The 71,649-nt window shown below is 41.5% G+C and overlaps 3 protein-coding genes across 8 annotated transcripts in view; 1 reads left to right on the top strand and 2 right to left on the bottom strand.

Annotated features, from left to right (window-relative positions):
* The window catches only part of FRMD3 (FERM domain containing 3), a 146,929-nt gene extending 130,328 nt beyond the window's left edge, over positions 1-16,601 (bottom strand). The window contains exon 1 of one of the 2 annotated variants that reach the window (XM_072360307.1): positions 16,411-16,601. In XM_072360307.1, coding sequence (XP_072216408.1) covers positions 16,411-16,509 — 99 coding nt within the window. In that variant the 5' untranslated portion in view covers positions 16,510-16,601. Of the gene's footprint in view, positions 1-16,025; positions 16,126-16,410 lie in introns of those variants that run through there. The other variant, XM_072360310.1, reaches the window with a different exon arrangement.
* Positions 16,602-29,115: 12,514 nt separating this feature from the next.
* Positions 29,116-37,477, top strand: IDNK (IDNK gluconokinase). 4 transcript variants are annotated; one of them, XM_072359556.1, is made up of 5 exons: positions 29,116-29,316; positions 30,139-30,169; positions 30,573-30,659; positions 32,012-32,055; positions 36,469-37,477. In XM_072359556.1, exons 3-5 carry the CDS (start codon positions 30,630-30,632, stop codon positions 36,812-36,814), a joined length of 420 nt encoding a protein of 139 aa, XP_072215657.1. In that variant the 5' UTR covers positions 29,116-29,316; positions 30,139-30,169; positions 30,573-30,629; the 3' UTR covers positions 36,815-37,477. The 4 variants fall into 4 exon arrangements, with proteins under 4 accessions (XP_072215657.1, XP_072215658.1, XP_072215659.1 ...); XM_072359557.1 differs by lacking the exon at positions 29,116-29,316 and adding an exon at positions 29,328-29,435 and having other exon boundaries at positions 36,469-37,471; XM_072359558.1 differs by lacking the exon at positions 29,116-29,316 and adding an exon at positions 29,492-29,839.
* Positions 37,478-41,927: 4,450 nt separating this feature from the next.
* Positions 41,928-67,393, bottom strand: UBQLN1 (ubiquilin 1). 2 transcript variants are annotated; one of them, XM_072360112.1, is made up of 11 exons: positions 67,056-67,393; positions 57,121-57,272; positions 53,393-53,508; positions 51,630-51,892; positions 50,640-50,798; positions 49,747-49,987; positions 49,139-49,281; positions 48,087-48,170; positions 44,990-45,105; positions 44,514-44,682; positions 41,928-43,146 (listed from the first exon to the last, which is right to left on the bottom strand). In XM_072360112.1, exons 1-11 carry the CDS (start codon positions 67,212-67,214, stop codon positions 42,994-42,996), a joined length of 1,755 nt encoding a protein of 584 aa, XP_072216213.1. In that variant the 5' UTR covers positions 67,215-67,393; the 3' UTR covers positions 41,928-42,993. The 2 variants fall into 2 exon arrangements, with proteins under 2 accessions (XP_072216213.1, XP_072216214.1); XM_072360113.1 differs by lacking the exon at positions 50,640-50,798 and having other exon boundaries at positions 67,056-67,353.
* Between the last annotated feature and the right edge of the window lie 4,256 nt (positions 67,394-71,649).

Here is a 71,649-nt window from a genome sequence, read left to right as displayed (position 1 = left end):
AAGACTCAGGAGGAAAACAGCAAACCAGAGTAATAATTTATTTCTCCACACGCAGCTACATGATGTAGAGCCCATTCTTATTCACCTGCTCTGCAGCAGATGAGCTCCAGATGGCTGGTGGATGCCCCACTCAGTTACCTGAAGAACTAAATGCTCCTTGTGAGCCTCGGGCACAAACAGCATAGTATTAGTGTTTCAACCCCAGATTTGGAAGGTTTGTACTCATTCTTGCAAAGCTTTTAGAGAGCTCCAAATTAAACAGCTTCCATTACAGCATGACCCCAACAGTAATTTTTATCCTTAAAATATAGATATGCACCTTACAGTGCACCCCATAGGAACACTAGTAACAGACATCTGAAGATTAATTGACTCATTATGGACAGAAAACACCACAGAAATAAGCATTTCAGTTAACATCACCTTGTGTTTCTCAGGTGGACTGGGTGACATGAACCAGCCCACTTCCCAAGAGTGGGTTCCTGAGCAACCACTGTTCCTCATAGCCCCTGTTCAGTCAAATGTAAAGAATCATAGAACCGTGGAATCCGTGAAATCTCCAAACCACAGACTAAAGTGGATGGAAAGGAAGCAGCTTTACCTCCATAATTTCTCACACTCTGTTACTGATAAAGACAGTCACTCACCATACAAGGGCTACTCTGGAAGTAATGCCCTTTATTTCATTATTTTGGCCCACAGTATCAGAGGCAGATGATGGTATGGCAGTAGAGGATGAACCTTCCCTCCAGTATTCCATTACATTTTGTTGCTGGGTGACAAATGGCAGCACAGGGGCAGTCTGACAAAATGGTGTCTGACATGGAAGCGCATATGAAAGCAAAGATGCATCACTGAAATCCTTCATGTGGAAAAAATTGCACTCACTGACATTCATGCTTGCTGAATGTTTATGAAGACCAAACAGAGGATGTGAGTACAGTGAGACAGAGAGTGATGCATTTCAGCAGTGGCAACAACAACATGAAAGATGAGCCATGTATCAGACAACCATGCAGATTTTTATGAGCATGGCCTGCAGATTCTTGTTCACCATTGGTGAAAATGCATAGCTAATGGTAGTGGTTATGTTGAAAAATATTGAGTAGCTGAGAATTTGCTCTATCAAACGGCGTCATTTTGTTCTTTGTATCTGTTGTAGTTTCCATGGGAATAAATAGGAGGTATTGCTTTCAGATTGACCCACATATTTCTCTACCAATATAGCTCACAACATTTTATTAATTGCCTCACTGTCAGGGAACTCTTCCAGAGTCTGCTCAATGAAATTTCTTATGCCAGCTATACCATGGAGTGGCCCAGTGGAGAAAAATCAGAAATTAAACTACTTTTCATTCACTTAGCAGAAAGCATGTTGCATGTCAAACATGTAGTCAGAACTCACATTTTTGTGCTCAGCCTTTACCATTTGTGCTCTCCCTACATAAAGAGCTAAATTACACCACCAGCATACAATCCATTATGTTTAGGACATTAATTAGGCAAAGAATGTCATCAATATTAGAGCAGACTTGGCACCAGTTAAAGCAAATCTACATAGATGAAGGAGCAATCATGAAGGCTTTACAGACTTGCTTTCCCCCAGAGTGTCAGAAATCCTCCCCACATGCCCTCAAGTGCTGGAGTTTGGTTTTGATCTCTGATTAAGCTGAAAGACGCATAAAAGAAGGCACAGCATTGACTAAGCAACTGACGCAGCCCTGTGTGCTGTTTATTCCAGAGTGCATAAAATATCTTGCAGTCATGAAATGGGTCAGAATGATGTTTACTTTGAACAGAAATACACAACAGCCTTGTTCAGAAGACAGAAGACTATCGGCAAGAAACTCATGATATTTCCATAAAGAAATAATGCTGCAGGAATCCCAGCACACCACTGGGAGGACAGAGTACTTTCCTTTTTCTTTTATTTTTTGAGCATACATTTAGTTTGTCTAGTACAGGAATTCACGGGAAAGAATACATAGTTCAAATTGAAAATAACAGTATTCTAAAGAAGTGGATCCAATTTTAATTGCCAAGTAATACAAATTCTGTATGGGCACAATTAGAAAACAATTCTTAAAGCCACTTCTTCCTCGATTCATAACTGTTCCTCACCATTCAGCCTGAAGAAAAAAACACTCAGCATCTTCCTCAAGCAAACATTTTGCCTTCTGCATAAGCCACGAATTCTCCAGAGACAGAGGAAGAAATGAGAGGTTGGGAAACGCAGTTTCTTCTGTACCCCCCAAAGAATTGCCGAACATTAGTCAACAAAACCTCCTGGGAAACTTTTCTCACAGAGAAGGGAGCAGAGAAGAGCTGTCACATCTTTAAGGAAGCTTTCTTTAGGGCACAAGAGGTCTCCATCTCCAGGTGCAGGAAAACAGGAAATGAAGACAAAAGACCAACACTGCTGAACCAGGGCCTGCTGGTCAAACTGAAGAGCAAAATGAAAAAGCTCAGGCAGTGGAAGGAGGGACAGGCAACCCGGCAGGAGAACAGGGTTGCTGCTAGGTTGTGTAGGGATGGTGTCAAGAAGGCCAAAGCCTTGCTCAGTCTGCACTAGCAACTGTTGTTAACACAACCCCAGAACAGTAGCTGGGGACTGGGAGAGAGATGTCCTTTCCATTATCAGCAAAGATCCTTCCAACTCAAATCATTCTGATTCTGTTTGTGCAAGGCACAAAGCAGCTCTGCATGTTCACAGTGAAAAGAAAAAGAAAAAGAAAAAAAAAATTGGAAAAGGGGGAAAACCACACTTTGATGCAGTGAACAGAAAAAAAAAAAAAAAAAAAAAAAAAAAAGAATCTCTGTTTTAAACAGGCTGTGCAGCCAAGGCTGAAAGGAAAGAGGAAATTTGCTTCACTGAGAGAAAAGAGCGATACCAATTACTTATGTAGCTAAATGTAAAAAAGCAGGAAGTTGTACAACACCACACCTTGCACCAGTCATATGCCTCCACAAATCAACTAAGTCTGAGGAGGGATCAAAGACAAAATGCAGACCTGGACATCAAGAAAAAACCACTTGGGCCTACCCAGAAAGCACCCACTAGTTTTCATCTTTCCTGGAGTACCAGTGAAGCACAACCTCTCTATGCAAGGGAAAGGCACCGGAATTACTACTGGTAATTAGTGCCATCACACTGACTGAAAGCTCCACTCCACCTTTGAATGGTGAGGAGAGAAAGATGGGAAAAGCACTAACACCCAAATCTGCATCTTCAAAATCAATAAAAGATATTGCTACTGAGAACTATCAAAACCAACCTAAGAATCTCACTGAATAAAACAAAAGTTCTTCCACCCTCAGAATATTAGCTAACCTTGATAGAACTGAAAAAGAAATACAACTCCCTTGCAGTTTTTGGATTACAATGATATCTCCTATCACAAAGTAACAATATCATAAATACTCCAGAGTAAACAAGCATTTAAAATGATAAATGTTACAGCTATGAATACAAAAACACAGTGTTTGAATATAATTTTTCAAGACACAAGATATCCACTGGACTATTTTATCAGACCATGACAGAAAACAAACATAATTTTCGGTAAACAAGACAGGATGTCTGAATAAACTTTAGTACACTCAAATAAATAAATAAATAAATTAAAACCTGTGAATATTCATACAGGGAGATATGTCAGCATGCTAAGAGTTTTAACAGGAAACTCACCTAGTGAGGAAGGGAAGTTTAGCTTTCAAAAACTATCTGTGCTTCCTGATTCTATATGAAAGCCACTTCAAGCTTGAAGACACAGAAACATTTCCAAAGTTCCTGAAGCAGTTTAGCATCACTTAGAATTTCACATAACAGTGGAAATGGGCAAAAATCCATACTACAAAGACCGTAAGACTATAAAGATTATGAAATGCTGACTCTAGTTCAAAAAATAAAATCTAGTAAGGCTTTGGGAAAGAATGAAAAGAGACAGTATGAGCTGAAAGCAGCCAGCCAAGCTCATCAGGAAAATAAAGGAGTTTTACATTAAGTAAAAGAAATTAAACTGTTAAGAATAAAACAGGTAATGAGTAAGAAGGTGAAGAAACTGTAGTTTCCAAGATACGTGAGGCCTCATTGCTAGAAAACGGGATTGTTATAAATCACAGCTTGCAAAACAAAGATACAAAAAAAAAATAATAAAAATAAAAATAAAAACAAAAAAATACAAATCACTGCAGGTAAGTTATACGCCTACACACATTACCAAGCACAGACGGTATATGGCCATGTGCAGCAACATTATAAGAAATGAGTCAAGACAGTTCACTGAACCAGTAAGATGTAAAAGATTACAAAAGGATTCTTAAAAGCATTGAATATCAGAATATCAGAAAGTAGTGTGTCTGATAATTGCTGTCTAACGACTAACGCCAGATCACCATCAAAATGATTAAGCAAAAAAAGCATCCTGGGGAGGAAAAAAACAAAACAAAAAACCTCAATGAGACCAAGCAGCAATTCGCATGAATCTATAAAAATTATTTGAACGTTCTCAGTGAGATAACTACAGGAATCAGCAAACCAGGAAGCCAGGAAATGGTATTTGTTAACATATCTACATTTTCTCTTGTGCATATAACATATTCTGCCCCACTTCCAAAAGGAAGAAGCATACAAAATTATAACTTAGAATTACAAACACTGTGAAAAGGTTTATAAACTGTTGGGAAGAATGAAGAAAAGGATAATGAAAGAGAGATTCTAGCTGATGAGTCTCAGAAGTGTATTAAAGGCATCTGGATTTATGCACGGTACTAATATCCTCTGCAGTGAAGGAGAAAGTGAGGAGTTGCTGAAAGGCTGGAGCAGATACCAAAACCAATGAATCTCTAGTATGAAATTACAACTTCTGCCCAAATCCAACCCAGCCCAAATCCAACCAAATCCAAGGTGGTTCATGCTACACTCACACACAGCATTAGCCTCTATATGGCAAGGAAATGGCAGGTTATATATGATCCAAACTACAGCTCATTTCTGACACCTTACAACGAAAATGAAGTCATCAGTAAGAACGAGAAACAGAGTAGAGTAGTAAAAATTACCTTGTCAGTTTGGATTACAGATTTACCAAGTATGCACTGTTTCACTGGAAAGTGCAGCTAAGAAAGAAACTAACACAGACTGAATGTATGAACACCAGAAGAGTTTAGTGAGCACTGCCATCTTCCCTGCAATGCTGGGAAGATGCTACATCCCTACACATGTAAGTCTTGCCATATACCCCACACAAACGACCATCCAAGTCTTAGACTTTCTTCTTTGACAGTAGCATTCCCCCCTTCTTGCTGAAGTTAGAACTTGGGAGAAGTATACAAATTATTTTGTACAGCCGCATCATCACAGGGCTAATTATGCATCCCCTAATTGCATTTTCCTTGAAATTATACCATAAACTCTTCTGGGCAAGATATAAAACAGGCTCTGATTCACAATAAGCTACAGGAGGAAAATTACTAACTGGTGCGCGTAATCCACACTGCACTGAAACTGCAGAGGTTACTGTTCACTTTCACTTTGATGTGCTACACTTTCTGCTTTAAGGCACATTTGCCTACAGAACTTTTTCGTTTGGAGACTGATAATTCCTGCTCAAGTCTTTCCAGTTCTGATGCCTGTGAAATACAAACTGTCAGACTGCATGAGAAAACTAATCCGGAAATCCTGGCAACGTGAGTGGATTCTCCAGTCAAAACAGAAAAGCCTCTCTGGTTCTGCACCTAGCAACTGACTGAAGCACAGCAAGCTGCTGGAGTAATTTTATGTGAATGGCTGAGTCTGCACACTGAATCATTCACAGCACTGTCTGTAAAAGCCTCTGTTATTTCTCTTCTTTTTCCAGGATGGAGCTCAAACTTCACACGAACAAGAGAAAGCAGAGTCAGTGTGTTTTAGTGCACCCCGCTTACTGGTATGTGGAATATCTCAAGGAAAATTGCTGGGGTCATCTGAGCTCAGGCTGGCAGTGCACAGCCTCAGTTTTTAACTCCAGCCCTGGATAGCTGTCCCACCTGTACACAGGAGCAACCATCGCTCTGTGATTGAAGTATTTATCTTAACTACACAATTTTAAACAGAGTGGAACTGAAGCGTGAGTTTCACTTTACTCTGAAAAGCCTAAAAGAATAAATGTAGGTCCTATAGCATGTTTCAGAAGCAGCTGCATCTGCATTTTCACAATTACTATCAAAGAAATAGCCATGTCTCGTTTTTTACTCCACTGTATGGTTTGGAGTTTGCTGCATCAGTAAAAATGGAAAGTAAATAATAATGTAACAACATTGGGTACTGATCCCCTGATCACAGAAAGTACTTCTGTATTAGGCCCCTTAATGCTAAGGGCGTTAAATAATAATAATAATAATAATAAATAGCAACCATCATTATCATTATCTTCGGGAATCTGACATCCCAGGAGAGATTACAGATACAAAACCAAGGCTACAACTGCCAGATCCTAAACACAGAAATTCTGTAAGCACTTATTGAAACCAGTACTGCTCCTCACTTCACCATCACCAATTTCTGACAGTGCTGCATGCAATACTCCAGATTTTCCATGTAGAATGACAGTGTTATGAATTTAGTTAAAACTTTACAGGTTCTAATATCAGAAGCATAGAAAATATTTTCCATCATCAGTAGCATCTTCTTCATTTATGTTTTCTGAGAACTGTCATTGCACCTCCACTTAGAACCCATTAAGCACTGTGTTGTGTGGAACTCCATTCCCATGCTCTTAGATCATTCTCTGTGCCAACCAGCATTGCTCACAACCAATTCCTAGGGCACTCTGGGTGATGAAGACCTAGGAATCATTCCCAAAAGAAAGAGACAGCAATATCTTACAGTTGTTGCATCTGGTAACAACTTATCAGGAAAAGGAGAGAAAGATTATCTGGATAATCTTTCAGCAGGTTAATATTACCCATGCAAGAGGCCATAGAGATGGAAAGGCCGGGGGGGACCAAAAAATCCTAACAAAAATACTAGACAAGAAGAACGACACTTCCAGTATGTTTGGTTTGATGAGCCAACATATCAAGAAGGATGGAGACCTGTACTACAGAAGACAGCACTTTATCAGACAAAGAATCACCCTCCAGACCTACAACCCAACCGCTTTTTTAATGAAGAACGAAATAAGATACCATTCCTTCCAGTCTCTAGCCTATGTGTTTCGGCTTTATGTTTCTTATGTACTGTCAGTTCCAGAGGACCAGCAACATCCTTATGGGCAACATCCAGATCTCCCTAATTGCCCTTCTTACAGTAGAGGCACGGATCTCTTTTTCTGTTGAAGATCATTTCAGGGACACTGAAGTATTTGTTAAATCGGTCCTGGACTATACAGAGAATTCAATCTAGGCAAACACAGCAGATAAGTGTTCTTTCTTACCAATGATTAGTTCTGGCTATAACTGTGGGCCAGCTGATTCTTCCAGATAATTGCTTCTCATTTGCCTCATGTGCTAGATCAGTACAAACAAACTCAAGATTATGAGAACATTTCAAGGTGTGAGAAAACCGAGAGTCTGAGGTGCCAAAAGCCCATTCAAAACAAAATAGGGTAACAAGTTGGTGCAAGTGGAAAGCACCCTGCACCTTGCATCTCATGGGTGCTGCTTTGCATGCGGAGAATCAAAGCAACAGACTGAAGTTTGCAGAGCTGCACTGCCCTGCACTACACTGTGTCATGAGTTTTACCACTTCCTCTTGTTATTCCTACAGCTCCGCTTCAATTTTTCAGCCAGCATCAAAGCACCATGACAACAAAGAACATAAAAAAATCTGTTTCAGATCTGTAAGGAAACATAAAAGGTGGATAAAATATACAGATTACACCAGCATTTTAAATCAGTAGCTACCCCTTTAGCTTGTCACTGTTAACTACTACACTGCACGTGATGACACCTGCAATTTTCATGTTTTTCCCACCACTCTGCAGCACCAAGCCTCCCCAGTGCACTGAAATATTAGCCTACACCATTTGCATTTACTAAAACATATATTTTTCTTCAACACAGAATTAGGCCAGTCCATACACACATAACTTCACCCACCTTTCTTTACTAGCAGCCAAAACACAGTTCACAGGGAGCACACGGGGACAATGAAAGTTGAAAGCACTGTCCTGTCAACACATAGTTTTCAGATTTTATTCATCAATCAGACTATATGGAGCAAGGAAAAAAAAAAAAAAAAAAAAAAAAAAAAGGAAAAAAGAAAAAGGAAAAGAAAAGCTAATTCAACATCATTAGTAAACTTTATGTAACACAAAAGCAATTCATCTGCACATTATTACAAATTGGAAAAAGTCCTGTACAACCCAGAAGTTCAAGGATTTTTATTTAAGAACAATAAAAATACAAGAGAATTGGTAGCAGGATGTTGTTACAACACATAGGTCTGTGCCTCCTTGCTACCTGAGACATAGAAAGCTCTGTTAAGCATCCACTGATCTTCACAAAAGTTATTAAAATACACTCAGATAAGATAATGTCTTCATTTGTGGCTAACAATTCTTAACACTCTAGTAACATTCTAGTTACACTTTCCATTTCTTGTTTCACTTTCAGCCCTGGAGGAAGCTAAGAGCACATCCATAAGCACTATTAAAAAGAGAAAACATTACTGCAGACTTAAGAAAACAAGGAAATGACCGCAGAGGTAGGTTTAACCTCTAGTCCCAGACTAATTAGACAAGCTTTTCATCTGCAACTCCTGCCAAGTGTACCCATTGTATCTGTACAATCAGAGGCTTGAGCGTAAAACATAAGCCCTGGTACACAGCTTTTAAAATATGTCAACAAAGCACAGCACAGAATCCCTCATAACTTGCATCTCCTTCCTTATCTCATCTTGCTGTTGTGAACCATTACAGCATCATCCCTGCAGCTAAAGGCGCTGGATGGTTACAGCTCTGACATCGCTTACAGGATAAATATAAATTCACTAAATCTCCTGCCTGCTGTCTACATAATCCATTAACCTTTCCCTCTCCTCAGTCATGGTTCTGTGGCTCATTCTCATCTCCATCCTCTCTGCTTTCTTCACTTTATGTGCATCCTTCCCTTTTCCATTTAGTATTTTAAATCATATTCAGCACAGATTCAGAGCGAGATTCTTTCCCCCACAGACAGCTCTTACACCACATGGCCTCCATATGACCTACTGTTTTTTACCATCTTTTTGAGAACTTTAAAAGCAACTAAAAAAAACAAGTAACAAATTTATATTAAACTGAGCATGTCTGCAAGGTACAGACCAAGAAGAAAATATTCAGCAAGAAGAAAAGTTTCCAGATATCAATTCATTAACAAAACAGAGAGGGCAGTGTATGTCACATTTAAGAGGGGGTAGGAGGGAAAGTTCAAGCTAGTAAACTAAACTCCTAGCTAAACTATGGATGCTGCAAACTGCAGAGGAACTGCTCCTGTATGAGAAGAAGGAAGGCACAAAGCCATCTTACACAGCTGGATTATCAGGGGAAGAAGTAATTTATCCCTCTCAGCTCTTCTCACCTTCAGTTTCAGCTAAGCAAAAGAAGGCATAGGGTCTAATAACAGACCATAAATAAACCAAAGCTTTGCTCCACTTGTTTTCTTCACAATTTCTACACCAGTTTCTTCAAATTATATCATCTACCTGCACAAAAGCAGAACATACTACAACAGCACATAATCATTATACAGATATACAAAGGGAAAGTCCTTTAGCCTGGTGATAATTTTTGGGAATATCAATGCAGATCTTTTTTGGGGAAGTTGCATACAAAGCAAAGCCATTGTCATAGAAAGGTCCCATTGCCCTTCAGTTTCAGATCCGGGCTAACTGAGGTGCAGGAAGATGCTGACACAGAATATTTCTACAAACAAACACACAAAAAGTAAAGTTCACTACCACAGTCAATAATAACCAATAATAGGGAACATAAGTTCATTCAACTCCATTTCCAGTTTAGCAAATCTAGAAATGAACAGCACAAGGAGTAAAGTAAAACTTTTATTTTAGAATCTAATAACATCCTTAGTATAGTGCTTTTCTAGAGAATGGGCTTGCATGTTGTTGTTTTTTTAACACAGAACATCAAGGTTGGAAAAGACCTACAAGATCATCCAGTCCAACCATCCACCCACCACCAGTATTTCCTACTAACCCACATCCCTCAGTACAACATCTAAATGTTTCTTGAACACCTCCAGGGTCAGTGACTCCACCCCCTCCCTGGGCAGCCAGTTCCACTGCCTGACCACTCTTTCAGAGAAAGAATTCTCTTTCAGACACTCTCTTTCAGAGAAAGAGTTCCTCAGATAAATAAATCTAGAGCTATAGCAGTTCCTCATGCATGCTTACTCATACTTTAAAAAAAATGAATGAAACAGTAGTAGCACACTCAGGAATCACTTCAGCTAAACATGGTATACTTAAGCCCACACACTATTTTAAGCATGCCAGTGAAGCCAAGGCGTACTCACATACATAATAATGAACGTAGTGCCATAACTGGACTTTGACCTTACCTACTGCTGATATAAGCACAAGTAACCTTCCAAAATAAGCCATGCAAAAATAAATAAATAATAAATTAATAAATTTCCTTACAACTAACAACATTTATGTTACTGTTGCTAAAAGGTTAACTAGATGTGTGAACTTTTTGCAAAAAGCCTACAAAAATGAATAAAGTGTTCGTTATCTCAGTGACTCAGAAAATAAGAATCTCATTAGCAACTCCATAAAGGAGGTCTCCCCATGCTCCTGATGTGCTTCCAGCAGTTCCGCAGACCTACTTCTCCCACTGCCCTCATTCAGGCCTCAGCTCTGTGCTCCACCAGGCAGCCTCCACAAGCAGGTCACCTCTCTCTCTTGCAAATGGAAACAGACATTGGCCACTGCCCCCCGAGGCTGTTTTTCTTAACTTCTCCATTTGAGCTGGGCCACTACAGCTTCACCCTGCGCTGCTGTAAGACTGCCCAACACAGGTCCCAGAGGGGCTCCGCAAATAAACAAAAGTCATGGGAAAATAAATGTCATCACAAGAATTAGTTAAGCGTCCCTCGGGCTCCAGCTCTGTGCTGTGCCTGTCACCACTCCAGCTAATTTGCAGTCATAAAGACTCACAGATGAAGAGGACTGCATCCCAACCCCTGAGCTACAGCCCTAGCCTTGAGCAACTCGATGACCTACATGGCATCACACAGCTCGGTAACCAGTTGGCTGGAGCCTGCAGATGCAAGAATCATTGCCAGCCCTCTTCACACTGCCCAATGTGCTGCCACTGCACTGCTTGCAACAAAATGCAACTTTCATAAGCAGGCACTGCTAGCCTCCTATGCAGCCGAAGCACTGCTATGAAAACTTGAACACTTAAAGAAATTGGCTAAATGTTCCTACCCAAATGCTATGACATTCACACAGCAAAATAAAATAAAATAAAATAAAATAAAATAAAATAAAATAAAATAAAATAAAATAAAATAAAATAAAATAAAATAAAATAAAATAAAATAAAATAAAATAAAATAACATACCCACAAAAAAAATGCAGCACTTACACACATCCTCTCCCACCTTAATTTCCCAATGACACCTCCCAACAGTTCAGCCCAAGGGTTAATGGTTCTGACTACACATTTTGTGGGGCCTAATACCTACGATGTATCCACAAAAACTGTAATTTGCAGACATCTGAGCACTTAAGTGATTCCAGGCACCATCCCTGAAAGGCAACTGCTGGAAAGGCATAACTGAAAAGGCAGAGTTTGGCAAAACTGAGAGAGCTGAAATGTAGCATATCTTCAGCTATGTACAGAGCCATTTGGACAAGCCATGCATCTCTGCTCCATCTGCCTTGAAAACACACTACTAGAATTTCACCATTCCTAATTTCAAACCAAGTCCTTAAGAGACTGCTGGCATTTCTCAGCAACACAGAATTAGGCTTTCTTATCCTCTTAATGATTGTTGTGGTTTAACCTGACAGGTGGCTGAGCACCACAGTCATTCACACACTACTTCCTTCCCCATGGGATGAATGAGAGAATCAGAAAAAGAAAGTAGAATTCATGGGTTGAGATAAAACTGTTTACTGAGATAGAGAGAAGGAAAAGAATAACAGTTATTACTACATAGATATACGAACATGTATAACAAATGCTGCACAAGCAATTGCTCACCACCCCAGCAAATGCCCAGCTAGACCCTTGAGCAGCAGAAGAAAGATGAACTCCCAACCCCTTCAAAACTCCTTCCACGTGATGTCACATGGTAAGAAATATCCCTTCGGCCAGTTTGAGTCATCTGTCCTAATTCTGCTCCCTCCCAGCTATTTGGGCTCTTCACTGTGAATGGCCCTTGCTCTGTGCAACACTGCTTAGCATCAACTATAAACAGCAGTGTGCCACCAACATTGTTTTTCTCCTAAAACCAAAACATAGCATCACACCAGGCACTCTGAAGAAGATTAAATCCCTGATGAAACCAAGATAATATCCACCTCTCATTCAAAATCATTTACATCACATAAAGGTCCCACCATTTCTATACATTCTAGCAACCACTGCCTATCTTTTTTTTTACATACATACACACACATTATTTCAGTAGTCTATGGGCCACCCATTTAAACTGTCCATAGTATTCATTTAGTTCTAAACTTTAAGTTCCATCTTTCATAGCAGTCCTTCAGTGCAGGGTGATTCATTGTTGGAAGGGGTTACTGCAAGCAAAAGCTAGTTCTGGTTCCATTGGAGTTTGCTCTTCGTTAGCCTGAGTAGTTCTTACTGTAATACTGCTAAGAAGACATACAACAACCACAATAATTATGGCATACAGTATTATGTAGAAATTTAACATACACAATCTAAATTATTGTCCTCTCCAACATCAAATCACCTTGAGTTACACAATGGACATCCTCATCCTTCCACATTACCCTCCAAGTGCACCCATGTCCTTGGGCAAAAGCAATCCCACAAATAGGTTTGCCTATGCCTGAGGCAGGAATAACCTAATCTGTCTTGCCCAGCATGTGGTTTATGTGCACCACCGCATCTTTATCACCTTCAGTGGTATTTGGGAGGTGTGCATGGGCAGGACCAGCTCAATTGGCATGGGCCAGACCCCAGAATGCTGAAGTGATTTATGCCTCTTTAGGACTGCCAGAGCAACCACAGTTTTTTTCCAAATGTTCTACCAGGTTTTCAGGATTCTGCAGTTGTTCAGAGGTAAAGTTCCAAACCACTGGGAATGCCCACTGGCCTAGGCATCTGCCCATACCATCCCACACTCCCTGCCACTCAGAATGACCCCACTTCAAGGCAGATCTCTGGGTGAAGTACTTATATAATTGTTTAATCTTAAGGATAACCTAAAACATATTCATGACACACAGCAATAGAAGAATGCTGGTTTGAAAATCCTAAGGATAATCAAAATTCTCAAGAGCTTTTGTAACGTTGCTTGAGCTCTAGGGAAAGAAGGAAAAGTGAAAGGGAGGCTGAAGAACTTCTGGAAAGCATTCTCCCCTATCTCCTCCATAGCTGGGTTCCCCAAGGAAACAAGGCAAAGAGTTAATTACTAATATTGCCAACAATATGGCTTCCAAAACCCAAAGATGACAGCAAAGATGAATATGCACAAAGCATTAGTTTCTCAGCTGCCAATTTTATCATGATATAAGCCAGGGCTACACAGAATAACAAAATAAGAGCCTTAATCAGACTCCCAGAAATGACAACACAACAAGGAAAATATGCAGCAAGCAAGGTGCTATTCAGTATAGTTCCACGAGAAGACTCTCAAAGAGCTCCATGACAGGGAAGAAAATCAACATTGTGACCATCAATTACCAAACTACCACAACATCCTGTGTTAGCATGCTGTTATCTCAACCCTTTGAGCCCCAGTTTGGGCACCAATTTGACTGTTGCAGTTTAACTCTACAGATGGCTGAGCACCACACAGCCATTCACACACTACTTCCTTCCCCATGGGATGAATGAGAGAATAAGAAAAAGAGAGCAGAACTCATGGGTTGAGATAAAACTGAGACAGATAAAAGGAAAAGAATAACAGTTATTACTACATAGATGTATGAACATGTATAACAAATGCTGCACAAGCAATTACCACCCCCTGACAGATGCCCAGCTAGACTCTCAAGCAGTGGAAGAAGTGATGAACTTCCATACCCTTCAAAACTTCTTCCATATGATGTCACATGATAAGGAATATCCCTTTGTCCAGTTTAGGTCATCTGTCCTAATTCTGCTCCCTCCCAACAATGTGGGCTCCTCACTGTGAATAGCCCTTGCTCTGTGCAACACCGCTTAGTAGCAACTATAAAACAGCAGTGTGCCACCAACAGTTTTTCTCCTAGAACCAAAACACAGCATCACGCCAGGCACTCTAAAGAAAATCAAATCCTTGGAGAAACCAAGACATGACCAAAACAGAGCTGCCCAACATGTTCCAGCTGGCACAGCCCTGGCATCACTGCAGTTAACCCAGCAGCACATCATCTGGGTCACTCAGTCTTGCTGAAAATGCATCCATGTGCATATGTCAACGGACTTGGTATAGTTTTTTCCATTCACTAATACAATTGCAGAGCTCTGAAAGTTCCCAGGAAGTTTTGTCTACCTTATAAAGTTCAAATACAGATCTGATCGAGAAGTTAAAGACACAAAGTTGTTTCAAGAGCTGCACATGTCTAAGAAGATAAATAAACTGTATAGTGAAGTTATACCACTTCTGTATATAGGTAGGAAGTAACTACCTACACATATATATGCAGTTTGAAGCAGAGGAAAGAGTGTGATGTAACTCAGAGCAGGAAACCTCCTCCTCTTTGGCTGGATGTTTCTGAAGTGGCCATAAGCTAACACTTCTTAACATCAGGACCTGCAGTAGAATTTCAGCACGTCATAGGGAAAATCTGAGCCCTTCCCACCTTTCATGTTTTTTCAGAACACAGGTTCAGGAAAGACAGTTCTAAAAGAGTTGACAACATAAGTCAGTTTTTAGGATTACTCTTTGAAGTAGAACATTTAAAACATTTTAAGTTGTGGCACAGAGTGCCATTCCCCTGCACGTACAAGGAATGAGCAATGGCAATGTGATGCACCCCAGTATGGCTTGGCTGCCCCAAGCTGCACCATGCTACACCATGCAGGGCTGGCTGACGCCTGCCTCACAGGCACCAAAGGGCACACCTGCAGCACAAGGAAATCTTTGCACTTTAATGCTGCAAATCTGTGATGGTCTTTGCCTCCTCAAATACACATTTCTAAGTTCTCCGTTGCTTAAAGAGACTCATTTCCAAAGAAAGCAGAGAATGAACACAAAGCTTGCATTAAGCTCTGAGAAAAGACTCTGCAGGCCATTCTGCTCCCTACACATTAAAGCTATGATCTCACAGCCACGCTACTCAATAACAGAGCACCACAGCAACAGGGAAACAAGATGCTTGGGTTATTTCCTGCTACTTCCAGGCTCCTGAGGCTGAAATGGCTCCACTGCAACCAAAAAAACCAGCATTTTGTTCAAGCACAGAGGTACCTTGCACCTGACAGTACCCTGCCTTCAGCTGTGGCCAGTCCTTGTATAGGACCGCTGACTTGATTTACATCTATAGGTGTTTCATACTGCCACAAGAAAAAAGAGAGTGAAGATCAACTGTGAACGTCCAGCAACTTCCTAAAGGACCGCTGTTGTTTCCCATCTGGCCGCCACCTCACCTCGGAGATCTGCTGGGTGAGCAGTGCCCTAAGACTCGCAGCTGATGGGTCTTGTGAGCCCACACTGTCCACCCGAGTTCGGCTCTGGCTGGCAGCCCTCGGCACAGACTGCACTCACACACCGCAGCAGGACTCCTGCCCTCTTCCTCCCCACCCTCATTCCTCGAAGGAATAGAAAGGGACGAAGGGACCGCGTAACGGTAATAGCCGCGAACTTGCTTTCTTAGGCGCGCGCTATTATTACTGAGGATCCCGCTGTAAGTTACCCTCCGCGTTACACCGGCGGGTTCGCACGGCAGAACTCCGCTTCGCCCGCTGCCTGCCGAGCAGCACTCCCGCGCCGCGGGCCTTGCTCCCGCCACTGGCCTCGAGCGGCACCGCCGAGCGATCTCCTCGCCGCCGCCCCGCGCCCCACGCCCCGGTCCCCTCCCTCGCTCCGCCGCCACCCGCGCCGCCGGCAGCGTCCCGGGGCTCCGGGAGCGGGCTGCAGACTCCCACCGCGCCGCAGGTGCGCGGAGCCGGGCGCGGAGGCAGCCCCGCCGCTGCCCGCGAGCCGCCGCCCGGGCCCGGAACACAGCCGCGTCCCGGCGCCGCGCTCCCGATGCGGACGCCGCCGCCCTCGGAGCCGCCCCTCTCCGTCCCCGTCGGCACCTGGATGTGGCAGGAGATGTCGGAGTCGTCCAGCAGCCGCACGGTGCATTTCATCTCCGGGCTCAGCGACCTGATGCTGGAGCTCCGGAACCGGATCATCCCGGCCGCCCGCCCGCCGCCGCCGCCCCGCAGGCAGCCGCAAGGGGCCAGCCTGCAGCGGCGCCCGGCCGACCGCGGCACGGCTCAGCGAGGCGCAGCTCGGCTCGACTCGGCTCGGCTCGGCGGCACCGCCCCTCAGCCCCGCGGCGCCCCGCCGCCCGCCCGCCTGCCGCGGCGGGGGCCTCCGCTGCGTCAGCCCGCGCCCCGCTCCCCGGCCGCAGCATCCTTCAGCGCCCGCCCCCGGGCCACGGGCCGGAAAAATCAGCTCACCCCCCGGGTGTGGGGTTCGCCTGCGTGACTGGGCAGCCCCCGCTGCCCTGGGAGGGAAACTGGGCTGCCACCCACGGGTGTGCTGGCTGTCCCAGCGTAGCCCTGCCAAGGGGGAAAGACAAAGCGAAAATTACCAGGCAGGACGTGTGTGCTGTGAGGGAATACAAGAGGACACAAAGCAACTTCATCTGAGAGTGCGAGTCTTGGAATCTTGTGGCTTCAGGGGAGAGGACGGGTCCATTAGGGAGGAACTGTTGTGCGAAGTGGGAAGGAAAACACAGCACCTGGTGGCTTCCCTGCGCTCACCACTACAAACACATGTAAGTTTGCACAGAGCCCTACACACGAAGCAGTCACTAAAGCTGACCATTCCTGACACAAGGATCAGCGCTGGGGCTGCGTGGCACAAAAAGCAGTGTGGAATGGGATGTGGTGGTTCCACAAAGAGAAGAGCAAGCTGATGGCTGCGCACAAGGCATTCCTCAGTCACTGCCCAGTTGTCTTTGATGACATGTAAATTTCCATATTCATAAACAGTTCTGTTTGAAGGTAACGTTCTTCAGAAATCCAGTGGGAACAGCTGAGCACCACTATGCCAGCACACTCCTCCTTTGGATTTCTGCTGGGCTGCTAACAGGAAATGCAGGAACCACAAACAAATGAGAAGTGCATAATGCTCGCTGCTGCTGGCTAATAAATATGCAAAGCCCTCTAATGTGGAGCATTTAAAAACAACAACAACAACAAAAACCCTAAGTGTATGCTTCTTGTAAATGATAAACGCTTCCAATTGTGCAGTGAATGGTGAAGCAAACCAGTAAGCGCTGGAAAAAGATTATTCACCTCAACAGCTACAAATTAAGGAAGATGGTCATTAGCAGCTGAGACACTGGTTGTGGACACCCCACTTGTTAATAATAAAGAAGTGGGTTTTTTATGCTTTAGTCTTGCAGTATGGGAACTCAGTAGATGCAGGATTTTAGCCCACGTGTGAATTTACTCTGAGGCAACAGATCTTCCTGCCTACAACAGAGAAGGAACCTTCTCTGCCTATGCCATGTATTTTCCCCTTTCCTTCTCCCTCTCTCCATCCTCAAAACGAGGAGGGAAGGAGCCAAACCAATGATACCCTGAAGCAACAGGCAGCTCATCGGAATAGTGCCCAGCTGGCTTAAAAACGGCCCACTCCTATCTTTTGACACTTCATTTGCTTCTGCAGTACATTGCACCATGTAGACCTGAGGTGCCTGAGAGCACCTTGTGAGACAAGTAGCGGATTTCTTTGTCAGTTATCATAGACATACAGCCACAGAATGCTGTCATGCTACTGTCAGACACACCACTGCCACAGAATATGGCAGTGCCTAGCAGCATGTCAGCAAGTAAATGAACAACAACACAAAAAAACCCTCCATCACATGCAGAAGAATAAAGCAACATTAACAAATACGTTTTTTTTCTACAAATAGGGGAGCCTTAAATGTCTCGTACAATTACAAATCATATGGAAAACCTTATGCAGCTGGTATATGGAGAGTACATTAAATAGTACAGCTAGTATTAGATAACACAAAGCTATGCACAAAAATTTGGGTCTGTTACTGAGCTGATGGATGAGTATAAGCTTAAATATACTTCTTGTACACTGATCCCACGGTGGACTGTCAGTCAGTGGCTGCTCTTGCTGCCAAGACCATAAAGTTGTCAGAGCACTTACATGCCTTTCACCCTACAGAGCTGGAGCAATCCGATAGGGTCACAAAGCCACATAAACAGGGCTGCAAGAACAAATGCTGGTGGGTCAAAGCGCACTTGAAGTATGTATCATCATCCTCAGGGCTGTCTGAAGCATGCAAGATAATAGCTGCATTCTCATTTGTTCATCTAACGGGTATCTGAATTCATTTGCGTAAGGCAGAGAGCATCAGGACAGAGTAAAGGATACTGACTGGCTCCTGCTTCCTATTTGACTAGGAACTGCTACCAGCAGTTAGATTCAGTTAGATTCAGTTAGATTCAGTTAGATTCAGTTAGAGAAGTTAGATTCAGAGGCAGGAGGCAACAGTAAGAACTTCAAGTAGTACTTCGATTTTTGTGTGATTCTGTGTGGATCTAAATCACAGAATACAGTAGTCACAGAATCATAGAATCCTTAGAATTGGAAGAGACAAATAAAGGCCATCTAGTCCAGATCCCCTGCAATGAAGAGAGATATCCCCAGCTAGGCCAGGTTGCCCAGGGCCTGATCCAGCCTTGCCTTGAAAGTCTCCAGGAACAGGGTATCCACAACATCTCTGGGCAACCCGTGTCAGTGCCTCACTACCCCCACTGTAAAAGATTTTTTCTTTATATCTAACCTAGATATACCCTCTTTAAGTTTGAAACCATTTCCTCTTCTTCTATCACCTCAGCTAGCCCTGAGCCAGTATTCCAAGGAGTCTGTTTAAGATAGCTGTAGCTAAGAAAGAGAATCAGAGGAAAACTTGCTTCCTACACGGCCTAGACATCCATTTTATAGATGATCTGGATCATCTCTGAAGGACCCAATTCACATGAAAAACTTGTTGCTATAAAGGCTCAAAGTTTACAACACGTGTACATATTACTTGGCCTTCTTCAGAAGAACTGCCTTCAAGGTACACACCTCCTTTGTTTAAAATGTATCCAGAGACCAAGCTTAAATTAGCAATCAGATAATAGAACTGGGGTGGGTATACAGTGTGTCATTCAAAAGTAATAACAAAGATCTTCAAACATTTTGTGTTCAGAGATATCCCAATATTGGAAACTTTATATAAAATGTTAATGCATATTTCTGTAATTCTCACTACTGTAACTCTAAGAGCATTTAAAGATACATAATTTTCAAATAAAAAATATTTAGATAGTAGAAGTCCTACAGACCGCAGGGAGGGCAGAGTTGAGCCAGAAGCTGAAAATTTAATTCACAGAGGATTTCTGCTTCCTTTCATATTCCAAAAGCACTGAAAGTTTATTGCATAAAAGAAAATGTAACAAGATCTGCAAAATACCACACTAATGATGGTAGCACCAAAGTACCAGGATTCTCAAGTTTGTCCTCCACAGGAAATTTTTGAGTCAAAAATGATCTCACTACAAATCCACTAAAAATGCAGAGCTATCAGTGCAATATTGGGTCACAGTTACACCAGCAGAAAGAGCTAAATGCCTACTGACATCAGCAGGGGTGTATCACAGCTCGTGTGCGCTCCTTGCATATCATCACCAGCACAGCTCACAAGGGGGAGCAGGGGCGAGTCAGAAGAATGCACTTGCTTTCACTGCTGCAGTTCCGTGATCTCTGCAGATTCAGGAAGTGCTGGGAAATAAAACATTATAGTACTCCAGTTCTGCAGAGAAGGATGGGTTGAATTTACTGCACGAACTTATTAGCAGACTTCCTGTAGATGTCACCTGGAAGCTCAAGTATCTGTCAGCATTTATCTGAGTTAGGCCACATTGACAACATCACATTTGAAAGCTGGTTACTGGAACAAACTTTCCACTCATTTTAATCCATTCAAGCTAACTACCATAAGGGCAAACATCATCTCAGAAGCTTTGGTTCAGAGAGCACAGAGTCAGTGAGACAACTGTCACAGTTCACCAATTCCTAGGACTAGCTGTGTTTCTGCCAGTGGAAACTGAAATGTTTCTTCAGTAGATTCTTTTCTTTTCAGGGGTTTTCAAGTCTTTTTCCAGCATTGTTGGCAGAAAAAACTACAGCAAGCAGTGCACTCTCTTGTCATTCCCTGTAGAGCTTCTCCAAGGAGCCTCCTTGAAGGACCCTGTTTGTTGCCAAATACTGCTCTCACTGTTTTCTTTGCAGCTGCTTTCATACAAGAAATGCAGCAAGTTACCTTGCTTGTTAAGAGCCTCAAAGAAACCCTTCAGCTTACACTGCTGAAAGACTAACAGGTTTTGCATGTGACAGAACTGGTGGTTTCAGTTATCTACAGTTGATTCATTATCTAATGGAACATGAATGTCTTTTGCTGAATGCAAAGTGGATGTCATATCCATGTATCTCACTGATGTGTGATGAATCAAAAAGAACATTCCTCTACCAGGGACTTAATAATCCAAACAAATGCATTCTGCATCTGTGAACCAAGAAGAAAATCTGAGCTCTCCTTTCTTGACTGTCTTTGTGTGAACAGATAAAGAATACTGCAACATATATATTACTTTTGCCTACCTAAAAAGTTTATGTGGAGATACATTTGCAGATATTGTCCACCTACAGCTGGAATTACTCCTCTTGTTAAAAATACCTGTCTAAATGATTATTTACTAAGGCTCCAATTCAAAATAATCCCATGTTTTCAGCTAATGAACTTTAGTAATGCTGGAGAAACAAAAGCAAGAGTAAAAGTTGATCATTACTATAACACTAATACTTGTCATAAAATAGATAAAAACTAACCTAGCACAAGTTACCAGATGACCAGCTCATCTACCTCCTCAGAGCCAGGCTTTGAAGAGCTCTCACAATCCCCAAAGCCTAGTTTACTGAGCGTACAATGAAATAACACCTACTGCACACCTATTTATGTCTTCTTTTCTACTATTCTTGATCCAGGGTAGAATCTGACTGCTGATGGGCAGAGCTTGCTTGCAATAATGTTCCATTTCCGTGTCTGTTTGCACAAGCACTTTCAAACATCTGAAAGTTTGGACAAGTTTTGGTCATGTTCACACAATCATAGAAACATTTAGGCTGGAAAAGATCTCTCAGATCATCCCCATTAATCTAGCACAGCCAAGTCTACCACTAAACAATATGCTTTAGCACCATGTCTATACATCATTTGAACACCTTCGGGGATGGTGACACAATTACTTCCCTACATAGCTGGTTCCAATGCTCCACAAACCCTTCAGTGAAGAATTTTTCCTACTTAAACTAACCCTGATGCAGCTTGAGTCAATTTCCTCTTGCCCTAGCATCTGTCACCTGGAAGAAGAGATCAACTTCCACACTACTACAACTATTCACTACTCCACTACTCCTTTCAAGTGGCTGTAGAGAGCTATGAAGTCTCTCCCTGAGCCTCCTTTTCTCTATGCTAAATAGCCCCAGTTCCCTTAGCCACTCCTTATATGTCTTGTTCTGCAGAAACTAGCTGTCATGGTTTTGTGGTGTTGCTGTCAATATTCCACATCATAACATCATGTGGAATATTGACAGCAGCACCACAAAACCATGACACAAAACCATGACACCAGCTTTGTTGCTTTTCTTTGGACACGCTTCAACACTTTAGTGTCTTTCTTTTAATGAGGGGCCCAAAACTGAATACTGTTTGAGGTGGGGCCTCATCACCAGAGCTGAGTACAACCACACGCCAAGCTGCTTTCTTGGCCATGTGAGCACTTGCTGTCTCATATTCTGCCAGTTATGGGCCAATGTCCTTCATTGCTTCTTTTCTCCTTTTGAGTTACTGATTGTTAATGCATACGTCACACAGTGCAAATTTTATATACCTTGTCTATATTTCTATTTGCCCAACTTCAAATGTGTGTAAAGCATTTTTTTTCAGATTGGAATGATCCACAAAGTTGGGGCCTGAATGGGTAGTCAGATTTAGATCACGTTAAAGTCCAGAAAATTAAACTTCTGCTTTGTACATAAGGTAAATCAGGTAAAAATTCCTTGTACATTCTGAGAACAAGTTAAGGAATACAGGAAGAACATACATCATATGCAACAAGAATTTCAGGTTCGTTAATTGCCAGCATCTAATATCCATAAAGAATCCGTTATTATAATAACACCTTGATTTTTAAATAATCATATGCAACAAAATTCAGTTTCTGATACAGCTGTCTTTATAGTTTCTGATTTTTGTCATTAATTCATTTCTAAATTACTTTGTGGACTATTGCTCCTTATTGACCTAGGTTATAGTTATGCAAAAGCTAGTAAACACTGGATCAGGATTTAAGTGTTGTAACCTTTGTTGCTAACAACTTTGCATGTGACAAGCTGTATGGCCGAAGAGTTAAGTATGCTTGTAAGTGACTGTAGAACAAAGGCTTCACTATTTAGGAAAGAGACGTGCACTAACCAAATGCAAAAATAAAATAATAAAATTTTAAAAAGCCACTGGACACAGAGCAGACTTCAAAAGCATTCACTGCTGCCTGCTCAGTAATAGTCATTTAAATTTACTTTTAGAATAAACATTTTAAGATTTTTCCTCCTTTCCATTTTCCAAAGCCAACAGGTGGCAGAGCTTCCAAGAGGATCTTTCCTGGCACAGAGGTGAGAATGATAGGTCGGTAGTTCCTGGGGCCATCCTTTTTACCCTTCTTAAAAATGTACGTAATACTGCCTTTTTTCTGCCACCAGGGACTTCACCCGACTGCCGCTATTTTTCAGATACCACTGAGGGAGGCTTGGCAACTACACCGTTCCCTCAGGACTCTGGGGTGCACCTCATTGGGAACCATAGACTTGTGCATGTTCAGGTTTCTCAGGTGGTCATGAACCCGATCTTTGCTCACAGCAGGAAGGATGATGCTTGCCCAATCCCCTCCGTTGGAACCATTTGTTCAAGGGCTGTGTCATGAGCAGTTATTAGAGAAGACCAAGGCAAAAATGTTGCTGAGTACCTCAGCCTTCTTGTCATTATCACTTTGCCTGTGTCACTCACTGGAGGGAGTGGAGGGAAATCCCTCTTGGATTTCTCTTTTCTAGTTGAGGTACCTGGAGAAGTCTTTCTTGTTCTTCTTGGCACCCCTTGCCATGTTTAGTTCAAGCTGAGCCTTGGCTTTCCTGACACCATCCCAACACAGCCTAGCAGCTTCCTTATATGTCCCATGGTGCCTAAACAAAACCAGTACAGCTCTGCTGATGTTCTCTTCAGATATTCCAGATTCATTTCTGAAGAGACTAAATCAAACAAATTATTCTCCTGAGTCTGCAGACTTTATCTCCCGTCTGCCCTGCAGTAACACTGAGATTACTCTCAATCACACATAACTTTGGCCTACTAGCAGTGGCTGCACAGTCACTGTGAGCACTGTGCTTTGGCAGCTTTACACAGACAGACAGAAAGACTGTGGTATTTTACAGACTTTGCTCCAAAGGAACACAAAAGGGACACACGAGGCATAACCCCTTGGCTTTCACAATCACTTTTGAATTGAGCTACTGCAGCTCTGTTTGTGACTCTGGACTAAAAAGAGTGTAATTTTCCCACTTTCTTTTCACCCACTAACCATGGCAGATTAAATAGCACATTATTTTATGACCTCAAACTTTAAAAATGATTTCGATTGTTGAGCACTTCCCAGGAGTCTTCATGTTAATGCACTGATTTTGGTCAGGTCATATGGAGAAACTGTTTTGTGAGAAAACACGCCTTGACTTTTTACGTTAATTTGGTAGGATTCTTATGGAGTTGGTATTGTAAGATTTACTCTGGACTCGGAGTATAGACTATAATATTAAGGTGTTTTCCAGGCTTAAGGAACTATCTATCACGTAAGAAAACAACCACCCTTCTACTGTGCATCTGAAATAATTTTCTTGAAAGTGAATCAACTAGACATTGTATGAACATAATACAGTATTTACTGTGTTTTTGCTGGGGAAAAAAAAAAAAATACATTTAGCTCTTAGTTCAATGCTTTTTTCAGCCTCCATATACAGAAATCAGCAAACTAAAGCATGTACAGGTAAGAAAAGTTTGTAACAGGGTATGAAGTATTGCATTCTTCTTTTCCCTATAGCTGGATTCAGGTAACTTTGTCATCCATTCAGCTTCGCGGACAAGCTAAGAACACTTAAGCTGCTTTGAACTAACAAAGTCAAACCATTCTCATTCCCTTTTTACTTGGCATTTTTTGTCCTGCAAACTGGAAATACAAGAAAAACTATTTACAACTCTCATTCCTAATTTCATGTGCAACATACCCTCCAGCACTGCACTTCACTATGAAAATATTTAATGAAGTAGCATGTACAAATATTTAATGTGATTTTTAATACCTATAATTGCTTTAGTTTTATTTACTAGTCCCAAATGTCTGAAAACTTGGCAGATTCATCAGACCGATTAATTTTATTCTCAGTACTGGGAAATCCTACTGGGGACTGAGATCCACTTTGTTCTCTCCAATGTGATGTGCATATTTAGCATACAATCAAAAAGAAAGAAGTTTAGACGGTGTATTGACTTATTCCACATTACAAACTCTAAGCATTCTTGGCATAAGTTCAGAGTCAAAACACACAGTCAAAATTTGAAGTTGATCTACTTCATGACAAGGACTAATTGTGACTAAAACACACCCCACTGCAAGTGACACTTCTTACAGTGAACATATCATATCAGTCTGCGTTTATGGTCAACATATATCCAGGATTTCATTTAAGCCCCAAAAGTAATTTAGGAATTAAGCTGCCTGAAGGACAGTTGTTCTCTAATATTCAGAAAGTCGGGACTACCCACTGTATCTGAGCACTCACTTTCATAAGAAACAGATGCCCATAATGCTGGGTGTTGCAGAGAAGTGTTAAGAGGCCTGTCTTCTTTTATAGCTGTTCTCCATTATATTGTGATAAGTTTCAATTGGGAACTAGAATCAGAAGGAGCATGCTTTTTTAGAAAAAGGGGGGAAAAGCTGTTGGTTTTGTGTTTTTTTTCCTATTTCTTCTCACTTTGCTCTTTACAGTATTCTGAACAAAACAGATCCTTAGCATCTCTGGGAAGGATGAACATGCAGTAAAGTTAAATAAATATACTGCTAAGAAAGCTAGAATCCCTTAATTCTTTGTGTTAGCCTTCCCTAAAATTAGATAACTAATTAGAGTAGATGATAAACCTTTCTTATATCCAAGCATTCAGTGTCAAACAATTGGTCAAACCAGAGAGCCTAAGAAAAAGTCCAATAATTTTCCAAAACACAACAAAATAGACAATGAATGCCATTTTAAAATCATTTTGAAACATCGTAACCTAGAAAGTCTTTAAGAGCTGGAAGCATGCCATGAGTTTTCTGCCAGATCTTACAGAGCTTTTGACTTTCTAAGATTCTTGACTCCCTGCTCTTTACCACCGCATCTTAATTTCACCTGGTTAATAAAGCATTGTAAGATATTTACATTCCGTTGTCTCCTGTTTTGGTTATGTAAATGTAGTTCAGAATTCATGAAACCAGACAGCTTATTTGTATAACTACATCAAAGCTTCAGAATCAAGTTATATACTCTGCCAATGTGGGAGATAAGAATTTCAAACAGTAGGGAGAAGGTACCTGTGCCAACTGTGGTAAATGGTCTTCAATGGAATTACATCATCAGAATAAATTTCCAGAGATATACATATGTGAATAAACAACAAAGATTAAAATGAAGCTCCTCCATGCTATTAAATAAAGAAAAGCCGAAAAAAAAAGAGATACCTCTTGCCTGCAGCTAAGATGAACTGGAAGGAAAATTCTCATTCACCTCAACCTAAAGGATTGACATACTTCAGTGAAAGTACCTATGACTTGTTTAAACTCACCTCAAACTGGACACTGAAGCATACATAGTATGATTTTGTTGGACAACCTTTTGGCTGAGTTTTATCCAGTCAGTTGTCCAGATGGTTATTAACATGAATTATATTTGCGCAAATAAAGTCAACCACATCTGAAGGAAATCTGAATATAATCACCTTCTTGCTTCTCATGTTACCTCTAGGCTCCCGTGTTTGTACAATTTGATTAGTTTTCTCCCTCTCTGTTTTCCCACAGTCTCTACACAGTGTACCGCTGCTCACACAGCACTCCCATGGTAGCTTAGCCTAGGCTTAAGTAAAAGAAAACTCCATGGAAGACTTTCTGCAAATAAACCAATGCAACAAATAGCTGCTATCTGACACCACTCCAGCTTGGGATGGAGCTTCTTACAAGGTGTAAAGTTATGCATTATGAGAAAAAGATGTCAGACAGAGAAACTCATTCATCTGTTTTGTAGCAATAAAAGCAGGTGAAGCTGTGATAATTTATTACAAAACCAGTTGTGCATGAAAGGTGGGGTAGCCAGTAAACAACAGAAGAATATTTTACTTCCAGGAGTGGGATCAACAGTTGTGGCAACGTTTCCATGTTTAATATGACCATGGGTATTTTCAAGTTTGTTCACTGTTGTGTCCTAAGAATTCACATTTTAAAGAAACATTTCCCCTGCTTCACAATTAATCAACCAATAAATTGAAAAGATGCCAGGAAAGTTCAATTACTTTAGCACAATCGTAGTGCTATTAAAGCATGATTTGCACTCAGTCATTGGACACCTTAAAGTAAGCATTGTGGTCTGTCAGTAATTTGAGGACTGTCTGCTTGGGTGAGAGTCTAATAACTTGGAAGGCTCAGCTCATTGTTGAGAAAGTCTTAATAGGTACGCGAACTCTCAGTTGAATTGTCAGAGACAGATTAGAGGGGGGAAATAAAAGACATCCATCTGCCAGAACATCTCCAAAGTGCTCTGTAAAGGAGAAAAATTCACGCTGACTGAGATACTTAATGTACTTTCAGAATTTCTTCTGCAGCTTGATTCATAAAACATCCTATTATCTGTTCTGGTTTCAGAAACTGGGATTGACTTAATCATCCCAATTTCAGAGAAAGCTTTCTATTTGAGAATCCAGTGTTACAATCTGCCTACTGGATAGTAATTTAGTAATTTTACTCCTTCAAAGGAGGAACTAATATAGAAGTGTAGTAAAGTAGAAGAATGTAATTTATATCATTAAGAATCAACTCTGCTATTAGATCTGTAATCTAAATATAAGGTTTGTTTTACTTTTGTATATTCAGTGTGTCATGAAGCTATTAATTCTGCAACTGCTTAGACAGCTCTTCCCCACTGAAAAAAGAAAAAAGAAAAAAGAAAAAAAAAGAAAAAAGAAAAAGAAAAGAGAAAGGGAAAGGGAAAGAGAAAGAGAAAAAGAGAAGAAAAAGAAGGGAAAGGGGGAGGGAAAGGGAAATGGGGAGGGTGGGGAGAGAGAGGAAGGGGGGAGGGGAGAGAGGGAGGGGAGGGGAGAGAGAGGGAGGGAAGGAGAGGGGATGTATATAATGAAAAGATGGAGATATTTTCCCTTAAGCTTAATTCTCAAAACCATTTCAATGAATGCAGTTTGTAATGGCAATGTCTATTAAATATTTTTCATAAACTAAAGAAAAACAAAAACATTTCTATCAATTTGTATTAGTGAAACTAGCAAGGGAATATTAGAATAAAAGTGTTAAGTGTGATCAGATCAGTATTGTTAATTATATTGTATCACTGAACTTGTTCATTTAAAACTTCCTGTTATATCAAACCACAATTTCTCATGCACAAGCATGAGATATGTGCCAAATAACAATGACCGTGTGAGAAACATTTAGAACTGTCCCTACTGTGGAACTGTTTGGTACCTGTAATATGACACACTTAACATCCACCATTCATTGTTGATGACTGTGGCCTCTAAGACGTCAACAGCTGGCTCATACAGCTGCAGCAGAGCATTCACTATGACACAATTACCCTTGGTGTCTGAGCACTGTTGCAGTTTTTCCTGGATAGCCCTTCCCTCTCCCTACACCTTAGTGTCGGGGCAGCTATTCTCAGCACCTGCCAGCCATTATTCTGTCAGGAGTGTGACATGGCTGAGCTTTTTCTGCCTGCAAATTGAGTGCATGTATACTTTTCCATAGACACTGGACTGCAGTATCCAGATGTTCAGTCACTAGAAGTGCCCACCTAGACTGACCAACAAAAACACATCAATCCCTGCCATGCCCCTGCCCACTGGCAAGGCAATGCCGCCACTTCCACATGGCAAAGATAGTGCTGGAGAAACTAATGACTGCAGTATCTCTGGTGTTATACTTGCTGCAATCAAACACATGAGTGCAAGCTGCAGGCCTGAGCCACCTCACACCCAGACAAGTGTCGATCTCTCAGCTCTCTCTACCTAGGCCTCTTAAGGGTCATACTACAACACTTGCTAAAAAGCAAGAAGAAAAAAGAAATTGCTCCACTCACCTGTTCTTGTCACCTGCACTCTCTGTTCAGACTGCAACACTTTCCAGAAAGATGCTGTCACCAGTCACGCAGGGGAGATCTATTACACCCAGCTGCTGCTGTACCACATCCCCCACTGCTGCACCAGCAGCAGATAGCAATCACTTCACCTGGAGTTTGATACAACCAAACCCTAGGAGAAGTGACTATAAAAAGCTGAAAACCAGCCAGACCGGGAAGCGGTGATGTTTTCCTATAGAGACTGCACTGGAAGAAAAGACGTTTGAAGTCACGGCCCTACAGCGTGAATTCTCTGGGTTAAACTAAACGCTCGGGAGCCACAAGTGCCGCCTCGCCCCGCCGCTCCGGCCGGGCAGCGCTCCATGCCAGCGCCCAGCCGCCAGGTGGAGCCGCTCCCGCAGCAACGCGGAGCCGTCCAGGACACCTGGCGGGGCGGCGGTGCCAGCGCGTTCGCTCAAGGAACCTTTTAAACTCGCAGAACAGAGGTAACCGTGGCGCGGATCAATGAGCTGATTATGATGTAAGGGAGGGAGTCCGTGAGCAAAGGGAAAGCGGTATCTGCAAACAGCCGTGCACGCTCTACGTTCCTGTCAGGCGCTGTTATGTAAGCGGGACCAGTAACTGCCGCGCTACCGAGCGGGCTGTGAGCGCCGTGCTGGGAACACCGGGCAGCAGCGCCCGGCCCTCCCGCGGAGCCGCACGGCGGAGAAGGGCTGTCGGTGCCTCTGTGCCGCTCGGCCGCAGCACGACCTGCGGCGCCTGCCCGGGACGGCTCCCAGGACGGAGCCCCGCCCGCAGACACGGCAGAACGCCCGCGGCCCCAGCAGCCCGAGCTGAGCGACCCGGCCGGCCGGGATCCGCCTGCTACCGCCTTCGTGCCCGCCCGCCGCAGCCATGGGCGGGCCGGGCCGGGCCGAGGGGCGGTGGCGGCGCAGGGGAGGGCCGCGCGGAACGAGCGGGCTGCGCCATGGTGCTGGTGGTGGTCATGGGCGTGAGCGGCTCCGGGAAGTAGGTACCGGGCGGCGAGGCGAGGGTCTGCGGGGCGACCGGCCTGGCAGTGGCGGTAGGGCCCGGCCGCGGCTCGGGCAGACGCAGCTCTCCCCACGCAGCCGGCCTCAGCCTCCGCACCGCGGCACGAGTGGGGAAGGGAAGGGCTCTGGTTTGGTTCTTCGAAGTGTGGGCTTGTAGTCACGCCCGGTGCTGTTTTACGGCTGTACGTAAAGATTTGTCTCCCTAGAAAGATGTAGATCTGTGAGCCCTGTCTCTCGGATGTGCTGGAATAACGAGCTCCTTGTGCTTCTTTGCAGAACCACGGTTGGGTCGCGTTTGGCAGCAAAGGTACGGCTGCGTTCTGTTCTTCCACCGGTGTTCGTCACTACTTCTTAACTGAAGTCGCTCCGTCTGGCGACCAGCAGCTCTCGGACAACTGGCACTTAGTCGTGCTGTAGCTTCACAGCGCGGTCTGCCTGCTCGCTTGATGCCGGTTTGCGCAGCCATTGCCAACGAAACACCGTCTAAAGGAACAGCAGTTATGCGTCAGCTGTTGTTGTTGTTATGCTGAGCTGGTAGTTGTGGTAAAAGGCATTGCGTTAATTAATGGTGATTCATGATGAGGTGTAAGAGGCCTCTAGGTTTGAGGTGTCTTGATAAATTCTGGGATCCTTAATAGGATCTGTCCTAATCTGATTTGGCTGAATGATTTCTTTTTCTTTTTTTTCTTTTCTTTTCTTTTTTTTCTTAGCTGGGGTGGAAATTCTATGATGCAGATGACTATCATTCTCCAGAGAATAAAAGGAAGATGGCAGCAGGGATACCACTAAATGATGAGGTAATTCCTATGAGTTCTGAAACAGTTGTTATCAAGACCACTTTATCATTGTAGCCTCTGGCAAATCATATTACAAAAAATTGTGCTTCATATGTAAACACAGGTTGACGGAACTTCATGTGCCTATTGCCCCTTGTCTTGATACTGAGAACCACTGAAAAGAGCCTGGCTTCATCCACTTGACTGTCCATTAGATATTTATAAACACTGATAAGATCCTTCTTTAGTCTTCTCTTTTCCAGGCTGAACAGTCTCAGGTCTCTCAGCTTTTCCTTGTAAGGGAATAAGGGAGATGCTGCAGACATCATCTCATCATCTTTGCAGCCCTTTGCTGGGGTCTCTCTTGAATTGAGGAGGCCAGAACTTGACACAGTGCTCTATGGGCCCTCTCCAGGCCAGAGTAGGGTGGGAGGATCATCTCCCACGACCTGCTTTTCTTTAGGCACCTGGGGGAGCTGTTCCTCTGTATCAGTGAATGGAACTGCAGCTTTAGATTTCTGCCTGGGAGTTCACAAAAGCCCTTATGTCATGTAAAGCAGAACTGCATAATTGAATGATCAGCGTTAACTGGTGTGTGGTGCCAAGCAGGTATCTCTTCTGAACATCAGTGGTGCCGAATTATAAAGGCTGCCTATTTGAATGGCAGTGGAAAGTGAATCTGTAATTATAATAGCAAGAAAATGTTGCATTTATCTATCTGTATCTTCATTTGTTGCCCCCATTCAGCAAGAGCTGCGAAGAAAGGTGAAATGGGATGAATAGTTCACTGCTCAGCTGGTTTGACAAAAGTTGTTGAAAGCTTCAGTTTAAGAACAGACCATATTAAGAAGCTAATTGATTGCTCACATTGCCTTTGCCAAAATATTGAGCAAAGTTGTTGCAAAACTGTGGCTATGGGTGCATTTAGTTGTGGTTGCTGCTGTCATAAAAATTGTGTAGTTACTGCAGATAAATAAATTTAGATCTGTCTTATCACCTTGGGGTAGTTCCTGAAAGCCTCAGCCTTGTAGAGAAGGGAAATAACCATTCAAGCTATGTAAGCTACTGTCTGAGAGGGGACTACATTTGAACTGTATTGTAGAAATAAGAGACAATTTATCTGCTCTTCAAACCATTTTACCTCATAAGAAACTTGCAGGTGTATGTAAGTAGTATCCCCCTAAGAACATCATATCAATAATATGCCTTGCATTTCTTTGGATGCAGGCAGTGGTAGGAATCTATATTAGGAAGAATGACAATGAAAAATAAAATGGCTGTACATATTAATTCTAGTAAATGCTCCAGATGTTAAAAGCAATTCTCTCAAATGCATTTCACATACCATTTGAACTAATTTGTTTTGCTTCTAGGACAGGATTCCGTGGCTTTGTGCATTGCACGATATACTGAGGAGGTAAGAGAACCTCTAGATGGAAGGAATTTGGGGTTATAGACAAAATAAAAAACAAAACCAAAAAACGTTCCAAAACAGAAATATACACAGTAGTGTAAAAACTTTTGCAGCTAGTAAAGGCATTCCATTTTCAGTAGTCTGTGGTGCCATAATAGTTCCTAAGGGTGTGGTAATCCCTGAATAATAGTTTTGGGAAAATTGTTGCCAGCGATAGTTGTTGTTTTTTCTCCTGTCTGTGGATCATTTCATAGATAATAAACCCAACATTATCTACTTAAAATGGGCATAACGCAGTATACAAGGGCAATAATAGTAAGATGAAAAATTATAGAGATATTTGTATTCAGAGATATGTCAGCTGATCAACTATTTATTAAGCTCAGGATTATAGGAATTATATACTTTCTAATCTCAAAAAGTTGCACCTCCACTATTCAGAGACAAAGGTAATTCAAAGTTTTCTTGAACTTTAAGGTGAGAATAGTAAAATGTGTAGCTTTAAACTCACCCGGCTTTAATTTAATATGTTATGCTGAACCCTTACTGCTTTATAAAGAAGAATCTACCACCCAGTTGGTGTTCTCAGTCTTTCTAATAAAAGACAAATGGTGTAAGAAGGAAGACACTGAAATTACAGTTCTGCAATTGGTTGTGAAGCTGGCAATGGTGTTTTGGTTTCGTTGGCAATGGAATCCAGTTGGATAACCAGCACCTGGTTGGGAGAGTTGGGTCCAGCTTGTTAAGTGAGGCAAAGCTGTCTTTGCCAGCAAGATATCTAACCTGGAAAGGTGGGCTTTAAAGCAGGAGTGGCAGAGGAGAGAGAGAGTTACCAGCAGCCTTGTGAAGAATAAGGTTGACAAAGACCTCTTCAAGCATTTGCATGTAAACAAGGAACTGTCAATAGGGAATGAGACTAGAGGAGAAAAACGGTGGGGAGAAAAAAGCAGCTGACCTCTTCTGGGAAATGCTGGAGTGCCTCTGAAATGTCTGCACATTAATGAATGCAACATGGGACATAAACATGGGACTTTAGAGAACTGTGTGCAGTTGCAGGGCTATAATCTTGTTGGAATCATAGAGATTTGGTAGTGTGGTAGTGTAGAAGTCAAAGAGAAGGAGCTGGCCTTTATGTAAGAGAGCAGCTGAAGTGCATTCAACCTGAGACTGATGACTGAGGAGCCAGCTGAGAGCTTATAGGTGAGGACTGAAGAGTAAATCAGTGTTTTGGCGGTGTAGAGGGTGTCTGCTACAGGAACAACACAGCTAGACATAAGCAATGCAGAATCATTGGAGAGCATCAGTGACACTTTCTGACTCAAGTGACAGGCAAGCCAGCAAGGAGAGATGCTTTGATGGAGACAGGGGAGGGCTTATTGGAAATGTGAAGCTCATAGGCAGCCCTAGATTCAGTGACCATGAGATGGTGGCATTCAGGTTCCTGAGGGTAAAGCAGGTGAAAAGTGAGAGCACAACCCTGTACTTGGGGGGAGCTTACTTCAAGAATCTGCTTGGAAGTGTTCCACGGGATTAAGGCACTGAGAAAAGTGGGGCCCAGGAAAACTTGCTGATGTTCGCAAATCACCTGTGCCAAGCCCAAGTGCAGTCCCTCCCAGCAAGCTCAAAGTCAGCCAGAAATTCTGAGAGGCCTGTGGATGAACAAGGAGCTCCTGGAAAAACTGAAGCATGATAAGGAAGCATGCAGAGGGAGAAAGCAGAGACTAGTAACCTGTGAAAAATATAGAAGCACTGTCTAAGGATGCAGAGATGCTGCTAGGAAAGACAAAGCCTGTTTGGAGCTGAATTTGGTGAGTAACAATAAAGGTAACCAGAAGGGCTTCTATTAGTACATAAGTAGTAAAAGAAAGGCCAGGAAAAATGTGTGTGATATCAGATTGGGCCAGAGACTGTAGTGACGCAGGGCTGTACCTCAGCCTCTCCCAATTTAGTCTTTATTAGGAAGATGGATATAATTTTTTTAAATGAATTCCAGGCTTTTTCCGTGGAAACCTGTGGTTAAGTCTGGATCAAGGAAGATCTTCTCCTGGTAGAAGAGGATCGGGTTAGAGAAAACTTGAGCAGAGTGGACTTAACAAGTCTGCAGGCCCTGATGAGATGCACCCATGAATGCTAAGGAAGCTGGCTGATGTCATTTTGGTGCTACTCTCAGTGATCTTTTAACAGTTATGGCAACTGGGAGAGGTGCTTGATGACTGAAAGAAAGTAAATGTTATTACTTTATATCCAAGAAGAGAGCAAAGGGGAAGACCCAGAGAACTACAGGTTGGTTAGCCTCACCTTGATCTCTGGGAGGATGATGAAACAATTAGTTTTGGAAACCAGTGCAGGCATGTGAAAGAGAAGGAATCAAGAGTAGTCAGAGTGGATTTACAAAGGTGTTGTCACACTTGACAAACCTGGTAATTTTCTATGATGAAATGACTGGCTTAGCAGATGAGGAGAAAGCAGTGGATATTGTCTACCTGAATATAAGTGAGGTTTTTACATTATTTCACATGGGATCTTCCTAGAGAAGATGATGAAGTATGGGCTGGTGAGTTAGACTGAAAACTGTCTGAGAGGTCAGGCTTAGAAGCTGGTGATCAGTGGCACAAAGTCTACTTGGATGCCAATAGCTAGAAGTGTACTACATGGGTAGAGACTGGATCTGACCCTGTTCATCCTCATATGTGATCTGGGTAAAGAGTATAGCTGGAGCAAGCTTGCAGTTGACCCAACTGGGATGAGTGGCTGATATGGTTGAGCACCAAGCTGGCATTCAGAGGAACCTACACAGTCAGGAGAGGTGAAGTGACAGTTCAACAAGGAGAAGTGTAGTCCTGCGCTTGGAAAGTAACAGTCTGAAGCAGCAGGACACGCTGAGGGCTGCCAAGCTGGAGAGCAGCCTGGCAGGAAAGGCCCTGCAGGTCCCAGCGGACAAAAAGCTGAACATTACCAGTGAGCTCTTGCCGCAGAGATGTCTAACAATATCCTGGTCTGCTTCAGGAGAAGTTTTACCAGCAGGTGGAGGGATCCTTCCCCTCAGTAATGGTGAGGTCACACCTGGAAGTACTGTGTCCAGTTCCTGGCTTCCCAGTACAAAAGAGAGACCAGCAAAGGGCTGTGAGGATGAAGGGACAGGACTACATCTCCTACAAGGAAAGGCTGAGAGAGTTAGGATTATGAAGCCTAGAGGCATGGGGGGGATCTCACGAGGTTGACCATATATATGAAGTGGGGACTGCAAAAAAGACAGTGCCAGACTCTTCCAAGCGGTTACTAGGAACAGGTCAAGAGGCAGTGAGCATGAACTGAAGCTTGAGATGTTTCTCCTGAACATAAGAGGAACTGACTGAGTTCTGGTAGCAAGCAGGCTGCCCAGAAGTGGTGGGCTCCCCATCCATGTTCTGAAGCTGTCTGAATGTGACACTTGCTTTAGGTGTCCCTGCTTGAACATGGGATTTGCACCAGGTGACCTCCAGAGATTCCTTCCAATCTCAACCATTTTGTAAAGTTTCAAAGAGTCCTGGAATGATCAAATGCTGATTTTTGCATTCTGTTTCCTTGGCTTTATCTTTTTTCAGTTAACACCAGTATCAGATATCCTTTTGAGTTTTTCAATAGCTTAGATACAGAATGTGTTTTCCGAGTTTCATGTGGCAGAAGTCTGCTAAACTGCTGGCGCTCAACCACTGGAGCAATTTGCTGCCTATAACATAAAGGGTCTGAAACATAAAGAGAGGAGGAGATTTGGTCTGGCAAGGTGCCTGCCGAAAGCCATAGAGATTGGCACTTGGCACAGCTTATCATGGTTCATTTCACCTGTTTGCACATTTACTACATAACGGAAAGGGTGATTGTCACAGCCCTTAACTTACACTCTGCTGTCGGTATGCTATGTTCCTTCTTGGATCACAAAATCAATTAGGGGTAGATGGAAGGGGAATCACTCCAGCCACTTACTTTTCACATGGAATTTTGCTTACATGGATCATCTCAAAAGTTAATTCTTCTGAAATGTCATATCTAGCCAACCTCCTCTGAATCCGATCTCCCCCTAACACTCCTGTTGCTCTAGCTTTGCACAGTGGCCACTGCTTCCACATGCACACCAAGTGATCATATCTTGTTAGAGCACGGATTAATTTCATGAGAAATTTGTCTAGATTATTATGTTAGATCCACTGTGTTTTGTAACATGGCAGCCCAAGGATGCTGCCTAACACCAGAAACTTCCCAAAATCAATTCAACTTCAACAGTGCATTAATTGCACTGTTGCATAATTGAAGCATCGTTACAGAAATGTGGAAGCATATGGCATTGGTTTGGCCTACCAGTACTCCCAAGGCTGTCCTCTACAAGAATACAGGGCTGGTCTCTCATGACAGTGTGTTGTATGTTCTCCTGTTTGATAGAGAAGAATCATCTAGACAAGATGCGGTTCTGGCCTGTTCAGCACTGAAGAAAATCTATAGGCATATATTAGTTAGTGGAGCATCTGCAATTGGAAACAGCCAGTCAGAGAAACCGGGAGAAAATGCAGCACTGAATATCCTCTTTGTTCATCTGGATGGTCCTACAGACCTCATTGCTCGCCGCCTGGAGAAGAGGAGAGGACATTTCATGCCACTGAAACTACTCCAGTCTCAGTTTGATGCTCTGGAGCCTCCCACAGCACCAGAAAACTTCATTACTGTCAGTGTAGAAAAATCTCTTCCTGACATAGTGCTGGAGATTGAGAAAGCCATTTTCTCAGGGTGAGGCTTTTCCAAATTAAGTTTCTAAATCATACATGCGGAAATTCCCTTAGCCATATCACACTAATTTTAATTGGTTTTACCTTAATCAAAGCAACTATTTTCTACAAATATTCAAGTAAATACAAAACAATGCTAAGAACTGGTTTGCTACTGTTGGTATTTTTGTCATGGCTCTATAAAAGATGCACAAAATAAAGTTCTAAAAAGCTGCCAATACATTTTAAACTCCTCCCTGTGTGAACGTAAAACTTGTGTTAGTATCTAAACACAGCCTGCTTTTGAAAATCCCATCAAGGATCATGCACAGTAATTGAACTGTCAAACATGGGGGGCAGGCACATCTAAGGTGATTAATTGATTTACAGCCTTGTTAAGAGCTGTATGTCTATTTTCCTGCAAGTATAAGGGACGGGAATACATGTAATGAAGTTCCGTGCCTGACACTGTCACTGTCTCACTGACAGGCTTTTAACACTCTTTAGTTTCTGTGATTTACGTTCTTGGCAACCTCCCCAGTGCAGCAAGACTTCACCTCCTCTTTTATACTTCCACTGAACTCCAAGATGGAAGATACAAAGGGAAAAAGGTGGTGGGGGGGGGGGGGCAACGTACAAAATACAACTGTATGAAAAGCTTTGGAAATAAACACAATATCGTGGGCATCATACTGGCTCTTAAGTGGTGTCTGTCATGTACAAAGTGTATCTTTTGATGGAGTATATAATGAGACAAGCAGTGAAGTAGTGCTGGATACAAGATCGAACGTTTTCTTCTTCTAAGTATTTGTTCACTTCCCTTTCTCTTTTCCTGCACACTCAGCCTCCCACCACAGCCTGTGTCTACTTCAGTACATTCTTATGGGTAGGTTTTCATACAACTACTTCAACACTTATATTTTCCATTTTCCTTTTTTTTCCCCTTTTTGGTGGGAACTTTGAAATAGTCACCTATCCCAACGGCATGCAAGATTAGAAGGACGTAGGTGTTGTTTTGGTCCGTTTCTATTTTTAAAGTAACTACACATCTTATCACACAAGAGGTACTTTTTTAGCTTCAGTTTATGAAAACTCTTCAAGTAATTTCTATAGGAAAGATGCCAGGAGTCGGACCTCTTAGCATCATATTCACGTGCAGTTGCAAGTGAATTAGTCTGCGTGTCATGCAGATTTTTAGGAGGACTGATGGATTACAAGCATCAAAGGAGCTTCGGAGTTATTTTTACCTGAACCACTTGTTGAAAAGCATTGGCCTTCTCGTTCTGTGTTGGTATTCAGTGCTTTGTGGTACACCAGTACAAAGTCCTGCCCTTCGATCAGTGCTATAAATGAGCACTGCAAGTACTAAGAGGCAAAGTTTCATGCAAGAAACATCTGGGTGCTTTTTAACAGCTTTGGACCTAATAACACAGAATAGAAATGTGTTCGGGCACTACGAAAATCAAAGAAATAGCACCCTCTTGTGGTACCTCTGCTTTTGACAAAGACTATCTGCTGTACGCCCTGTATTACAGATCTATGTCCACTTTTTTTTCCTCTGCCAATGCAACAGACTAGGTTCAGGTCACTGCAGTACATGGGAAAGCAGTTGCAGTCTGTCAGAGTCATGATTTAGACTCAAATTAAGGAAGAAACCAGTCACTTACTTCAAGCAGGAGTGTTTCAAAAGCTAGGCTCCAGTTTCCACACCATGCACACGAATTAGCTGGTACTAGCAGCAAGTTACCAGGTCTCTCAGGTGTAAGCAGCTTGGTTTGGAAGTCTGCATTTTCTAAACAATGTATTTTTATTGCAGTTCCCACTACTTCAAGTATGGCTATTTCTCCAGTAACAGGAGCATTTCCATTCTTCAATCTTTTATATATTTGCCTTTAAGTTAGAGGAAGACAAAATATTTCCACAGTTCAAATGAGGCTGAAAGGGAAGGATGTTTAGAGAAGTGTTTAACACGCCGATTACGTTATGAAGGACAGTTGTAGTTTGCACTACTGTAGCTCAGTACTTCAGCCTGTTCTGTCCTTAGGGATTCTCACCTACATCTCTCCATTAAAATAAGACACATCTGTACCCCATTATTCTTGCCTACACATGAACTAGAAGTTGTCAGCATCTAAAGCCGGTTACATTTCATGGAGCTCACAAGAACCTCACATTTCCAGGAAAGGGCAGCAGGCAGACGGTGGCTGAAAGCAGAAAGGTGTTGGAAACGCACCACCTGTTTTTTTCAGAACCCTGACCTGAAGGTGATGCCAAGTGCCTGCATTTCTCAGAGTCCCAGGACAGGAGGGATTCTCCCCTGCTGCCTTCTATCCCAGAGAGAAACAGATGCAGAAAGGAATGAAAAAAATAACAGAAGTAGGATCTGCCATCACTAAACAGCAAAAACAAACAAACAAAAAAGAGTAGAAGCCAAGAAGCCATTGCTTTCAATAGGTGCTCTTTCTGCTTTCTGCTCATTTAGCAAAGGACCTTTATAAGGCTCCTGGGGAACCTTTCATTGGCTGTAGCTGATGGTTGATGATCTTTTTCCAGCAAAGACTAGGTTTCTGTACTTTGGACCCAACTTGTGATATCCAGTTTCTTAAACCATCTTCATGGTGTTACATGTCTGAACGTTACAGTGCAAAACTCTCAGGGGTTTGCAGGAGTGGTTGGCTTTTTCCCTGACTGCAGGGAAATCCTGCTGGGTTCCCGTAGGCCTGTTCACACGTGAGGTTGCAGGAATGCAGAATCTGCTTGAAAAGAACACTGGGTCACTGGACTCACACTTCTCAGGGTTACCTGTGGATCCCAGCTCTACTATTTGAGGATACGGCTTAAGAGATGGTCCTCAACCTGCTAGGTAGTGTGCTATCCCAGCTTGAAAGACAAGAAAGCATTACTTCTGTTGGGTCATATTCTGTGCATCTGGGCAAGGGAAGATGACAGCCAGTCACCTTAAGTGCTAACCACACACAGCAGCTCCTGTAGTTTTAATGAGGCTGTGCCTGTGTGCAGGAGAAGATCCCAGCAACCTCTGTACATAAGCTATACTTAACTACACAAACAACACTGCATATAATTATGTACATCTATTATTATAAATAAAATGAATCTCAAACTGCACAGGGAACTTAATGAAGGAACACATCCAGCCACCTGCCAGCTCAGTTCTGAAGAAGTGAGGTGGTTCTGTTACTGTTACTACTTGCTAATAAATATTGGCTGTATCTCAGGAAGTAAATTTAATTCAAGGGATCACTGTGTAATTTAGGTCAAACTTCACCTTTTCTTCAATTCCAATAGAATTTCACTTCAAATACAGGGTCTTAGTTTGCAGGGTGCACCTCCCGCCTGGGGGTGGTGATGGATGTTGTCTGAAGAAAACATCCACACACAATTTAGGTTCACTGGTAAAATAAAGCATTCCCTTCCCCAGCTCACCCTCAGTCTTTTGTTTAACAGTAGACTTTCTGGCTGTGACAGACTGTGCTCTTAAAAGCATCTATTTTATGAATGATCTGGGGTCTCAGTTTTCCAAAGGCAAGGTTCCAGTAGCTGAATTAAAAGATCCTAACAAAAAGTTATTGTAAAAATCACTGTTAAAGGGCAGTGGCTATTCTGCAGAAACTACTTGCAATTACTTCCCTGTCAGAGCCTTCTATTCAAATGCAATGGAAGCTACCCACTGAAGCAGAATTTACTGTGAAGGCTGGATCCCATATGGATTTATTATCTCTGGTTAGGAAATAGTTTCATCCCCAAGATACACGTATTTGAAAAGGTTTTGGTCAAAGTTCATCTTACCAGGATATTCCATACCAACTCATACATTTATTTACTGCTTTGTGCTGTTGGATACATGAAAGTTTGATCTAACAGCAGAGGCTGGCTAGCCAATAATTTTCTCAGTATCAGGCATCAGCAGTATTTTGTCTATCTACTTACTGGGAAAATACAAGAGAAAGTTACTGAACAACAAACTTCTGCGTGTAGAACAGTGCAGATTCTGCCTACAAAACTGCTTTCTGGAAACTTTCAATGTAGGTAGAAGTGTGCTTAGCTTTTTACTTCCTATTGTAGTTTTGTTTCATTAAACTGATACGACAGAATCATCACAGAATTGTGTCAGTTGAAAAGGACCACAACGATCATCCAGCTTCAATCCCCCTGCTATGTGCAGGGTCACCAACCACCAGACCAGGCTGTCCAGAGCCACATCCAGCCTGGCCTTGAATGCATCCAAGGATGGGGCATCCACAGCCTCCTTAGGCAACCTGTTCCATTGTGTCACCACCCTCTGAATGAAAAACTTCCTCCTAATATCTAACCTAAACCTCCCTGTCTCAGCTTAGGACCATTCCCCCTTGTCCTATCACTGTCCACCCTTGTAAACAGCTGTTCTTCCTCCTGTTTATACACTCCTTTCAAATACTGGAAGCTTTCAAATACTGGAAGGCCACAGTGAGGTGTCCCTTGAGCCTCCTCCAAGCTAAATAAGCCCAGCTCCCTCAACCTTTCTTCACAGGAGAGGTGCTCCAGCCCTCTGATCATCTTGTCCTCCTCTGGACCCACTCCAAGAGCTCCATGTTGTTCCTGTACTGGGGTCCCCAGGCCTGGATGCAGTGCTGCAGATGGCACCTCACAAGAGCTGAGTAGAGGGGGACAACCACCTTCCTCTCCCTGCTGGCCACTCCTCTTTTAATGTGGCCCAGAACACAGCTGACCTTCCAGGCTGGAAGCGCACACTGATGGCTCCCGTCCAGCTTCTCAATTAGCACCTTTATTCAAGCTAGTAATTTTAAGCCATTTGCAAGCAATGTTTTTTTAAACAAACTGAAGTTATATTTAACATCAAAAGATTATTCAAACCAACATTCACAGGAATTCAGTAGCAATGCCCACAACTACACAAATGCAAGCAAATGCCATTCAGTAACACACAGGAGTGTATTTTATTGCATCACCCTGACTTTAGACTAATTAGTGGTCTTCAATATCAGATGCCTTGGACTCTTCCCTTCAGTGCATACTCAATGAGCTCTTTGCAAATCATAGCCCCAAACTGGCAAATAGTGCCAGGCCAGCTGTTAAGCTGCCTGTCATCTCAAATCACAAATCAAACACAAACACACCAAGCCTTGATGCTGAAAGATTGCTGAATTTATTTATTATCTGTGCACAGTAGAGGTTACTATTAGGAAAACCTCAGAAGATATACAGTGTTTTGTTGTTTGTTTTTTTTACCATGGAACTTGAAAGTAATTAAGAGTATCACTTGATGACAATGTGTGAGACAGATGTTTCCAATTACAAAAATCAATACATGTTAGAACCTCAATGAAACAAACCAAAAGGCCTCAGAAGCTGCTTCTGAGCACAAGGCAGTACCTCTTTAATTCGCACAACAATTAAAGTAATTTACAGTTAATCTGTGTGAATATTGAGACAATTTTACAATGCAAGTTTCTGTAGTTAGATTTAAAGAGAAAACCAGAACAGTAATTGCAGGATTTTAAAGGAACTTGCCTAAGCTTTTTTTTTTTTTTTTCTTGCTGAGATGGTTACCAAAGAGGCTGGAAGGTTCTACACTGAAAACATGGCATATAACTTTTCCTGGCTTTTTTGGTTACTTATAATTTTTTTCCACTGCGATGTGTAAATTTCTAGAAATGAGCTGTCTCCATTGTATATACTGTGTTTATACCTTATACAAATTAAAGCAAAAATGGTAGATTACTCAAGTGGTATAAATCTTACAGTGTTCTGCTAGCAAGAAAAAGAAATACATGCTGAAATCACAATAAGCAGAATTGGTACCCACAAATTATAGCTTCAATCAATTTTTTTCTTTTTTAATTTGTACTCTACATTAAATTACTACTGAAGGCTAATGTTTAAGCAGGAAATAAACTGGACAGTTGCGAGTGATACAAAACCTGTTCACGCAACTGTGGAAGCTGATATAGTTTCAAAAAATCACAGATAATGCAAAACAGAAGATGTGTGATGCATGCAACAACTGAGAAAATTCACTGATCCCCATTTTTCGCAGAAAACTACTGCACTCCACCTTAAAATGTAGATAGGTTTTAGTTGTAACAAGACAACCCCGAGAGTCAGAATGCAATAAAAGCAAGTATTTTAAAGATTTAAGAGCTGTTATCAAAAATAAATTACATTTTTTCAAGTTAAAGGAACACTGCTACGAAGGCTGAGAGCCAAGGAGCCTTTCAATAGCTGCATTGATGTCTCCACCTGTTGCTATTAGTGCCTGCAGGTTTGCTTCGCGGTTCAAAAAGCCCATTGCACTCAGCTGCTCCAGTTGTTGCTGAAATCTAACTTCTGGGTTTTGGAACTGCCAAGAACAAAATTTCAAGTTGTAAACCCACAATATGCTTTTGGCAAAGCACTAGATTTAAACATAGTGGCTTCCGCACCATTTACATGGCACTCAAACTACATAAAAAGAAATAAATAGAATAAAATAGAGTTCGATATGTTTGTGCTGTAAGAATAACTTCTTAACATGGCCACAGATACAGATTATGTGCCTATCTGTATTTGGCCCCATTCTCCCTCCATATTATACATTGAATATTTTAATATAGTGTGCACATTTAATTAAACACGCATAAAACAGACCTAGATCATTTAAAAAATGAAATGGTTCAACCTACTAATGTCAGACAGCAGAATTTTCATGATGTTGCTGCTGGCAATCAGTGTCTCAGGCTTTCTTTTCTTGGTATGAAAGTCAGCTTGCTTTTAATCTTCCAAGTATTTGTTGATTAAGTTACCAGAATTCTACCTGTTGGAAAGCTTCAGCCTGAAGCAAACTCGCAGTAACGCTTTGTGGGTCAATACTGCTCATTTATAAACTCACAGCAAAATTCTCCAATTCAAAAGCACTTTCAAATGAGAACAACTATAAGAAAATAATGTGCTGGGGTAATACTAAGAAGTCACTCTAAATCAGTGAGATCTTAGATGTTAACACAAAACTTGTGCAGCTGTTGTTAATTACACTTTTGTTCTAATTCAACAATTTCATCCATCAAGAAACTATTACCAGCACAAGTTCCAAACACATGGCTCCAAGCCAACAGGAAGTAAAACAAATCTAAAACTGAACAAGACCCATCTCCACTACTTGCTTCTCCCTAGGCACAGCAAAGCAAAACAGTCAATTGGTAGCCTAAGACTCCACAGCATCACAAAACGTACTGCAGTTTGGACCCACAGAATGTCCGTGAAGCATACAAATTCAAAACCCAAATAACTGGAGTGTGGCTATTCCAAAGCATTGGACAGAGGCTGTCACAGCTACAGAGTAGCAGACAGCTCTGCTGACAAACATCTGTGCTTTCTGCAATTCTAAGCTCTTGCCTGAGTCCACATTTCACCAGTCAGCAACTTTATCACCTCAATTTACTCCTCTGAAAGCATTTCAGAAATTCAGGGGTATGAAGATGAGTACATTAAAAGGATTAACTGTTAAAGGACACTTTTACTCAAATTTAATTATACTTAGCATTTACCTGCACAGCTCCAACATCCTTTTTGAGCCACTTCTGCTTTTTCTTTTAGGGGTGGGGGAAGGTACCAGAAGTACTCTGAGCTCTCTACTCGGTTTCAGGTTTGTTTTAATTTGTTTTCAGAGAAAATGTTAGGAACAATTAAAAGAAAAAAAATATATATCTATACTGTAGTAATGTACTTTACCTGAGCATTTGCACTAGCAAGAGCCTGCAACATCTGCTGAACAAACTGCTGGTGGCTGGGTTCAGCAGCTCCTGATGCTGGATTTGTATTGTCACTGGGAACAGAAGTAGGTACATTGGACCCAGTGGGAGTTCCGGTGCTTCCCAATCCACCTAAACCAGGATTAAATCTGCACAAGTGACAGAAACAGAAATAAGCTGAATAATAAACCCATGCTTAATTGTGATGTCTCTTCTAATCCTATATTTTATCACCACGTAGAAATACTGTCAAACACAGTGTTGGTGACATACTAAGACAAAGACAATAGTCATCACTGTTCAAAAACACACTGTGTTGGGAAACATTCCAAAATAAGCTTAGCGAAACTTAAAAAGAGTTCTTCATATGATAAAATCTCTACCTGTAAAAAGAAGCACAAGAGAACACAGCACAAGAGAAAAGTTGCTTTCCAAAACTGTGATACTGAGCCTTACCCTGGTATGAGTCCCGGCGCCTCTGTTGCCAGTGTCTGCAAACCCTGCTGAATCTGTAGTAAAGCCTGCATTGCTCTGGGGTTTGACATAGCTGATAATGTGTCAGGATTCTGCATCTAAGAAAGTGAGAGAGACTTGTGACAGAATCACACAGAAGCTCTCAAGTGTTAATTTTTAACCACTTGATGTTTTACACAATCTGATATGCTTTCAGAACTCGTTTTTTAGTTTTAAATATGAATATTTACATTAAATAATTCATAGTCTGGGGGGGTTTCTTGAGAAAACTTTCACAGGAGATGATCAGTGAACTTTTTCTAATGTGAACAAAGCCTTTCAAATAAGCAGTATACCAAAGTTATGTTTTTCAGTTCCACTTCTAAAGGCTACCATATTCCAAAGCCAAGGCATGTGCTAGACCATCATCATTCTAGAATTAGTCTCTTATGCCACACTACTGGTAAGCAACAACACTGATTATCTGTTAGTCAAGTTTCATTATGTCTAATAAAAAGTTACAAAATATTTATTTCCTAGCTAAATTCAGATCACTGAATCATAATCACAATTTGTGCGTGTGTCCATATCTGTAATTCCTATGCAGACTATAGGAATGTGAACAAATATACTACAAAACATACTAGCAAGCAAATTCACAGTAGTGAAGGACCTTTATTGCGACTTCAACTAAGAAATGTTTTTTCACATCCACAGGCAACTTAAAAAGCAAGTCTATTTCTGAAGTTAAATGCCCTGAAATCAGACCATTTGAGATATAAAAATCAAGACTAATAGCTTACCCTCACCTCTGCTTATAGATGCCGCTCAAAAGTAAAAGCTATTTGTTTCAGTTACAAGTGAGACCGTACCTAGATCTAATTCTAACAGCAGACAGGCTGATAAATCTTAACAGTCTCCAATTGGTAACTAGACCAAATTTCTTCTGTTGCAAAAACATATGACACAAAAAAACAAATTCTAAAGCCTATCTTCCGCTGGTTCAGAACAGAACTGTAGAATAAGGCATTAAGAAGTCTGGTCTGGAATATGAGTGTATAACAAGACTTAAGCGTAGCTATCTGTTAATAATCTCCATTCATCTCTTGGATTTTTACTTTTCCTGATAGTTAAAAGTTAGAGCATAACTGAATCAATAGCTGGCAAAGTCTACCAAAATCCTGCAGATCACCTTGAAAGAAATCACAGAGCATGCGTGGGACAACTGGGGAATCAGACACTGGTAGCAGAGCTTTATAAAAGGCAGGTCCTGCTTGACCAACCTGATTTCCTTCTATGATCTAGTGATCCATCTGGTGGATGAGGGAAAGGCTGTTCGTGTGGCCTACCTAGACTTCAGCAAAGCCTATGACACTCTACCACAGTATTCACCTACAGAAGCTGGCAGCCCGTGGCTTGGACAGGTACATTTTTCACTGTGTAAAGAACTGGCTGGATGGCTGGGCCCAGCAAGTGGTGGTGAATGGCGCTACATCCAGCTGGCAACCTGTCACAAGTGATGTTCTCCCAGGGGTCAGTGCTGGGGCCTGTCCTGTTCATTACCTTTATTGATGACCTGGATGAGGGCATTGCGTGCACACTCAGTAAATTTGCAGACAACAGGAAGCACTGATCTGCCTGGGAGTAGGAAGGCCATACAGAAGGATCTGGACTGGCTCGATCTCTGGCCTGAGGCCAACGGGATGAAGTTCAGTAAGGCCATCTGCCAGGTCCTGCACTTCAGCCACAACAACCCCAGGCAACACTACAGGTCTGGGACAGGGTGGCTGGAAGGCTGCATAGAGGAAATGGACCTGGGGGTTGATGCTTAGCTGAATGTGAGCCAGCAGTGTGCCCAGGTGTCCAAGATGGCCAGTGGCATCCTGACTTGTATCAGAAATAGTGCTGCCTGCAGGAGCAAGGGAGTGATTACCTCCCTGTACTCAGCACTGGTCAGTCTGCTTCAAGTCTCAAGTATTGTTTTGAGCCCCTACAAGAAAGACATCGAGGCCCTGGAGCATGTTCAGAGACAGGCAACAAAGTTGGTGAGGGGTCTGCAGCACAGGCCTTGTGAGGAGTGGCAGATGGAGCTGGCAATGTTCAATCTGGAGAAGTCTCAGGGGTGACCTCATCCCTCTCTACAGCTGCCTGAAAGGAGGTTGGAATCAGGTAACTAGCAACTGGACTACAGGGAATGGCCTGAAGTTGTGCCACGGGAAAATGAGGTTGAACATTAGAAAATATTTCTCACAGAGAGTGGTCAGGCACTGGAATGGGCTGCCCAGGGTGGTGGTAGAGTCACCAATCCTGGAGGTGATCAGGAAACATTTAGATGTTGTACTGTGGGACATGAGTTAGTGGGAAATAGTGTTGACAGTTAGACAGTCAGAATGGATATTTTTAGAGCTCTTTTCCAACCTTGGTGATTCTATGATCTCCAGAGGAAAGCAATTTGGGCTCCTCAAAGTAAGCTGCTGCAATTATTCTGTAACACTGCCTGCAGCAAGAGCAATGCACTACAGACCATCTAATGATGGAAGCTATACAGCTAGATGATGTATTTAATTCCCAAAACTTTTGTTTACTCCTATTCAAATAACACAGTGCCACTACTCAGTGACAGTTAGCATCATGCAGATACCCAAGCAACAAGCACAGTGGTGCTCATGAAGATAAAGCAATTCTCAGGCTTTTGCTTCTTCAGAACCCATCCTACTCTGAATGAACTGATTTGGGTCTTTCTAGGCACACTGCAAAATGCCTTCACTCAAATATTTAAGGTGGAACCAGTAGGAAAAACATAGTTAAAGATTTCTCTGTTTATGGAAAAAAGTACTGATTCTAAGCACGCAATCAAGAGTAAATCAAAAAAGCTGTGCCAATCATAGACAAAATAATATCCACCAAAAGGTTTAACTTTTCAAGAGGATGGAGAGACCAAGCAAGATTTATAATGGAACAAAATAATTTAGTGTCTGAAGCTAATGAGAATGTAAATAACAGAGTCTAGCTTTTAATCAAACCAAGGCAAGACACAAATTTACTGAAAAAAAGTTCACTGAGGTATAGACATTTAATAATAGCTAGCAGATCATCTTACTTGTTGAAGGAAAGTAGGAAGCTGTCGTCTCATTTGCTCCTGAAGCTGAGGATTTCCAGCAAATAGAGGATTATTCAACATCATCTATAGGACAAAAATACTTAAATTCAAAGATCAAGCAGTAAAAACCACTGTGGGTTTAAAGGCAACTACTTAAAAAACACCAGTCATGGAGAATATGATAACGAATACATACAATAATCATCTAGGAAAACTCAAGCCCTCAAACACAACTGTCTCCTTCAACTAAAACTTGTTATGAACCACCAGCATAAAGATACTGTAGGGATTTTTCTTCTGTTATCTTCTCTTAAGTGGAAAAAATTGCCGGATCCCTGCCAAGACAATCTTGTTTATATTATAGGATGAATCACTTTTGCTCAACCTCTGCTACATATCTAAATGATAGTCTCTTTGTAAATATCATCTTCAGAAGATCAGATCCAAGCAGAAAATAAAGCACTTTATCTTGGTTTAGCATTTGACTTTGGCTACTATTTCTTTAACTGAAATGTGAAAACACTTCTAAGATATTACTCACAGAACAGCAGTATCCGTAATTCTATAGCAAGCAAGAGTCACAAGTAAGCAATTAAAACCAGAACACCACCTAGAAACAGCACTAACTCTACCCTTTCACTTCTCTCAACTCAGATTACTGTGGTTATTTATTTACAAGAAAGCACATCTAACTTAAAGTACAAGCATTTGTTTTCTCTGTCTGGCTTTGACACTAGGTCACAAGTTCAGGATTGTGCAGAACGTACATAAACTTACAAGTTACTTAAGAAGGATGCCTGGCAGGTGTCCAACTATAAATAGAAGAAACTCACTGCAACAGATTGTTAAAGGTAACTTGGTAGTAATTTAGGTGAGCCAGGTATTAACATACTTGAAAAACTGGACCATTCACTGCAGACAAGTGTTGAATTGTTGCTCAATTACCATCACTCTGTAGTGAAAATTAAACTATCATACAAACAAATATAAAAAAAAAAAATGAAGTCAGTGCACATAGTACAGCAACACACCACTATAACAGATGCATTTACCTGTACTGCAAGATCAGGATTCTGGCTTAATGATTGCATCATGCTTCTCATATATGGGGCTGACAACATATTCTGCATAAGTTGTGGGTTTTCAGTTATCTGTTGCAACAAACTCTGCATTCCTGGTGTGTTGAACATACCAGCTTAAAAAAAAAAAAAAAAGTAAAAGGTCACTTTATATTAAACATCCTATCAAATGAATCAGACTGCCTAGAAGTGGGACATAACTGATTGTTTTCTGCAAGTTTTCGTCCCTGAAATGCACTTTAATGTGGTTTTGCGTACACAGATGCATCTGCACCCTAAAAATAAGTTAAGAAAAATGTTGTATCTATAAAGTAGGCCCACTAGGCCGGTAACTGTTTTCATGTTTGTTTGCAAACAGGAAAAATGCCATCACTCATCTAGCAATTTACTATTGTTGCTGTTTTAAGGCAATACTCACACAGTATCATTCTTAGTTTACTTTTCATGTTTTTATACAGAGGACTTTGACACTCAAATGCTGCACTAAAGAAATAAAAGCTTTGAATTAAAATTTCTCTTTCTAATAAAATGGTCATTTCAGCAAATTTCCCAAACATATGCAACTGCAATAACAAACACACCTCCTAGTCCAGGTCCCAAATTTGGTATGGTTGAGCTCTGTCCCGTACTGCCAAAGGTGTTATTTCCAACATTATTACTGTCAGCATTCTCACCACTTGTGCTGGTGCTTGTAGAACTCTGAGTACTGGACTGAGGAGCCCAGGGATTTGGTAAAGGATCTCTATTTTCTGTACGAGATGGCTGACTGTCCCCTCCTGATGATGCATTGCTTACTAAAGAAGCAAATGGATTACCTCCAAACTATAAAGGAAGGAAAAGCAAACATGCATCATTCTCTAAAGCAAACTGTTTTTAAGTTCGCAATAAATGTCAAGTTACCTTTCCAAAATTATCATGAAGATAAATGTTGATGGCTCTTGATTGGTTATACTCACCGTTCTAAAGTAACTTAAGAGTAAACATGGAGAAAGAAAACGGAGTTTCCCCAAATAAAGTCTCACTTCTTTTTGAAAATAGAATTTCTACTGTACTAATACTTCGATCAAGATAAGACTGTATATCCTACAGTTTACAATATTTGAAGTCTTTTCCCATTTTAGGTTACAGATCACTAAATCCACCCTTATTAACTTACCTGGAGCTCATAACATTACAAGTCAACAAAGTAAAAGAATTTAGATTATGCAGTAACTTATTTAATATAGAAATGTATCAAATTCAAAATAGCTTCTCTGAACCAGAGCACAATATCTGCACTTCTTCAAGCTTAAAGGGGCACAGAATACGTAAAAAAGTAAAATCTTTCCTTTCTCTCAGCAGAGAGAGAAGGCCATACTGTGAATTCAGTCTTCAAGAAAACTTTGCCAAGTACACATTTGAAAAGTTATGTAGTTCATATTCTTTCATTTCTGAAAAATATTTATTCTCAGTGGCATCTGCAATCTTTTCTCACCTGTTCCTGTGCTGCATTCAACATTGGCTCCTGAATATCTGTATACATACGTCGCAAAGCATTGTATCCACCTGGTATACTTTCAAGGTTGCTCAAGGCTCGGTCTTGGTTTCGCATCATTTCCTGCATCATTGCAGGGTTTCTAGCAAGTTCTATTGTCTAAGGAAGTGGAACGTTTAATCTGTATTAATAAGAAATCCATTCTAAAGTGAAAACGTCAGCATCTGACAGCATCTCTTTTATTAGCATATTATCATTGAAGTTGAAATCAAGATGCCAGCTTAGTGGGAGCCAGCAGAATTTGATACTTGCATGTGTTCTGTCACAGCTGTGACTACACTGGTCGTGTCAGAAAGCACTGCTAAACAGAAGAAAAACCTTGAACATGTTATCCTTTCTGCTCTCTTTTCCTTTTTTAACATAATATACTTCCGCCATCAGAAGCGTTTACCCACAGTGTACTTCTATCATCATTACAGTGCACATCTTATAACACAAACTTTAAATGCTCTCATTACAAAATGCCTTCATTGGCTTTTTGAGATCTTTAGCCACACAACATATCTTCCATAATGTGCAACTTTAGAAGCACCCAGGGAAATACCCGCTGTTAGATAAACCAGAAATTAGTACAGTTTACCAAAAGTAGTGATTCTTCAAAACTTGCTGGCTACATGACAGGGGATTTTGAGTGCACACAGCTGTATCCAACTCTAAACTCAGAAGATATTATCATACAATCTCCAACATCTATCAAAACCATGCTGCAGATTTTCTGAATTACTTATTTCAGACTTTAACAACTATAAACATGACTACAAGTTGCTTACAGTGACATTATATATATATATACACACACACACACACACACACACACACAAAGCTCAAATTCTTCAAAAAACGTTTCTCAACAAAGGACATCCAGTTCTTGCTATGTTGTTCAGCTACAGTATAATCAAAGGTCACAAAGTCAGAGGTTTTTCTACATACCTGCCTCATTATATCCGGATTATTCAGCATATGTCCAATTTCTGGATTTCTCTGTATCAGTTGCTGCATTTGAGGGTTAGCCATGATTAACTGCCTCATCAGGTCAGGATTTGAAAGCACATTCTGAATAAATGGATTCTCCATTATCTGAACCATCATTTCTGGGTTGGACATGAGTTGCCGTTGCATCTGACTCTGCAATTCTGAAAAGCTTGATGTATTTAAGCCTAGGCTGCTCAGGCCTGCCAAACCTCCAAGGCCACCTTTAGAGGAAGAAAAATATATATAATTGAATTTAGATTTCTTATAATAAATCTAAACAGAACCACATCTTTTGTAAATGTAAAATACTTGGCTATACTTCACATTTCAGAAATTAGAAAATTCAGTGGAAACTCCATCTTTGTGAGGCTGTTAAGCATTCATTTAAAGAAACAGATTTAATGAATAACAAAACACCTAAAAAAAAAAAAAATCTAACAAATTGCTTTGGAACAGAACTTATTACAATACTAACAATTTCTCATTTTCCACAGCATAGGAAGTAGTGATGCTTGAATTCTGAGGCCTTGATATTTTTTTCCCCTTCTAATGCATCCTAGTCCATTTGTCTAACTCTTGTTCAGACTGCAACTGAAAGAGACCGCACCAGTATGATGTATATTGCCTATTCTTATTAAAAGCAGAGTTCTTCTGTTTCACTGCTGCAACAAGAATAATGCTTTTACTTCCCTTCCTTTGCTGAGTCCAAATAAAACTTTCATATTTTATTTTAGAATGTAGTTAGCTATAGAATTGGTTACACCTAAAAAAAAGCAATTGTTTAATGCAGCTTTTTCAATTCTGTAGGTTTTTTCCTTTCTTCTTTTCCAAGGAAGCAAATGAGATGAAAAAAAGTATCAGAAACATCGATACTGTGGAAATAGTAATTTCAAATGAACACAGCAGTCTTCTTTCACTAAGGAGAAAACAACATGCTTGGAAACTGAAAAATAATAAGACCGTAAGATTAGCAGCAATTTTGCTTGGCTTTGTATTACAGATCCAACTTTATCAATACTCCCTTCATGCCAATTCAGACAGACTCTTAAGGACAACACTGGGAAGAGTTTGATTGCCCCACAGTGCCAGAATACAGCATCAGCAGCACTCTACTATTGAAGGTGAAACAGCTCATGTCTGTAGCCTGTTCCCACAACCTGTGTCACAAGTATTTGTAATTAACTTTTGTTTCTGCCTTTTTTTTTTTTGTTTGTTTTTAAATCTTGATTGCTTTAGACTAAAGCTTCAGAGAAAATCATCTCTACCCCATAGAAAACACCCACCAGAGAATAGTCTGGATTGGAGAGAACCTTGAAGATCATCTAGTTCCAACTCCCCCTGCCATGGACAGGACCCACTATATCAGGCTGCCCAAGGTGACACTCAGCCTTGCCCTGAAAACAAGATACGGGGCATCCACAGTTCCTCTGGGCAGCCTGTGCCAGTGCCTAACGACACTCTAAAAGAATTTCCTCCTAACATCTAATCAAAATCTCCCCTCTTTTAGTTTAAAACTGTTCTACCCCATCCTATCACTATCAGACTATGTAAAAAGGTGATCTGCCTCCTACTTAAAAGTTCCCTTTAAGTACTGGAAAGACACAATGAGGTCTCCCTGAAGCCTTCTCTTCTCTAGAGTGGAAGAGTTCAACTTCCTCAGCCTTTCTTTGTAGAACAGGTGCTCAACCCCTCCAACCATGAGGTCTAACAGACATTCTTACCCAAGCCAAAAGGATTACTATTAGTTGAAGCTGATGTTGAGGTACTACTGCTTGATGCTGATGTGGTATCGGCACTCCCACTGGTATTTGTTTGCTGAGCTTGGTGGTCTTGTGATCTAAAAAACAAAAAGACAGTTTCAAAGTTACAAATGTAGCAAAGCAATTTAACTAATGTCATTAAACATAGCAGGGTGTCATACTTGGGAATCTTAGTTTTTCATTTTATTATTATTCATTTTATAATTTTTCAGAATCACATCTCTCTAGATAGCTTCCTGCAGTCAGTCTCTCAGACATCTGTAACATCTTGTTCTTCAGAAGAAGTTTCAACTGTAACAAAAATGGATGGGCATCACTGCAACCACTACCACCTTCTCATGCAACCGTGGAGATACCTGACAGTGCATTGCTTTCTAAGTCCTTACCTTGCTTCAGGGATTCTTTGCCTTACCCAACAGTATTTGATAGCCATCAGACAATAGTGATTACATGCTTGAGGCTTGAAGAAATAAAGTCAAATAAAATCTAACGTATCCCATAAAGGATTCAGGAAAGATGGCTTACTCAATGTGAAATTCTATTACTGTCTTATAACAAGACAAATATCAGAATCTCAGTAATCTTCATAACTAAGAATGGAGTAAAATCAGCTGCCTAATTCACATACTCACTACACTTGTCTCTAGTAGAGGCAATGGTATTGGTGCTGATGTATTGTGTAAGAGTTCAGAGAACTCAGCTGATTCAAAGCTAACCTAGCCTCTACTCAGTGATGCAAGATTTAAGCACAGCTCACTTGCTAAATCTGGTTCATTAAACAATTACATAAACATCTGCATTTGAAAAATTGCCAAATTCTACAGATCAGTTCATCTCAGTAACTTTCTTCTGTACTTGCTTCAATAACACACAGTCAAAACAAAAACAAAAAAACAACCCGTACAAGTCAGACAGATGCCTTTAGTACAGAGGCTTCCCTGAAGTTTCTAAGAGTGCTCTGTTGCTAAAATCAAAAACCAAACCAACAATGAAATGCTTTGCAGATTTTGCAAGTTCTTCCATCAACTCATCAGTATTACCTTATAAAGGGTCCCATCAACACCCCTGAAAACAGATAGCCAAAATGTAGCATGTCAAGTCATGAACACTGAGGGTACCATAGAATTTAGCAACTTCATTCAAATTGCTACTGATGTTCCAGTGTAGCAAAGGAGACACTAATTTTTGTCCAAAAGACCTAACGGTTCTCCTAACACTTCAGTCCATAATGATTCATATAGATCAGTTTTGCTTATTTTCATTTGTACTCTAGTAAGATAATTCCAGGTCTATGAAAGCACTCATAGAAACTATTGAATGAAAACTTGTTCTAGAGGGAAGATCCCAGATATACACTAACCCCGGAAAGGGGTACTTGGGCTTGTAATAAGGCTTCCTGACAGAAAGTAGTGGGTAATACCCTGGGTTCCTGAGAACAATGTTGCAGAGTATTTATGCTTAAGAGCAACTGACAACTTTGAACACAAGACCAGTACAATCACAGCTGCATACAATGGCTTGGGCAGGAAGGAACCTAGTTTCCAACCTCCCTGTCCTGGACAAGGCTGCTACCCACTAGATCAGGCTGCCCAGGCCCATCCAATCTGGCCCCAACGTCTCTAGGGGTGGGACATCCTCAGCTTCTTTGGGCAACTTGATCTAGAGCTTCACCATCCTCTGAATAAAGAATTTCCTCCTATCGTCTAATCAAAACTATCCCCTCTTTTATTTTAAAAATCAGTCCTATTTGTCCTGTCACTATCAGACCATGTAATCAGTGCAACAAGCCAAGCAACTGTCACAAATATCAAAGACTGCAAAGGTGGTTATACTTAATGTGAACTTCCTAATGAAGACATCTGGGGCTTTTTAGCCTAAGAAAATACACAAACATTTTCTCTGTAAGAAAAAGGTATAATATAAGCATAAATCTTTACTTGGTTCTTCAGCTATTCTGAAGAACGTGAGCTACTCTCAGTTGGTGGGTCTCAAAGTAAAACAGAAAATAGGACATGACTGTAAAGCATTTCAACATGTTTCTATTAGGAAACGGAGGTATATAAGCACACTGGTTATGTCTTAAGTCTTTCAGCTTCAAGCCTCTTAGTGAAAATTCTTTCAAGTCTATGTTTTAAGTCTACTTTACCATGACGGCCCCTCATCAGCCTGTGAGCACCTAAAACAGTGCTTATGTGAAACTTCATTTTCATAAATTCATTGTATCTTCACTACCTACTTCTAACAACTGCTACTTTGTAACTTTACTAGCCCCATCAAGCCAGGCAGCATAAACTGCACTACACTGTGGGAGACTGGGATAGGATGTGATAGAATACAATGTGGACAGAAATGCTGAGAGAACTCATGCAGGGACACCAAGCCTTCCTGAAGGAAAAAAACAAAAAAAAAAAAAAAAAAAAAAAAAAAAAAAAAAAAACTTTGTAAAAACAACAATGTGATATTGCACCTAGAACTGATCGGAGGCGAAGTGTGAGAAGGTACAAGAGACTGACTGGCACTGCTATTTCAGTAATTTGATTTAACACTTACAGCTACTGTTAGGTCCAATTTATGAACTCACAGAGGAGTGTGCAAGTCAAAGATATGCTATTATCACTACTACCATGGTCTATGAAACTTCCCTATCACACTCAAGAGACCAAATTAAAAAGAGCAGAAGTCATAACAGCAGAGTACTGTTCAGAAACATGGAGAATAATATTACAGTACTGGATTATATTTCATATAATATCACTATTGCTTATCAGGCCTACATTTCAACAGGTGCCTGAAAGTCAAGATAATGCTAGTGAGGCCTAAGAGAGGGAAAGATATTACTTTTTTCTGCTTACTGCTTTCATGCTCTTTCCCTCCAACATCTGACTTTCTCCCACAGAAGATCCTTGCCACAAACAGGAGAGACATAAAAACAGGAAGAATGCTTTCAGACTAGAACAAACATGTTATTGACTATATAATCTAGATTCAAATGAGGTATACCTTACCCTAATTAACAAAAATGATTTTCAGTCAGCTCTTCCTTCAGGACACTTCACAAGTAATTTGTAGATTTATGCATCTTTCTCACTGTCATTTAGAAGCAGCCTCATCAAAATATCTCAAAAAAAAAATGTCTTTCTGCTCAGGCAGATAAGTTGGTTGCACTAAAGTAATTCTCCCTCAAGGACTTTTCCTCCTTTCTCCAAAACAGAAAGGTTTCTCCCCCTTTTTTTTTTATTATTTCTTTTTGATGTCCCAAAAGTAATGCTGCTCAACAGACACTTGTGGTCACTAAAAGCTGCTACCTAATACAACTATAAAAATGCAATGCAGTCAACATTCAGCAACACTATTGAAGTTAAAACAGCAAAAGCAAGAGAGCAACCTCATGTAGCTGTAGGTGATCCTATTCATTGCAAAGGAGCTAGACTAGATGACCTTAAAGGGTCTCTTCCAACTCAAAATATTTTATGATTCTATTACTTGCATGCAGAAACACGCATCTGATTAAAATATGACACAGGTCTAATAAACGAGCATTTTAACTTCAGACTTATTTTGCACCACGACTAACAAATTCACTGTAGTTGCTTAGTCAGATCTAAGTTTGCCCAACAGGAAGCTGTCATATCAGAAATTAAAAGTATTTTGACTTCTTAGAAGCAGAGAGACAACTGTTTGTTATTTACCTGTTTTGTGTTTTGATAACCAGGTGAACAGTGAGTCCATCATGAATCCCATGCTGAGTCAAAGTATCTTGATCTTTCAATATTTTTCCAGCAAATATGAGTACAAGCTGATTGGTATTGGACTTGAAGCGCTTAGAAATTTCTTCCTTAAACTAAACAAAAAAGTTAATTTTATACACTTACGTAATTGTATATTGAACTACTATGTTTTTAATAATTACTGGACTTGATTCAATCTTAACATACTAAAGCACATGCTCTGCACTTTTTACTTTACGCAATCTAGAAATACTTTATTAAGGTCACTCAACTTTCTTTTTTTTTTTATTTTGTACAAAGGAAATGACAATCAAGTCATTCCTCTTCCATGCAATAAAGATGAGAAGTGTTTCACAGTTAGTATTTCAGGCACACATCCATGACAATAACTACATACTAGTGTGTGGACACATGTTAACACACACAATTTACATGTTTTACCAAGTATACATACTATTATATGCACATATTACATATCAGTATACGTATACTAATATGTTTATATATATATACACACACAAAACATACACACACTACAGAATTTATCCTTTGCTGATTAGACTGAGGATAGAATATTCCAATTACAGTGAATCTGTCTATACTTTTCCTTGAACCAATTGAAGAATTATTCTCAGACAGTTTTGCTGCCCTCCATGCAACAACATTAGCACTCCTTTACACACAGGCAATAAATACTTCTCAGCTGGCCCTGCTTTCTCAGCCAACTCATAACATAACCAAAGGAAACAGTTCTAGCCCAGGTCATGGTGAAAAGCCACCTACTTCAGCTGACCACAAAAATTACACTCTCATTAGCACAAGAGAACATGGAAACCCATCATATACCTTTCTGCCTTCTTAGCAAGTAGCAACCAGGTTACACTTTGACTGAGATTTTATTATTCTGAAGAAATTTTCACAGTGAGAAAAAGTCACTAAAAGTAAAAAGGAAAATAGTTGGAAAAAAATGAGAAGGAATGACTTGATTACACCAAAGCCAGGAATACTTCTAAATAAAACTACTCAGTAGGTTAATTATTTTTTGAAGGTGAGCACCACACTCGTCGAAATTATCCATGCTTTATCATGATGTTATGATGTGGAATACTAATAGCAAAATTACAAAATTGCAAAACCATGACACCTAGTCAGTTGGGAAAAACTCCAGAATTTCACCCAAATTGGCATTTTAGAACTGAATTGACCATACCTCTTCAGAAGAAAAATTCCAAGCATTCTAGAAGTTCTCACTCCTCCAGAAAACTCAAATATTAACCATACAATTATTAATAATTATGTTTTATAATTGGCAGGACTAAAAAAAAAAGAAAATCCCCTAGTATCTAATTAAAAGGGCTTATTGTACAGGAAGAGAAAAGAACATGCCAAAAAAAAAAAAAAGTGTCTGAGAGACAACAGAGGTAAGTCTCTGTCTGGGTAGCAGGTAGCCCCTGCTTAGTTAAGTCTGATCACACAGATTTCATTCTGGTTCTCATAGAAACAGCTTCTAAGTCAGCCTTTACACTGACAATATTTAGGCTTGTCAGTATTCCAGAAAGTCATTGCATCCATTCCTTTCTGAGGTGGCTTACTTACCTGATCTATTACTCACATAAACATCTAGCCTGTTTTCAGAGGTCTCCAGCAATAGAGACTCCATTATCTTTTTTACCAAGAAACCTCCAGTGCTTCACTCTCCTGTTTCTTCATTGTCTGGCCCACCATGGCCAACACAGATTGTTCAGCTTAGAATAAACGTTGCAGGACAGCTAACCTTTCTTTAAGGAGTAGTGTTTGCTAATCCAATTGTTCTTACTACTTTCTGGATTTTTAAGTTCACTTATAAGTGTAAGACTCAAAATGCACTACAGTATTCTACATAAATTCTTACTCACTCTAACTAGGATAGCAGGAGAAACTCTACATCTTGCAAGATACATTTTCACTTACAAGAAGCAGAAGCTCATATGGGAAAATAACAATGCAGACTTATTTAACAACTATTAACTCTTTAGACCATTTTCTGCAGAATAACTTCATAGACAGTTGCTTCCTAGTGTGCATTCTTTCAGTTAATTATTCCCAAGAATGCACATTCCAGAGTAGCAAAACCAGGAAAAACACTCAGTTTGGTACAAAGTTAATGCATAAAAACACTGTGCCAGACCAAACAGTAACGTAATTTGCTGTCATACTTTCACAATATGGTGTGACAGGGAGCAACTTAATTATCATAATAAATTTTATGCTGTAGTGTAAACAGTACTTAGAGCCATGTCCTGCCAGGTTTCAAGAAGCAGCTATCTAACCACGAGGCCAAGGAAACAAAACGCCTTTTATAGAACATAACTATGTGGTACCTAGTATTACTAGTATAGGCATCAAAGGCTATGCACATTCTTTTCCCTGCTATCATGATACTTCCTTAGATGACCTGCAAGAGCAACACTAATCTATGACATGAATGCAAAATCCAATGTACCAGAACCATAAAGAACCCTTTACAGCACTGAACGTGCACAATCCAAATGCACAAATGACCCTTTTCCAGCCAGGAAAACAAATCTATCTTAAGTACTGAGACAATTTCAGATAACTGAGGCATATCCATGTAAGAAGACTAACTGCTGGGAGGGAAAAAAAAAAAAAAAAAGAAAAACTAAATATAAGTCAGGTCTTTTTCAGCCTCACCTGAATTCAGCATAATCTTGAGATTTCTGCAATGGTTGATAGCCATGCTTTGTATTTTATCCACAAAAGAAAGCCATCCGGATGTGACACCATGAAATTCATTGTGTGAACAAGTCAGATGACTACTTTTAATAATCAAAAATAACAACACAGCAAAATAGGCCTGTGAGAATAGCAGTCTTTTTCAGAGGCAAAGAGATCATTTTATACATCTGCAGCAAACTAACCTACAGATTTTTTTCAGTACAAGTTTTTTGGTTTTTTTTTTTTTAATTCTCAGCATCCAACTTATGCCAGTTTTCAGAATCACATAATCTCTGCCAATACTGTAAGATGATTAGACCTAAGTTGGAGTGCTCTCAGGAGGATCTACCTGGAATACTGCGGTCAGGCCTGGGGCACCCAACATAACAAAGACATGGAGCTGTTCAAGCGGGTTCAGAAAAGGGCCATGAAGATGAGGGGTGGAACACCTCTCCTGTGAAGATAGGATGTGCACTCTGGAGTAAAGAAAGCTCTGCAGAGACCTCATTGTGCTCCCAGTATTTAAAATGAGCTTACAAGAAAGATTATGAGAGACTCTTTACAGGGTATGTATTGATAGGAAAAGGAGGAATGGTTTTAAAGTGGAATAGATTAACATCAGGTGTCAAGAAGAAATGCTTCAATATGAAGGTAGTTACACAGCAGAACAGGCTGCCCAGAGAAGCTGTGGATGCAACACCTCTGGGGGTGTTCAAGGCTGAGCTGGATGGGTTCCTGGCCAGCCTAATCACAGGAAGGGGTATGGGACTTGATCTGCAAGGTCTCTTCCAACCCAAACTACCCTACGATAACATAAATCGCTACTGTTTGTTTTGTGAAGAAGAGTTAGGGAGAGTGGAATACAAAATTTTTTCCCATACTCTGTGGGCAAGCATCTCTCCATTTAGTCTGCACCTCCCACTGTTACTGGTAACTACATTAAATGCAAGATCATTCTCATATAGTAAAAGAGGAAACCCACATCTTCTTTAAATTCAGAAAGAGTGAAGACAAAAATGAAGAAATGAACGGCAACTGCATTCAGGCTCCCACAGACCTTTTGTACATGTAGTTTTCCACTAAATCTACTCAACGTTATTGTCTCTGAAGGTTTTTGCAAGATACAGGTGAACATCATTCTGCTGCTGCCCACACCCAAACCAATGTGAAAAGAATCCAACTGGCATAGTTCCTATGTGAGCTAGTTATAGTAAAAATTCTGTCCGTGAACAAAGCATCTATGTATCTGAATACATAAGAACAGTTGGCTATAAGAGACTTTTTTGCACAGCCATACTTCAAACCTTTGTCTTCTAACATTTGACCATCTGATAAACTAGCCTTGGAAGGTTCATCAAAGTTTATTCCAGCTAAAGTAAAGAACTTCAAATGCAAACTGTATTTTGAAATATTACCACCTTATGATTCAAAAGCTTTTTGCTGACTCACTCTCTGCCATTTAAGACAGCAAGAACATTACCCTCCATCCACATGGATGCTGCGAAGAAAGAATGAAAGGAGGAAAACAAGTAAATGAAAAAAAACACACAAAAAAAAAAAACAACCCACAAAAAAACCAAAAAAACATTTCCCAAATTTTCTCAATGTTGACTTAATGAGACATAATTAAAAATGAAATTACTGTAATAGCATGAAAGAGGCCCTGGGGAATTAACAGCCAATTACCACTGAAAGGCAATGTATAAGAGGCTCTAGAAAACTGCAACTGCTTTGAAAATACTAAGATAAAACTTTATCTAGATGACAATAAAAAAGCTAAGTTGAAATCCTCCCAAACCAAACTGTTTTGAACATGGTAATGAAGCAAAGGTTTATACCTACTATGTGGCAGAATTGCAATTTACACTCCCAGCAGTTCCTCAAATAACAGTCCTGTTACAAAAAACATGGCCAAGTGCCATTACCTTGTTCATAACTGCTGTTTCAAAACACATCCAGGACTATTTAAACTTTCAACTACCTCCTCTACTAAAGCACATGTCTCAGTATATTAACAATACTCCAGCCTCTTTCACCCACACACAGAAGTTTCAACAGAGGCTAACACTGATGAGCTCCAGATACATTTCATACAATGGGATCAAAAGTCTTCCAAACCCAGGAAGTGAGGAACCAAAGAACCAAATACACTCACAGCAATACAACAGCTGATGGCTATGGCCTCCTTTCCAGATGAATCACACCGGGTAATCTCATGACTCTGAATTAAAGGGAATCAGTGAAAATGGAGTTTTCATTGCATAACTCTTGGATGTTATACAGGAAGAGGGACAAGAATTTGTGGTTACAGGCAGCAAAGTACTTCTGACATGGCCAATTTTTGCAGCAGACAAAGCAATGCTGGAAAGCGCACCCAAAATTAGGCTTCCAAACATGCTTCTTTTTGTCTGTTATGACTTAATGGAGAGCTACCATCTCCCCATGCCCTTGTCAAATACACACGCAAGTTTCATAATCAAGTTATTCCCCCAAACACTGCCATTAACCCAAACTGGCAAAAAAGTCATTCTGAGAAACAAACTCACATTCTTAATGTGTTTACAATCCTAACAGCTCAAAAAGGAAAACCAGAGGTAGTGCCATCTAGTGGGAATATCTCAGGACTCACTCACTCTCTAGCCAGTTACACACCTTCCAGGCAAACTTCAGCAAGCCATTCCACTCCTTCTTGCTTTGACCTAGGAGAGATGATTAGCAGTTCCTCCCTTTTCCACAAAAGGGCTCTGCAACTACTGGCAGATAAGTACTGCGTCTGCAACAGAATAGGCCTTTTCTCTAGCAAGCCACCAAGACTGAAAACGAACGTATTACATGCAAACAAATCTTGCAGAAAAGATGCATTTTAAGAACGTATCCTACACTCTCTTCTTAATATGAAACAGCATAAGACATTGTTCTACTTAATGAGGAAAGTTGGAGAATATTCATTCTTCCTGAGGAGAAACTGCTAGGTGAATTACTGCCAATAGAATTATTACTCATTTGACCATCAGTTAAATCTCTCTCAACTGTTTGGTTTCAGTAAGCTTTAAATTTAAAGTGACAGAGAATATACAACATGAGTGAACTACAGACATTAGTTAATATTCTTTTCAGTCTGTCAGATGTAAGGAACTATTAACCACATCAACAAGATGACAAAAGTTATTTCTTTTTTAAACACGTAATCCATCATGTAATTCACAATTCATAAAGTAACCTTTCACATACTTTTATTGACTTTCCCACATAGATAGATCTTATAGTCACTAGATACAGATGTTGAGTGAACTCTGAAATACATAGAACGCTTAATGCTATTTCTACAATATGTATTAATCCATGTGGGTACTTCCCTGCTGGTGTCAATTTTAAGCAGTACACAAAACTGCCTTTTACAGTTCTGTGCTCCCCCCTTCCTCATCCCCTCAAGACTAAGGATGACTGAAGCTAGCAAATCAAGCTTACAGAAAATCACAGGAGGAGGATGAGCACTATTTGACATGGATAACTTTAAAGAAAAAAATAGTCTCAAAATGAAGCTGCTATGCTGCATAAAAGTATCTACATATAAAATACTTTATATAATTACTCAAACATGTGTTCATATCTTACCATACCTGCCAGTCATTTACTAGACAACACCTGCCAAATATCATGGTTAAATAAACAGAACTCAGAAGTAGCACTGAACTAAGCCGAATGTCAGGCAAGTCAGCATAATTTTTTTTATTTTTATTTTTTTTTCTTTTAGTTCTACCAAAATAGCAACTCTATCAGGTCTACACAACAAGGTTTAGTTAGGCTGGGGAGTTGCAGGAGTGAGCAGCCTCTATGAGCAGAGTCCCACATCAGATCAGAGCCAGTTCCAGCTGCCACAAAAGCAACCCATTGCTGGCCAGAGCTGACTGTTTCTGGAAGAGCAGACTGAAGAATAGTGGGAGAGAGGAGCAAGAATATGTGAGAGAAACTATCCCACACCCAACAAGGTTTGTGCAGAAGGAGGGAAGGAGGAGCTCTAAGCATCAAGCAGAAGTTTGCACCCTGCAGCCCAGCAGAGACGCAGAGGACAGCAGTGGATGAAGCTTGAAGGAGGGTCAGCCCATAGACACCCCCACAGGAGCTCCCAGGCAGTGTTGCAACCCTGGAGAGCAGCCTGCTGTGAGGGAGCTGCCACCCATGCAGAGCAGTGCCTGAAGGGTGGGCCTTGTGGTACAAGGCAGCGTTGGAGCTGTACTTGAAAAGCTGCAGCCTATGGGAAACCCACATAAGACTGAAACCTGTGGGAAGGAGCGATGGGAATTCCTTGTACTGATAGTGATTAAAGACATGCTGAGTGCAAACAGATTTCACAGGGGAGAAAAAACAAAATAAGAAAGAGACAGATGAGCAGCACTTGTCTCTAATCAAGCAACCCTCCAAAGGGGCTTATAATTTGAAGGTTATTTTCCATTGTAACCTGTGTACTCCATGTTCTGGATGCACAACGCAGCATCAGCAATGACTCCATTACTGAAGTTTTCAATACAGAAAAAAAAAAAAAAGTGAGACTAACCCATTTTAAGGGTCAGCTCTGGAAACATCACATTTACTGCTGATGCTTATTGTTAAAAACAGCTTATTATTACAGTTTAAGAAAAACAGGTTAACATTAGCCACTACCAGACACTGTATTTTAGTGGTAGTTGTGACAGTTTAGGACCCACAGCAAATGGAGGGCCTCCAGGGGCAATCTTTCTTCATGGGAACCAAGGTATAACTGCAAATACAATCTGTACCCCTGATGTACTGTCAAATGTTTAGTTTTTAAGATAAGTGGACAACAATTATATTTCAAGCAGCATCTTTTATTAACTACATAAAATCATATGTCTTCTTTTAGTAAAGTTTTCTTGTTAGCTTATTTAGACATTTGCTTTTAAGACAACTGATCACAAAAAAAAAACAAAAAACCTGGCATCTCAACCGACCTTCATATTTAAAAAAAAAAATCTTGATAAATTTGTAAAGATAAATTTCACTTTAAGTAAATTTGTTTACACCTCCTTAAGTATCCAAATAGATTGCAATTACGTTGTTTTTGGTGATAAATGTTATCCTCCTGTTAGATCTGGAATATGAATCTCCAAACAAATTTTTTAAAAAGACCCCATAAAGAACTTTCCAGTAACTTTATTCCAGTAACTTTAGAACAGTGCTGATGTTGCTTAGAAAATTAAAAAAAAGTGCCCCCTTCTGACAGATTTCTGCAAACATTAGAAGCAAACGCTGCCACTTCACCTTTGGGAGAAATGCCTAGATTAAGTTTGCAGACAGTGTACCAGGTAGGATGCTGCAAAAAGACCAAAGACAGGAGAGCATCACCTCCCCAGCAGCTGAAGAGAGGACCTCAATTAAGCTTATTTCTGAGATGCTTATAAGCAAAATAATGAGAAAAACTTGAAAGAAATACCAGCATCTTGTCCCCTCACAGCAACTACGTAGAACAAAAGTGTAAATACTAGCTCAGTTGCTGATACTATGCTCAGGGCTTTTACTTCACCTCTTGTATTCCCCTTTGATAACCTTGTAGTGTCTTCTGGTTTAACCATAACAAATGATATCAAGCTTTGCATTTTGACAATAGTGGTGACACCTGGCGATAAATTCAGAGCCTTCAGCAACTAACTCAAACTCCTCAGCAAACTGACATTCAGTTTGGGAAAGGCTGTCATTCCTAGATAAGCAGTACATCTGAAGCCTAAAATCAGAGTCTCATCCCACAAGCTTTGAGGAGCTCAGCTGCACCCTGCTGGATTTGATAATATAGGCACCATAACAAGGTCTATGTGCTAATGAGAAACTTAAATACATAGCCAAGATTCTCGAAAATAGGTTTTGAACTAAATACGGGCCTGGCCCACACCACCTTTTGCTTGGACACCTCCCAGTGGAACCTCACAACTACCAAAGATTCCCCAGCAAGAACCCCATATTAACTCACCACATGTGTGGCACTGCATTTTAATATATAAAGCAATTCTAAGAATAGGCCATCACTTTGGTGGAAATTGTATGTACACTTACATGTTTAAGAGTATGAGATCTGTGTGCTTTACATCCTGGGTATGCATGCTAGGAAAAGCAACCAAACTTGCACCCAGAGCTACAAGAACATAATGTCAGCTTTGTAACCTGCCACTCAGATTGTCAACTTCCTTGACTGGATTTCTGTGACAGCAGAGCTCACATATGCAACCATGCTTTACTCCGAAGTTACCAATCACACACAAGAAGGGAAAAAAAAAAAGTCAAACTGAGGCACCTCATCCAAAGATGCTTTAGAGAACATTTCAGATAAATTACACGGAAAACAAAGTAAGCTCTGAATCCCCTCCAAGCAACTGCATCTTTTGGAGTATTCCAGCAAAACAGTATCCATCTCCTTCACAAACAGAAGACTGATTTTACAGACTCTACCTTAGGCTTTGATTGCAGTTCCTCTATGGTTGGTTGCCCTCTAATTCAAACAAAAGCCCCCATTAATACCTGCACAGAAAACCTCCACGAAAAACAGGAGCATTACAGGAAACTGAGATGACGATTCACTACTTCTTTCAAACCGAAGGCACCAGGGCTAGGGGGGGGGGGGAGGGAGGGGGAAGGGGATAAAGGCTTTCGTAAGAAAAGTGCAGCTGAAGTTGCGATTTGCAGTGCGAATTTTATAATCTCTCGAAAAAGACAACTTCCCTAAAATTCAGATGCTCGCTGTGGCGTTATCGTTTGGTTTCTTTTTTTTTTTTTTTTTTTTAAGAGCACATTTTATCCAGATAACGACCGGCCCCGCAGCGCTCTCAGCAAGGTAATTGCGCACGCTCTCCGCAGCCTCGCCGGCGAGCAAGAAGCCGCCTCTCGCTGCCAGCCTGAGTCAGCCGGGCCGGGCAACGCGGCAAGAGCCGGGCCGGGCCTTCTCCCGAGCCGGCACGCAACCGCGGGGAGCGAGAGGTGGCGGGGATGCGACCGCCCCGCAGGGAGCGGACCCCGGCCGAGCCTCGTCGCTCTCCGGCCCGGCCCCACGCAGCTCGGGCAAGCAACAGTCGCTTCGTCACCGGCACGGGCCCCAGCCCTGCGGCGTGAGGCCGCAGACCGCGGCAGAGATCGGCTGGCAGGCCGCGTTTCTCTCGCTCCTGGCCGCCCCTCACCTGCCGGATGCTGCTGGTTTCGGCAACAGAGAACTCCTCTTTCTCTTTGGGAGTCTTCACCGTGACTCTGATAATGCGCGGTTCGTCGGCAGTGGAGCCCTGAACGGGAGTCTCCGGGGGGCTGCGGCGCCCCGCGGGGCTGTCTGCGCCGTCCGACATGGTGAGCGGAACCGGGCCAGTTCCTAACGCGCGTCAGCTCCGAACGAGCGCAGCACTCCCAGCCCTCGCCTCACCCCACCGGGCTGTGCCCGCTCCCGCAGCGCCGGGCGGAAATACCCCGGCCTGGCCGCGGCGCGCATTGATGACGCAGCTCTTCGGGGAAGTTACTAGAAAGGGGCGCTGCCTGCCCGGGCGGGGGCTGGACAGAGAGCTGCCATTGTGCGCATGCGCGACGCTCGCGTAGGCGCAGTTAGTGGCGCGCACACCCCCAACGCCAGGGCTGGGCGGGGCGGTTCGGCCTGAGTTTGGCTTTCAGTTTCTCGCTGTGCGCCGCTGTATGGAAACAATGTCCAACGTTTGCTGTTCTGGAAGCGGGGTTCCTGTGGCACCGCTCCATACCTGGCCAAATAAACTTAATCGCTAATTCATTCTAGCGTCACCAAGTCAGGCTCTACCTAATTAGTGATATTCATACATTAAAGATTCATGTTCCTCTTTTAAGCGTGAAACACGAGCCTGGATTTCCGTAGGACGCCGAGCGCTTGCTCCTCCTCATCCTCGATTAACAACTCGGTTTCCCAAAGGACGCTGCGCAGCGGAGGAGCTGCTGCCTTGCTCTGGTGTCGGTATAATCTCTGTGTAGGAGCTCTGTGTAAATCATGTTGGCTGGTAACACTACAAAGCTGCCTTCACTCCTCTGAAACTTCTGTGCAATCCATTTAAAACCTGTCCACAGGTTTTAAAACAGGGATACCGAAAGCTGGTAGAAGGCCAATTGAAGCTTTGGCCGGCCTAGAGAATTGGTTTGTTAAGAAAAAAAAAAAAATGCTTTCAGGCATAATTAACCTCTGAGCCTTTTCTTTGTCACACTCATTCCTTTTCCCATGTTAGTCGTGACCCTACACAGCACTGAACTGTGGTGCAGCAGGGCGCTTTGACACAGAACGGTGGCAGAATGAGTGCTGCAATGAATCAAGTAATGGTTTGCTCAACCAAGCAGTGGTTTCAAGCAGAAATCAATCGGATCAAAGTGCAAGGTGATGTTTCTCACCCAGGGCTGCTCTTAGTTTACAACAGCTCATGTGGAGCAGCTGAAGGAACTGGGAATGTTCAGCCTGGAGAAGAGGAGGCTCAGGGGAGACCTTATTACTCTCTGTAACTTCCTGAAGGGAGGTTGCAGTGAGCTGGGGGTCGGCCTCTTCTCTTGTGTCATTAGTGATAGGACCAGGGGGAATCACAGAATCACAGAATTGTAGGGGTTGGAAGGGACCTCTAGAGATCATCGAGTCCAACCCCCCTGCCAAAGCAGGCTCCCTACACCACGTCACACAGGTAGGCGTCCAGGTGGGTCTTGAATATCTCCAGAGAAGGAGACTCCACCACCCCCCTGGGCAGCCTGTTCCAGTGCTCTGTCACCCTCACTGTAAAGAAGTTCTTGCGCACATTTGTGCAGAACTTCATATGCTGAAGTTTCAGCCCATTTCCCCTAGTTCTGTCCCCACGCACTACTGAAAAGAGACCAGCCTCGCCACTATGGCTCCCACTCCAGGTATTTATAAACCTGGATCAAGTCCCCTCTCAGCCTTCTTTTCTCAAGGCTAAACAGACCCAGTTCCCTAAGTCTCTCCTCATAGGGGAGATGGTCCAGGCCCTTCACCATCTTTGTGGCCCTCCGCTGGACTCTTTCCAAGAGATCCCTGTCTTTTTTGTACTGGGGAGCCCAGAACTGGACACAGTATTCCAGATGAGGCCTCACCAGGGCAGAGTAGAGGGGGAGAATCACCTCCCTCGACCTGCTGGCCACGCTCTTTTTATTGCACCCCAGTATGCCATTGGCCTTTTTGGCTACAAGGGCACACTGCTGGCTCATGGCCAACCTGTTGTCCACCAGGACGCCCAGGTCCCTCTCAGCAGAACTTCTCTCCAGCAGGTCTTCCCCCAGCCTGTACTGGTGCATGCAATTATTTCTACCTAGGTGCAAGACTCTACACTTGCTTTTGTTAAACCTCATCCGGTTTTTTACTGCCCAGCTCTCCAGCCTGTCCAGGTCTCTCTGAATGGCAGCACAGCCTTCAGGCGTGTCAGCCAATCCTCCCAACTTCGTGTCATCAGCAAACTTGCTGAGGGTGGTCACTATCCCTTCATCAAGGTCGTTGATGAAGATGTTGAACAAGACCAGACCCAGTACAGACCCCTGGGGGACGCCGCTAGTCACAGGCCTCAATGAATGGTTTCAAGCTACGGCAGGGGAGATTCAGGCTGGACATTAGGAAGTATTACTTCTCAGAAAGGGTGGTCAGGCACTGGAATGGACTGCCTGGGGAGGTGGTGGAGTCACCTACCCTGGGGGTGTTCAAGGAAAGACTGGATATTGTGTTGAGGGACATGGTTTAGTGGGAGCTATTAGTACTAGGTGAACGGTTGGACTGGATGATCTTTTAGGTCTTTTCCAACCTTGGTGATTCTATGATTCTATGCTGATCGTACTTGAGTACAGTTTGTACCAAAATAGCACAACTGCTGCCCATTAGGCTAGCAGAGATTTACAGTTTAGATTATGAGGCATCTGTGGTATTCAATGAGAGTACTTAACAGGTAAGGAGTACTGCACATTCATACAAAATACGAACTTGAATTTGAATTAAGAAAGTTCTTAGTGTGGGAATGGAATGTAGTTTCTGCATTATATATTGAAAAGGGCAATTGATCTGAAGAAGCAGAACATAATGTATTTGTATTTTGTAACTTGTTCTTAGAAATAGTTGGTGTAAAAAGCAGAAATACCGCATATGTTAGTAGCATATTTTAGAAATGTAGTTGATGAATTATGTGACTAATTCTTGTTTGCAAAACTGCAGTAGTTTTTAAATGTTCCAAATAGCATGGGAATAGTATTACGGACTAGAAAACATACTGTAGGGCTATTCTGTTTGGATAAGAGACCTTCAGCAAAAGAAAAACAGACTTAACAAACATCAAAGAAGCCAGGGCCTCTGTACAAGGCTGGATTGCTTTGTTCTGTGGGTAGGCTGGGATGCAACAGGAAGACATGAAGATACTCCCCTCTATCCTTCCAAGCTTATCTCTATCCAAGGACGGCCAGATGTCCAGAAAAAATGACCAACTGTTGAGTGGGAAAATGTCAGAAGTTAAATAATTAGCAATATACATGCTTAACTAGCAAAAATTTATGTTTAGTCAGTATCCATATGTTTAGCTGAGAGTCGGGAAGATTGTGAAACTGAAGTACGCAGACAATGAGGAACCAGGGTAGAAAGAGATATGTGTCAGGTAATGGGCCATAAAAGATGTAACGCTGTTTTCTGTGTGCACTCCTGCTCATAGGACATCTGCCACTGCAATTGCAAATAAGGCCTGCTTCATCAGAGACACTGTCCTGATAAATTATTTGCATGTTTCTAATAATTAAGCAGGTAATTAAGAAATACACTGAGCAGAAAGCTGATGTTTTTACACCTTAGTTTTGGTACAGCTAACAGATATGAGAAAATTCATTTGCCTGCATGAACTGTGTGCTCACAGTAAGACAGTTCAGAATGCAACTTATACATAAAGCATGGAAAATCATAAAAATAATACAGCAAACAATTTGGAGCTCTTATTCTGCCTTAGGACGCCATTTTCTTGAACAGTATCCTTTCATTTCTTTCCTCTTGCTTTTTTTCTTTACCGCTCTCTTCTGTCTGTGTTTGTTTTCCCACTTTTTTATATACACTTGTGCAGTTTTTCTTCATTAATTTCTGCTCCAATTACAGGATTCATCTAAATTGGCTCAGACAAAACAGAAAAAGAGTTCAGAGTGACTAGATACTACCTGGAATCAAAGTGAAAATAGCAGTTCAAGTAAGCTGAAACAAATCAAGAATATCAGCAGCCTGTCTTAGGTAAACTCAGTTTAATGTTCTATCCGAAGTCAGCAATGCAATTTTGAGTTTAGACAAGGGTTTGTTCACTCAGGTGTTTTAGCTACTGTACAATTTACATGCAAGGTCTTCAATGTTTTCCTATAAACCAGACTTTATATTCCTTTTATTCCTGAACACTAAAACCAAAATGTAACACATTTTTTATAACCAGGTTTTAACATACAGGAGAAGTGTATTGGTTTTAAATGTACAGATGGAAACAAAATGTACAGAAGGTATATAAGTGAATAAGTAAAGGAAAAACTCACCAATGGTGGTGCCTTGACTGAAGCAGCTGAGGCAGTCCTCCCTGGTGAGCGATCTCCAAGAGATACTGCTCCAGTGGGAGTCAGCCCTTAAATGAGGTCTCAGAGGGGATGGAGTCAAGCTCCACCCCTCCCGGGAGCACAGCTACATCACTCTCACCTGTGCTCCCACAGCTGACCCCATACTTGCCTCAGCTGATTAATCAGAGGTTCAGGCTGTGATTACCAATCTCCCATACACTC

The sequence above is a fragment of the Excalfactoria chinensis genome, chromosome Z, assembly GCF_039878825.1.
Source record: "Excalfactoria chinensis isolate bCotChi1 chromosome Z, bCotChi1.hap2, whole genome shotgun sequence".
Classification (NCBI taxonomy): Eukaryota; Metazoa; Chordata; class Aves; order Galliformes; family Phasianidae; genus Excalfactoria; species Excalfactoria chinensis.
This window is presented reverse-complemented; position numbering and strand designations above follow the sequence as displayed.

What these genes read in the sequence shown, in the direction of transcription:
- IDNK (XM_072359558.1), top strand. Translation starts at nt 29,799, where the DNA reads ATGGTGCTGGTGGTGGTCATGGGCGTGAGCGGCTCCGGGAA. An exon ending in GGCGTGAGCGGCTCCGGGAA is followed by an intron (nt 29,840 to 30,138) that starts GTAGGTACCGGG and finishes GCTTCTTTGCAG; the next exon opens with AACCACGGTTGGGTCGCGTT. An exon ending in GGTCGCGTTTGGCAGCAAAG is followed by an intron (nt 30,170 to 30,572) that starts GTACGGCTGCGT and finishes TTTTTTTCTTAG; the next exon opens with CTGGGGTGGAAATTCTATGA.
- UBQLN1 (XM_072360112.1), bottom strand. Translation starts at nt 67,214, where the DNA reads ATGTCGGACGGCGCAGACAGCCCCGCGGGGCGCCGCAGCCCCCCGGAG. An exon ending in GTTATCAAAACACAAAACAG is followed by an intron (nt 53,509 to 57,120) that starts GTAAATAACAAA and finishes TTTGTTTTTTAG; the next exon opens with ATCACAAGACCACCAAGCTC. An exon ending in TAGTAATCCTTTTGGCTTGG is followed by an intron (nt 51,893 to 53,392) that starts GTAAGAATGTCT and finishes CTTCCTCTAAAG; the next exon opens with GTGGCCTTGGAGGTTTGGCA.